A 72089-nucleotide genomic window follows, 5' to 3' on the forward strand; every position below is an offset into this window, starting at 1 on the left:
ATCTTGACCTGCTGACAATTAGGGCACTGGGCGACGAACTCTGCAATATCCCGCTTCATACCGTCCCACCAGTATAAGCATCGGAGATCATGATACATCGGAGATCAGGATGGACCGAATAGCGAGCATAATGTGCCTCGCTCATAACCTGCTGCCGAAGGCCTGCAATATCAGGTACACACAACCTGCCTCTGTATAACAAAGTACCGTCCGGTGAAAAATCGAACGGAGTCCTCTCCTTATCATAGGCTGTGTCCCAGTACCGAGCTAAGACGGGATCTTCGTATTGACGCATTTTAATATCGTTCCTGATGGATGACTCAGAAACCCCTCGAACAGAAATCTGGGTATCTCCAGAATCGGCCAGACAAACCCCGAGACTAGCCAACTGCTGAATATCACGGGCTATCTCTGTCCTGTGTGGCTGTAAGTCGGCTAAACTGCCCATAGACTTCCGACTGAGCGCATCTGCAACAACATTAGCCTTACCCGGATGATACAGAATATCCACGTCATAATCTTTCAAAAGCTCCAGCCATCTCCGCTGCCGCAAATTAAGCTCTCTCTGCCTGAAAATATACTGGAGACTCTTATGATCAGTATAGATATCCACATGAACGCCATATAAATAGTGTCTCCATATCTTCAGAGCATGAATCACCGCTGCGAGCTCCAGATCGTGGGTAGGATAATTCTTCTCATGCTTTTTAAGCTGCCGGGAAGCATACGCTATAACTCTGCCGTGCTGCATCAATACACAGCCTAACCCCATACCAGAAGCGTCACAATAAATAACATACCCGTCCGGCCCCTTTGGAAGAGTCAGAACTGGGGCTGAAGTCAGCTTCTCCTTCAGCAACTGGAAGCTCCGTTCACAAGCATCAGACCACTGAAACTTAGCTCCCTTCTGAGTCAGCCTTGTCAAAGGCGCTGAAATCGAAGCAAACTTCTGCACAAACCTCCTGTAATAACCTGCTAGCCCCAGGAAACTGCGTACCTCTGTGGGCGTCGTAGGTCTGGGCCAATTCTTCACGGCCTCAATCTTCTGTGTGTCCACCCGGACACCATCAACTGCAATAATATGCCCCAAGAAAGCCACTGAAGACAGCCAGAATTCACACTTAGAAAATTTTGCATATAATTTCTGATGCCGGAGTACCCCTAATACCAATCTCAGATGATCTGCGTGCTCTGCCTCAGATCGAGAATAAACCAGGATATCATCAATGAATACAATTACAAACATATCCAAGAATGGCCTGAATACCCGGTTCATCAAATCCATGAATACTGCCGGGGCATTAGTAAGCCCAAAAGACAAAACCCTGAATTCATAATGCCCATATCGGGTCCGGAAAGCTGTCTTAGGGATATCGGCCTCTCGTACTCGTACCTGGTGGTAGCCGGATCGAAGATCTATCTTCGAAAAACACTTAGCGCCCTGCAGCTGATCAAACAAATCATCAATCCTGGGGAGGGGGTATTTATTCTTTATAGTTACCTTATTCAGCTGCCGATAATCAATACACATACGCAGCGACCCGTCCTTCTTACGCACAAATAGTACCGGAGCTCCCCAAGGCGAAGTACTGGGTCTGATGAAGCCCTTATCCAACAAATCTTTCAGCTGCTCCTTCAACTCCTTTAACTCTGCAGGCGCCATTCTATACGGAGGAATAGAGATAGGCTGAGTGTCTGGGAGTAAGTCAATAGAGAAGTCTATCTCCCGCTCTGGAGGAAGACCTGGAAGCTCGTCGGGGAAAACATCTGGAAACTCATTAACCACGGGGACTGACTGAAGTGTCGGCATCTCTGCTCCCAAGTCTTGCACCCGTACCAGATGATAGATATAACCCTTTCTGATCATTTTCTTCGCCTTAAGGTACGAAATAAACTTACCCTTCGGCGATGCTGTATTACCAGCCCATTCTATAACTGGCTCCCCGGGAAACTGGAAGCGAACCACCTTATTCTGGCAGTCAACATTAGCGTAACAGGAAGCTAGCCAATCCATACCCATAAAAACATCAAATTCAGTCATATCTAACTCTACCAGATCTGCCTTAGTATCTCGGCTACATACAATCACAGAACAGTCTTTATAAACTTGTTTCGCTACGATAAAATCCCCTATCGGTGTGGCTACCTCAAATGGCTCTATAGGGTTAGACATAATACCAATTCTAGCAGCAACAAGGGGTGAAATATATGATAAAGTCGAACCTGGATCAATTAGTGCATACACAGACCGAGAGAATACCAATAAAGTACCTGCAACGACATTAGGAGATGCCTCCTGATCCTGGCGGCTGGCCAAAGCATAAATGCGGTTCGAAGGACCGCTAATACCAGAAGCTCCACCACGGTCTCTGCCGCGACCCGCCGGTGCTGTAAAACCCTGCCCCGTAGGGCGCATAGCCACTGACGCAGATGAAGACCCAACGGCTGATCCGGTAGGCTGCGCTGCACCACCCGAACTACCCTTATACGGGCAATCTCTCACAGAATGGCCCTGACGACCACAAGAAAATCATGCACCGGTGGCTCTGTAGCACTCCCCCGGATGATATCTGCCACAAAGAGAACACTGAACCCTGGGTGGCCTCATCTGACCAGAACCCCTATCTGTCCGCGAACCTGAAGCCCTGGAGCTCTGGCCTGCTCCTGAATACCCTGGGCTATCGAACCTGCGACCTGTAGGCTGGGGAGGTGCGCTCTGCGCCGGCTGAGATGAAAATCTGCTAGGCTGCTGCGGCTGTTGGGGCTGTCTGCCCCGAAAATCTCCAGATGACCTGGCCCTCTTGGGCTGTCTCCGATCCTGGCCCCTGTCAGGCTGGTGTCCCCCTCTGCCCCGATCCTCCATGCCCTGGGCGTGGGCCTGAATACGGGCAATGTCCATACCGGGATGAGCAGCCAAAACTAAACAGCTATCAACAAAATACCGATCCAGCCCCATAATATATCTGTGCATCCGGTCCGCCATAGTAGTCACCACTGCAGGTGCATATCGGGCCAAGGAATCAAACTCCAAACTATAGTCCCGGACACTGCGGCCCTTCTACCTCAATAATAAGAATCTATCAGATCTGGCTCGTTGCAACTCTGGGGGCAGAAAATGTCCAAGAAATGCCTGAGAAAAATCGCCCCAAACTGCTGGGGGAGCGCTGTCCCCCCTGGATAGCCCCCATGACTCGTACCAGTTTGCCGCCACATCATATAACCGGTACGAAGCTAACGCGACTGACTCTGTCTCGGAAGCATTAATCAAATCTAGAGTGCGCTGCATCTTCCTGATAAACTCCTCAGGATCCTCCTCGGGCTTTGTCCCGAAGAACTCTGGAGGACTACAAGTCAAAAACTCACGGGCTCTCGAACTATCACGCCTGACTACCCGGTCACCTCCCAGTCCATGCCCCTGAACCTGCCCTGCCACAAGTCTAGTCAGTAACTGGACTGCCTCCCTCATAGACTGATCCTCAGTGCCTGGCCGTGGAGCTGGAGGCTCAGTTACTGGAACTGCGGGAGCTGGCGGTGGAGCCGCCCCCCGATCTGCGGCTGCGGCCGCCCCAATCTCCTCCACGAGTGGCGGTGTAGAAGAACCCTCTGTCTGGGGCAAAGTCTCCGGAGCAATATGTGCCTGGGCCCTGGTAATCCTCTGGACCCGGCTAGTCTCTCCCAAGGCTGCTGACTTGGCCTTTTGGGCCGCTGTTGCCTTTTTTGGAGGCATATCTGCAAATATAGCCAATCGTTAGGGAGGGGTCATCCTAATAACACAGCTCTATCGCACGATCTAAGACAGAAAGAAGGGTAGTATCCTAAATGCCCTGTAGCCTCCTGTTTATAGGTGTGGTGCACAACACACCGATAAACAAGACTCTACTAGACACGGTCTGTGGACAATCCGAGGACGAACCGCTCTGATACCACTTTTGTCACGACCCAACCCCGTGGGCCGCGACCAGTGCCCTAGCTGGGCAACTATACGTACCCGATACCCAAATTAGCATATTAACAAAATAATATAATAATAATATTAGTGGACGCTACAGAATTTAGCATAAAAAGCAGACTTGGCACACATAGGCCGATAAGGCCATCATAGAACAAAGTATCCCAAACATATGTACAGAACCCACACAGATATATCCACAGACCTCTACAGAACATAACATAATCATAAGATGGGACAGGGCCCCGTCATACCCAGAACAATGTATATATCCAGATAGCAGTGACAGACTGTACCAAAAGATGGGCTCTGAAGAAGAGAGCGCCCCAAAATAGCAGAAATGGGATCCTAAACGTGTGGATCAGCGAACCTGTCGTCTGTACCTGCGCGGCATGAAAACGCAGCCCCCGAAGAAAGGGGGTCAGTACGAAATATGTACCGAATATGTAAAGCGGAATCACAGAAGTCAAATCATAACGGTTACAGAAAGTGAGTACAAAATCCAGAGTGACAGATGCATATTTCCAAAACAAACAGAATGTGTACAGAAACATATGTCATATCATATCCGGCCCCTGCCACGGGACTCGGCAGACAGAACGTGGCCACCCTCCCGACACTGGTGCCACAATACAGAGGAATCAGAAAAAGGGGCGTGGCCCCGTATCATAAAATGTCATATCAAAATGGCCATAACAGATCAGATCAGAATAGGCGGACATGGCACATCATACTCCACAGACCCATGTATGCGTATACCTGCCCCCTCACATCGGGACGCGGCAAACAATGCAGAGAATCACGCTTGACAACATATCCTGGCCCGGGCTCAGTGTGGGAATCATTGGGGCATCCACGAATAGAGTAGTGAGAGACTAATGCAATTTAAAAATACCATAATTGTTTTCAAAGACTCGAAGAGGCATATCAAAGATAAACAAATCCAATGAAGTCGGATGGAATCAAAATAGATGCATTTCGGGTATCATAATAAATTACAGAAATATAACCTCCCTGAAGTCATTCCGAGTGTCAAAATAATTTATAAGATTTAATAGAATATTTAAAACAATATTCGTTATGCGATTAGTAGGGTAATCAAAACATTTCTTTCAAAAATCGCTTAAAAAGGAAGCTTTAGCACATTAAGGGCAAAACCGGGAAGAGTGGGCCCGCCTCGGGACAAATAAGGCGACGGGCTCAAATTATGCCCTCTAAGCTTATGGTATCACCTAAGAAGGTTCTACAAGCGTTCTATGACTTTCCAAGTAATTTGGAGCAAAGTTGCATTATTTCAAGAAAAGTGTACCAAAGTAGTTCAATTCTACTGAAGGAAAAACTGAAATTTTCTCTTGCGGATTCCGAGGGCCAAGAGGTCCTTCGAGGCCCGGATCCGACCCTAACACATTAAGGGCATGCCAAGGGAAGAATTGGGGTTGCTTTACATACCTTTCACGCTCCTCACGCCTTTCCAAACTCACTCCCCTTTTCGTCGAAAAACTGCAATTGGTCAAGTTTACCAATTGTAAGCTATGAATACCAAAGTTTCAACTTAAGGCATAATTGTCTACCGAAATTTCGGCAGCACTTCCCCTATACATATAGCACCCCGAGAATTCAACTCGGCTATAAATCATCAACAACAACCCAAACGACAACATCAATATCAACAATGAATCATTAAAAACACAAATATCCTTCAACTAGTCATTTTTCTCACAAGTTGACATAACCTTCATTCTAACCCAAACTTTCACTAATATCAATAATTTCACATTCAACAAAAATCAAGATCATCACCATATAGTCCTAGAAACATTTCATATCGTTTTCCTCAAGTTATACACTCGATATACATGATATACAACTTTCCGTCAAAGTCATAACTTATGCAAAACACCAAATCTTTGGCATACAACTTCATAACACAATAAAAAGGTAGAAATTCTTACCTTTTCCTCAAGTCTTCTTCACTTGGAGATAAGATCACTTTGGTGATTCTAATGCTTCCCACTCCAAAACAACTATACCAAGTTACAAAGGAACCTTGACTTAGTAGGAAATCAACAAGAAATAAATTTTTAGAACAATATTTTTGGTAGCTAATTTTTCCTCCCAAACCCGAGAGCACCCCTTTCTCTTGCTCTTGTTCTTGATTTCTATCCTTGTCTATTTTTCTTGAACCTTCTTAAGGGATAAGGACCAATATATAATATAATACCTTATGTTAATTAATCACATGGAAATTTAATACAAATTGTGGGCTTGGGCCACACCATGGCCGGCCACTCCAATGCATTGTGCCTTAAATTCCATTCCATTATTTTTTGGCCTAATGACTTATAGTCCACGTTTTGTAATTCCCGAAACTAATTTCCAAAATTCCAAAATTGCCCTTAGCCTTGTCCCACACTTTCATGACTCTATTCTTTCATGCATAACTCCTATGTTCAACAAAATATCAAAATTGACCTTATATCTCAAAAATCCAATATATAACAAGTCTTTCCAAACGTGTGAAAACACGGGATATAACAGATATAGGCATTATATACGCACTATTACTATGATGATGATATTGATTATGGCCACAGAGGAGCCAATATGATATGGCGAGATGCCATAGAGGCTTACAGGCGTTACATACGCACATACATCAGGCGTTATATACGCACTCATATAAATGCACGGTCATCATTGATAGGTATGAGCCTTCATATTATGTGCCCATAGAGGCATTATCAGTTATGCAGATTTACGCAGATTTAGGCAGATACTAGTTCATACAAGTACATGCAGTCAGTCATTCCAGTTTATAAGTTCAGATTTTATCCACGATTCTCATGTATATTTATGTATATGTTGTTCTTATGCCTTACATACTCAGTACATTATCCGTACTGACTCTCCGTTGCTCGGGGGCTGCGTTCATGCCCGCAGGTACAGAGAGACAGACAGGTGGTCCAGCTCAGTAGGACCTCTAGATCTAGTAGTGGTCAGTACACTCCATTCGATCTGGAGCTACAGTCAGTTTTGGTCTGACCCTTTTGAGATGTGTATGCATATGGGTGTGACGGGGCCCTGTCCCGTCCTTTCTATAGCTTTCATTCCAGTAGAGGTCTGTAGACGGTTGTATGTAGTAGTCAGATGATGTAGCCTTGTCGGCTTCTATTTTTTTGTGTACAGTATATGTAGCAGCCTAGCTGGCTTGCGCTGTTCTTCCACATGTTGTGTATATATATGCAGATTGTACAGTGTTCTTATGTTTCCCTTTTATGAGATTAGTTTGTGCCATTTATGGACCTTTGACGTTCAGTATGACTCAGATAAGTATTTAGGGGTGTTTGGTAGCTAGAGGTCAGACTCCCGTCACGGCTCATCGGTTTGGGTCGTGACACCTTCATCCCCGATTTTCCTAATGTCCTAAAAATTAGGTGGCAACTCTTTTTCAAAACAAGTCCGAAAGAGCACCAACGAGTTTGTAGTAGCTTTTATGCCTTAACCCGCGTAAAAAGCGAATCGTTACAGATGGCTATTCCGCTGGCGACTTAAAGGTTCTAACCATAAGGATTCCAATATAATATGAGTATATTGGCCTTAACTATCTATGTGTTTACTTTCTCGCAATTATTAAAGTCATTGAATGCATATCATAACTCCACCACTCCTGGCATTTATTTTACACTTTGTTCCAAAGGCAACTTCGTGAAGCACGCGGTCGTTCCTTCATTATAAAATCCAAAATTTCTTTTGGAACTGTTATAAGGCGGGGTTGTTATGTGGTCGTCTAATAGCCCTAACGGTTCAGCCTCAGTCGTCCGCTCGGGTTCCCGGTCTTTTGTGAAAAACCACTCTAGTGAAAACTAGGATAGAGCTAAGCCAAATCCCTACTGGACCTGAGCATTATACTTAGACATGCCTTGGGTGTCTCAGACCTACCTAAGGCTCATTAAGAGCGACTACCTTGTGTTCGAATGGTCTATGACCCGAAGGACACCGCATATCATTTATATGCTATGTGAAAACATGTTCATGCCTATGGGATGAACCGTTGATCCTACGGGGACGGGGGAATCTTAACCGTGTTCTATTTTGTAGATGGAATGAAGAATCCATTTTGACATCATCACTGAGGCTCCTGAGTTGCTAAGGGCTTGGTATGAATGGTTGGGTGATACTCACCAAAGAACAACCAATTGCACTTTAGGACACTTTCCCTCTATTATGACAACGAAAGGTCACCGGAACTGATAGAGGTATTGGCGGTGTATTGGGATGACAAAGAAATGTTGTTCTGTTTCGGTGATATCGAGATGACTCTTACCCTAGAAGAGATCAGGGATGTCATAGACAGCAATGAATCCTCTCTAAGGAGGCGACACAAGCCCGATCACAATCTATTATTTCAATATAGGCCCACCGTCGATCAAATCATAAGGTTTCTTGCCTTGACTGAGGTGCCCTGGGCACAAGGGCCCACCGGAGCTTTCAGAGATCTATACAGGAGATTCAAGGGTGTCACCAGGTACACTCTATATCAAAGGGAATTCAAGAGCCGAGAAGCATGGGAGACCACTAGGCCTTTAGCCTTCGCCATAGCCTTGTTTTGGATGTGTCCTTGACCATAGACACCCGAGTGATTTATCTGGCCCATGCAATCTTCCACGGGATAACCAAAGATTAAGATACAAGGTATTTTGGACTAGCATCCATCATATTGGCTAACATCTTCCGGGCTCTGGACAAGTGTCGAAGTCATTTCCGATAATTCTAGGGATGCAATATCTTACTATAGTGGTAGATTATCAAACACCTTAGTATGGCCAAAGAGTTCAGGGTTGGAGTCGAAAAAATCGGATAGATCGCCTCGTGAATTATTATCAAAATCTCGGATTCATGTCCAAAAATACTTGGGTTGATTTCGTCACCGACTTGACTGAAGATCGGATCCATTGGATGTTTCCTGACTTTATATCAGAATTTGTGGTAGTCTAAGGCAAGAATTTCCCATTTGTGCTGTTAGCTAGGGTTCAAGGGGTCCGTCTTTATTCTCGGGTTTTGAGATAGTTTGATAGAAGGCAAGTGATACCTCAGGTAGGAAGCTCCGAACAGTTCATCATTGAGCACACAGAACAAAAAATAAAGCACGCGGGAGTAATCTCCAGAGAATGGAATGGCTGTATAGGGTGTGACCTAGGGTAACACGCATGGCTACAGGGACACTTAGCTAGCACACCTACGCCAGGGCCTACACCTCCCTAGGAGGCCCAAGAAGAGGAGCTTATGAACGAATGCCTGGAAGGTACAAACGAATATTTGGCTAGGATCTTGGAGGAAACAGACCCGGTGATTCTCAGAATGGAGCTATATCAGGCAGGCCTTCGTATCCAAACCACCCTTCGAAGGTTCATGACGGCCAGGGCGAGACAAGCTTCGATATCAGCTGCCGAAGGACTTCCTTGATTACTGCTTTTGTTATTATAAGCCCCATGTCGGCTTTATCATCATTTTTGTAATCCATTCGGGGAAAATATTACTATTATTTAGTAATTATGATGACTTTTTTGGGGAATTGGTTCACCTTCACAAATGGCACTTACATGTTTCAAACGACAAAGAGAGCCTTGACTCAAAAGGCCTAAGGGACGCGAGTAGTATAAATACCTGTAAACTAAGTGCTTATTTGCTATGTGCTTTGCATGCTAACCTGCTAGGTGTATAATCATATATTGAACATTGAGTATTATTGGTCCGATAATCTAAACTACGTACCCAAAAGAAAAACCATGAAGCTTAAAACTTACCCGAATTTATCTTTAATAAATATTCACTTACAATGGCGAATCGAGGAGGGCATGAAGCGCGAACATTAGGGGAGACAGCTGAGATGCTGCGAGACAAGGTGTTGCAGATGGAAAAACACCTCCAAGAGATAGGAAAGAAAATTGAGGAGGTACACGGATTACTGGGCATGGTGGAGAATCCACCGGAAGGGATACCCCAAGAACAATACTATGGAAATGTCCCTGAAGAGGTGAGGTAATTGGTGCTAAACTACATACCACTAGAGAAAAGTCCTGTAACACCCAGAGAAGGAACCCAGAGGATACCAACGAGGAACAAGGAGTCGATTTAGATCCATGGGTGTTCGCATGAGACCTACAAAAAGGAACATAGCCCCAAGAAAAATATCTCGAGCCTATTGAGGAAGAAGAGTCGGAGGAAGAAAAATATCCTGAAGAGGAAGAAGAAGAGCCAGAGGAGGAGGAAGAGCCTCAAGACATGGAAGAAACAGAGCCTGTCGACATAGGGGCCGAAGGAGGAGAGAACCCGTTTTAGATGTTCCCCGAATTTTAGGGGAATAACATGGACGACGCATATCGTTATTATGCCCCTATTGAGGAGGGAACGAATTAATATAAACATTCGCCCATGCTTATGTGTTACACCTCTCGTTTTCGTCATAAGAAATCCTATGGTTTCCTAGTTGAGTACGCCCTTGGGATGGAGAGCAGTACCCGATTTTTAATATATTAAGTGTCTTACCCCATGTACCGAAGTATAAGTATGTGTTCCTTGCAATTTATAAGATTAGAAGTTGAATGGATCGAATCGACGCGAGCCGGACTGACTCTGGAGAGTCTGCAGAAACCAGTCACCATCGACGGGCCGTCGACACATTGACGAGCCATCGTGGTGCACCAACCCTGCTCCACCGCCTCTGAAGTTTCAAGTGGTACGTTTATGGAGCACGTCGACGAGCTGTCGACCCACTGTCGACCCACATCGCTAGAACTTTCTAGTTCCATCTATATATATTTGGTCCTCATGTTTTATTCTTATTATTTGCACTCCCCAAATCAGAGAAAGTCCTAGAATATTCCTCTCAATATTTTCCATCATAATAGGGAAGATTTAGCAAGATCCGAGCCCGTAAACCCGTGCTTGTGAAGGGAAATTTGTTCCTAGGGTTCAATTGAAGTTGTTAAGCTTTGGAGTTGGAGTTGAAGTTTGATTCTTGGAATCCTAGACTCTTCAAGGTATGTATATGATTCCTAACTTTGTGTTTATGTTAATTATCAAGAGTTTTAGAGATTTTAAGTTAAGGAATTACAGTTATGAAATTTGTAAGTTGAATAAGAGTAAGTTGGACTTGAAGCTATTTTGAGGGATAATTTGGAGCAGAAATGATTATATTGTGATATGTAGGAATGGATATTATTATGGATGATCTTGTTGTTGATGTTTGAGTTGAATTAGATAGTAAGTAATGTAAATGGGCTAATGGTGGCCTATGCTATCTTATTTGTAGACTCGCAAATTCGAGAAGTGGACATTGGATGATTAGATACGCTCCACGGTATTATAAGGCTTCCCCTTTTATTCTTTTGGCATGATCCTTATTATCTGAACGAGCAAAGTAAGCGACCGAGTTCCAAAAATATACTCTTAGATGGTATCAGATTTATCGTATCCTTGATTTCCTATGTTTTATGTCTATGGCGTCCAGAGAACTTATGTTTCCCAGAGTAGTCCAGAGTATATATTTCATGAGTCCTTCATGCATTTATATATATGTATAGTTGTTTTCTTACACCGTGCCTGCATGGCCGGGCAGCACCACTACGGTGGGCGGCTTATGGATGATGATGTATGATTAAACCCAGTGTTTTAAAAGGCGAGGGCGTAAGGTGGGGCGTTTTACGTCTGCCTCAGTGAGGCGTAAGCCCCGAGGCACGGGGCGTAAGCCCATGGGGTTTTAATTTTTAGTATTTTATAAAATGATATAATTATCATAAATACTTTTAAATAGGTGAAATAGCGTAAAAAATTGAAGAAAACTATAAATAAGTGATATCTATATATATATATATATATACTCCACCCCCCAAAACAAAAACTAATTAGAACAATCTATTATACGCTACTTACATGTAGAAGTGACTGCTCGTTACTTTTTTTTGAGATTGTAGAAGACAAGATAAATAATTGGAAAAGAATATATATTAGGCATTCTAGCAATAAAGAAAGGTCTTGACTTTTAAATTTAATGTTTCAGTTCCTTTTTAAAACATTTGAGTAATTACATGTTGACTTTTGAGAATTTGGGCATTATATTAAGGACTTATTTAACAAATTTCATTTTAGTTTGAAGAAGTTTTCTGGGCTTACGCCCCAAACGCTCGAGCGTACACCCCGAATTGATGGGCATACACCTTTGGAGACTTTCACCCCAACCCATCGCCCCGTGGCATTTTTGGTACGCCCCGCCCCAGGGCTCACCTCGAAAACACCTTTTAAAACACTAATTACACCATGCCTACATGGCCGAGCAGCACCACTAGTGGGCGGCTTATGAAATCATCCCGGACGCGGGATACTCGAAAGCGGAATAGTGATGATGATGAATATAACACCGTGACTATATGGCCAGGCAGTATACACCGTACCTATTTGGTCGGGCAGTTCACTAGATATATATAGATGTATATGGTTTTTAAAGAGAGCATGCATATCATACACCGTAGAGGCACTTTCAGTTATACGGATCTCTTAAGACATTCAGCCATATAGATGCATTCAGACTGTCAGTTGGCTTATGAGTTTCAGATTCCTATCATGATTTTTATGTATATGTTACTCTTATGCCTTACATACATAGTACATTGTCCGTACTGACTCCCTTATCGCTTGGGGGGCTGCATTCATGCCTGCAAGTGCAGGTAGACAGACAGATGGTCCAGCTCAGTAGGACATCCATCCAGCGGTGGTCCGTGTGCTCCACTTGATTCGGAGCTGCAATTCATTTTGGTATGATATTTGTTTGGTGCATGTGTATGGGTATGGCGGGGCCCTGTCCCATCCTTTCTACAACTTTATATTCCAGTAGAGGTCTATAGACAGTTGTATGTCGATGACATGTGATGTAGCCTTGTCGGCTCCTATTCTTTTGTATACAACATATGTAGCAGCCTAGTCGGCTTGCACCGTTCTTTTCAGTATATATATATATATATAATGATGGTACAGAGTTCATGATGTTATGTTTTTCTTGAGTCAGCATAGTTCTGATCGAGTTATTCATGGGCCCTTGTTATTTAGTAATGTTCGGGTACGAATATAGGGGTGGTTGGTCATTAGAGGTTGGGAACTCATCATAACTCATCGGTTGGGTCGTGACAGAAGTGGTATCAGAGCAGTTCCATCCTAGGGTTGTCTACAGATCGGGTCTAGTGGAGTCTTATTTATGGGTGTGTCATGCACCACACTTATAAACAGGAGACTACAGGACATATATGAAATTGTCATTCTTTCTCTCTTAGATCGTTTGATAGAGCCATGTGTTAAGAGTTCACTTTCTAATGATTTGTTCTGATTTTAGCAATGCCCCGCAAGAAAGCTACGACTATCTAGAAGGGCAAGGGAGTGGCTGGTGAGGCCACTAGCCATGGTCAGCGAGCTACTAGGGCTTGGGGTGAGTCTCAGAGTGAGAGCCCATCTCAGACTTCATATACCGCGCCTCTAGCACCTGCCATAGTACCCCTAGTTCCTCAGCCAGATGCACCAGGCTAGGATATACGAGATGCTATACAACTATTGACTAGATTGGTAGCCGTTCAGGCTTGGCGGTAGGGAGTTGGTGTTGATCAGGTAGACCGAGCTGGTAGTGCGAAGGTTAAGACTTTTCTCGGGTTAGATCATCCAGAGTTCTCCGCGTTAAAGCAAAATATGGACTCTCAGGAATTTATTAATAGTATGCAGAGGACTTTGAGGGTTATGCACACCGACGAGTTAGAGTCAGTAAAGCTAGCTTCTTATAAGCTCCGTGATGTTGCAGTGCAGTGGTATCAGTCATGGGAGCTGTCTAGGGGAGAGAATGACCCTCTAGACGTTTTGCGAGAGTTTTCAAATGCCTTTATTAGCAATTATTTACCACCAGAAGTCCGACGGGCCTGAGTAGATAGGTTCTTACGTATTGAGCAGGGCAGCATGAGTGTTCAGGAGTACAGTGTATATTTTGACTCCTTCGCTAGATATGCCCCAGCTATGGTGGCTGAGATAGAAGATCGGGTTCATCGTTTCGTGGCTGGTCTAGGGTCATATTTGATAGATGAGTGTACGATTGATGCATTACAGCCGGGCATGGATATTTCCCGTATACAGGCATATGCACAGAATCTGGAAGATCGTAAGTGGCAGCGGAGGGCAGAGTGTAAGCGTGATCGGGGCTACAGTAAAAGAACTATATCTTTGGATATGGTTGGTGAGTTAAGGGGAGGACAGAGACAGTAGCATTCTCGATATCCATTTCATTCAGCAGGGAGTGCACCTCTGCTGTTTCCAGGCCCTAGATTTGATCGATCTTCTTATTTTGGAGCGGGCCAGAGTTCCAGAGCATTAGGTTCTCAGCGTAGATAGGAGTCAAGCCAGATGAGACCACAGGTACTGCGGTGTACCCAGTGTGGTAGATTATACTCTGGACAGTGTCGATTGGGATCAGATGTTTGTTATGCTTGTGGTCGGCCAGGTCATGTGATGAGGGAGTGTCCGTCGAGAGGGGTGCAGACATTGTTCAGCCTACATGGTCCGTAGCTAGTTTTTCTTCATCAGTACGCCCCTCAGGGAAAGGTTCTCAAACACCAGCAGGACGTGGTAGAGATAGGAGCGCAGTATCTAGTTCGAGCGGTCCTCAGCACCACGTTTATGCATTACCTGGTAGACAGGATCGTGAGACGTCTCCTGATGTTGTTACAAGTATATTGATAGTCTCTTCCTATGATGTATACACACTGATTTATCCAGGTTCCACCTTATTAAATGTTACTCCATTTGTTGTTGGCAAGTTTGTGATAGAGCCTGAATCGATCAAACCGTTTGAATTGTCTACACCAGTTGTTGATCCAGCTATGGCTAGGTGAGTATATCGAGGTTGTGTTGTGATAGATTTTAATCGCCATACCCCAGTGGATTTGAATGAATTAGATATGATTGATTTTGATGTTATTATGGGCATGAATTGGTTGGCTTCCTGTTATGCTAATGTCGATTGTAGAACAAAGATAGTTTGATTCCAGTTTTCCGACGAGCCAGTCCTAGAGTGGAAGGGTAATGCTACTTCACTGAGGGGTAGGTTTATTTCCTACCTCAAGGCAAGGAAGATGATCAGAAAAGGGTATATTTACCACCAAGTTCGAGTTCAGGATGTGCAAGCAGATTCACCGACCCTTTAGTCTGTCCTTGTGATCAATGAATTTCCAAAGGTGTTTCTAGATGAGCTTCCAGGCATTTCGCCAGTGTGGGAGATTTATTTTACTATTGATCTATTGCCAGATACTCAGCCAATATCTTTTCCTCCTTATAGAATAGCACCCGCGGAGTTGAAAGAATTGAAGGAGGAATTGCGGGATTTACTCGAGAACGGCTTTATTATGCCAGTACATCGCTGTGGGGAGTGCTGGTATTATTTGTAAGAAAGAAGATGGCTCTTTGTGAATGTTTATTGAATACAAGCAATTGAATAAAGTGATTGTGAAGAATAAGTATCCGCTTCCGAGGATTGACGATTTATTGGATCAGCTGTAGGGTGCTAAATATTTCTCGAAGATAGACTTAAGTGTAGGGTATCGTCAGGTTAGGGTGAAAGAGGAAGACATTCAGAAGACGGCATTCAGGACTAGATATGGGCACTATGAGTTTCGTGTTATGTCATTCAAGTTAACTAATGCTGCAGCCGTATTATGGACTTGATGAATCGTGTATTCAGACCCTTCCTAGATTTGTTCGTGATTGTGTTTATAGATGATATTCTTGTTTATTCTTCGTCAGGGGCTAAACATGCAGATCATCTACGCGCAGTGCTTAGAGTTCTTTGAGATAGAGAATTATATGCGAAGTTTTCCTAGTGTGAATTTTGGTTGAAATCTGTGGCTTTTCTTAGTCACATTATTTCCGATGAAGGCATTAGAGTGGATGCTCAAAAGATTGAAGATGTGAAGAATTGGCCAAGGCCCACAACACCAATGGAGATACATAGTCTCTTGGGCCTAGCAGGATTTTATAGAAGATTGTGAAAGAATTTTCTTCTCTTTTAGCCCCATTGACCAAGCTGACCCAAAAATTAGCTAAATTCTAGTGGACAGATACATGTGAGCGGAGTTTTCAGATGTTGAGGACAAGTTATCCTCATCACCCGTCTTGACTCTTCCAGAGGGAACAGATGGCTATGTGGTATATTGTGATGCTTCGGGTATTGGATTTGGATATGTGTTAATACAACATGGCAAGGTTATTGCTTATGCCTCCAGACAGTTGAAGAAGCGCAAGAAGAATTATCCAACCCATGAACTTGAGTTGGCTGCAGTGATTCATGCTTTGAAGATGTGGATACATTACTTATACGGTGTTCATGTTGATATTTATACTGATCACAAGAGCGTCCAGTATATCTTTTAGCAGTAGGGCTTGAATTTACATAAGAGTCGACGGCTAGACTAGCTGAAAGATAACGACGTTGATATTCTGTACCATCCTGGAAAGGCTAATGTAGTAGCTGATGCTCTTAGTCATAAATCTGTGGGTAGCCTGTCATATGTGCAGCCAGAGAAAATAGAGATAGTCCGCGAAGTTCATCAATTAGCTATCCTTGGAGTTCGGCTGTTAGATTCGGGTGATGCAGGAGTTAAGGTTCAAGACACAGCGTTGTTGTCACGACCCAGCTAGGGGCCGCGACGGGTACTCGGAGCTAGTTACCGAGCACCGCTCACTCTCTTACTTATCTCGCTCATTTAATACTCTTTTATCAATTTAACATACCAATTGTAGGAAAGTCATATTTAATCAAAATATAAATACTTTATATACATTTGACCCTTGGCCATCAAAATAATATATGTACACATGAAAACATCTTGTGAGACCATCTAACCCACACTGCGTATCTACGAGCCTCTACTAACATAATGAATACATAGACGGAACAAGACTCCGCCATGCCCAAAATATGCATATATGAATGTACATCAAAAGAATAGCCATAAGCACCTCCGAACAATGGAGTGCTATCTATCAGCTGACAGCTACTGAGGACCTGGGCCAAGCTCTCCTCCTTGTCTACCTGTGGGCATGAACACAGCGTCCGAAGAAAGGACGTCAGTACGAATATTGTACCGAGTATGAATGGCATACATAATGAAAGGAAACATCAATAATATGAGGACAACATCAACATGAGACATCTGGATCTGACTGATAATCATAAATGAAGTAATACATGCTATCTTACTCATACTCATCATCATGACATGTATGCATCATATGCAAGCTGCCCGTCCATATCGGAACGGTGTGATAATCAATAATATTAGCCCGCGTCCGGGTTACCATCTCATGCCGCCCACTAGTGGTGTCTGCCCACGCCCGTAGGTCGTGGTGTATCCGTATCGCCGCCCACCAAAGCGGTGTCTGCCCGGCCAACTAGGCCCGGTGTGAAATGCTCAAGACATGCTCAATGTAAATGCTCAGAGTAATATGCTTATCATAAAATACTTATCTTATCATAATGCGTATATAAGACTCATGATCAACTTTACTTTATCGGGGTGACGTAAGGTCGTGATCCCCCTATTACATTATGGAACCATCATAGACACTCCGCCTCACCTTGAAAGGACTAGTACATAAGGTGAGTGTAGGCAAGGAATAACATCATCATCATTCTAGTGTCGTCATATCGCATAACTTATCTCATATAGACATTCATAGACATAAGCTTTTAACTTCTTAGAATGCAAGAACTCATGAAAGGAATAGGGATTCAAGTTAAAATATTCATGCCATTTGGAAAGAAGGACTAGCCTCACATACCTTGATCGTTTAGCTAAGATGTCGCTCACTTGTTCTCCGTCGATATCACTTCGTTACCTTCATAAGCGAATTCGTATCACCATTAGTAAACTAACTATATGAACGCGTCGCAAATTCTAGGAGAAGTTGGAAAACGCTCCCTTCGCTCATGCCATTTTTCTCATGATTTATCTCAACTCCAACATTCATAATATTATTCGCAATATCGTCATCGAAAATCGTCATTTACGTACATTTAGCAAAATCCACCATTTTCCTCCAATTTCCCCCATATTTAGCCTTATGACTCGTCTTTGCGTTTTCATGCATTTAATTCTTGATTCATGATATAAACATTGTTTATAATGTATTTGTACTCTCAACACTTCAACATTCGTAATTCAATTCCACTATCATTCATTTATGTTACTATTCACTAAATAATGATCCATTTCTATGTTCTTCTACATTTCAAGTGTCTAGGCTTTCCAATACTTCAAACAACATGGAAAAATCATGAAACTTACCTTGGATGATGGTTGAACAACCCTTAAGTTGAAATACTTCACTTAGCCAAAACACTAGTTCCACCTTCTTTGAAATTTCTTCACTCAGATGCCCCTTTATTGTGTTCTTACACTTGAGTCCATGAAATTAGTGTTGTTTGTCTTGATATTCCCTTTAACACTCTTGAATTCTTGTGGAGGAATTATTTGGAGAGTTCTACAATGTCTCTTGAAGTGTATGGATGAAAATGAAGTGAAATGAGGCTTTAGTCTCTTTTTAAAAATCACAAAACTGATCTTTAATGAATTCTTGTCGGGATGAACAGTGGTCGTAAACCACCATATACGGACCGTATTTTGATTTACGGTCCGTCCACTGTGGTCGTTTTTAAGCATTCCAAAAACAGAACGTTTGGCTGGGGAGTATGGCAATTTACGACTGAGGTTTACGGTCCGTAAACCAGTTTACGGGCCGTCCTCCAAATCGTATTTAACCATTTCAAAGACAAAAAGTTTTGGCTGATGGACATGGCAGTTTACGACCTGGTTTATGGTCCGTAAACTAGTTTACGGGCCGCAAACTGGGTCGTATATAACCATATTCAACATTTACAGAAAGTTGGGATTTTTTGACAAGCTGGAGGACGATTGCACTATACGGTCCGTAAATCACTTTACGGGCCGTATAGTGCCATATACGACCACTGAACAGAAAATTTTCCGAGACTTTCTTATTTTCCAAAAATTCTTAATTAGCCATTCCCGACATAATAAAACATCATTCACTCAACTTTTCATCATTCCACTCATCATACAAGTACGGAGAAATTTCTGAGGTGTAATAGGTGTCATCTTTGGCAGCGGAGATAAAGGAACATCAGAACGAAGATCCTGTTCTAGTCCATTACCGAGATATGGCACCTCAGAAAGAAAAGACACCTTTTGTGATTACAGTGGATGGAGTACTCAGGTATCTAGGTAGATTATGCATTCCTAATGTTGCAGGGCTTTGTCAGCAGGTTGTGGGGGAAGCACATCATTCGCGCTATTCTATTCATTCGGTCACAACAAAGATGTATCATGACCTCAGTGAAGTTTATCTGTTGGATGGTATGAAAAGACACATAGCAGAATTTGTCACTCAGTGCCCGAATTGTCAGCAAGTTAAGATAGAGCACTAGAAGCCCGGAGGTTTATTGCAGCCTATAAAGATTTCGACATGGAAATTGGAGGTAATTATAATGGATTTCATTACAGGCTTGCCCCGTACTCAACAGAAGTATGATTCAATATGGGTCACAGTTGATAGGCTTACAAAGTCAGCCCACTTTTTGCCTGTCAAAACCACTTATTCAGCTGAAGATTATGTGAAACTCTATCTTAGAGATATTGTACGACTTCATAGTGTTCCTACAGCCATTATTTCAGATAGAGGGGCGCAGTCCATAACTGACTTTTTGATATCTTTTCAGAATGGATTGGGGACTCAGGTGACTCTTAGTACTACATTTCATCCGCAGACAGATTGACAGGCGGAGCGTACTATACAGACACTTGAGGACATGCTGAGAGCCTATGTAATTGACTTTCGAGGTAGCTGGGATGATCATTTGCCTCTTATCGAGTTTGCATTTAATAATAGCTACCATTCCAGTATTCAGATGGCTCCTTATGAGGCTTTTTATGGGCGGAGATGTAGACCGCCTATAGTATGGTTCAATGTGGAAGAAAATCAGTTAGTAGGTCCAGACTTGATACATCAAGTGGTTGACAAAGTGAAAGCGATTCAAGAAAGGCTACTAGCGGCGCAGAGTCGACAGAAATCCTATGCAGATAACCGGCGGCACAAGTTAGAGTTTGAGATAGGCGATTAGGTTTTCCTTAAAATTTCACCTATGAAGGGAGTTATGAGATTTGGCAAGAAGGGTAAGTTGATCCCTCGATACATTGGGCCATATAGAATTATTCGTACAGTAGGTAAGGTAGCATATGAGCTAGAGCTACCTTCTGATTTAGAGTTTGTACATCCTGTATTCCATGTGTCCATGCTTCGTAAGTGTATAGGATATCCCTCGATAATTGTACCGGTAGATGATATCTAGGTGACCGAGCAGTTATCATACGAAGAGGTTCCTGTGGCTATATTGGATAGACAAGCTCATCGATTGCGAACTAAGGATGTAGCTTCCATTAAAGTTCTTTGGAGAAATAATAATGTTAAAGAAATTACCTTGGAAGTGGAAGAGGAAATGAACGCTAAATACCCCTATTTATTTTCGTCATCTCAGAAGGCTCAGTTCGGGGCATCACCTTTCCCAGGTATTGATTTCATTTATAGTTATTGTGATTGGTCGTGTGAGGCCATAGTGTTGTATATATTAGCATGTGACCCTGTATGACATTATTTTGGATTGTTGTGTAGAGGATGGATCGGTACATTTACAGGGGAGACTCTGTTGAAATTTTTATAGCCCATGAACCGTATGAACAATCTAGGATGAATGTTTGTAAGGGGGGGGGGGGGAGGGAGAATGTTACACCTCTCGTTTTCGCCGTAAGAAATCCTATGGTTTCCTAGTTGAGTATGCCTTGGAGTGGAGATCAATACCCAAGCTTTGAGATATCAAATGTCTTATCCCGTGTACAGAAGTATAAGTATGTGTTTCTTGCAATTTACAAGATTAGAAGTTGAACAAATTGAATCGACGCGAGCCGGAGCGACTCAGGGGAATCTGCAGAAAGCAGTCACAATCGACAGGCCGTCGACACGTCAATGAGCCATCGTGGTGCACCATCCCTACTCCGCCGCCTCTGATGTTTCAGGTGGCAGGTCGACGGAGCACGTCGACGGGCTGTCGACCCATCGTCGACTCGCATCGCTGGAACTTTCCAGTTCCATCTACATATATATTTAGTCCTCATGTTTTATTCTCATTATTTTCACTCCCCAAATCAGAGAAAGTCCTAAAATATTCCTCTCAATATTTTCTATCATCATAGTGAAGATTTAGCAAGATCCGAGCCTGTAAACCCGAGCTTGTGAAGGGAATGTTGTTTCTAGGGTTCTATTGAAGTTTTTAAGCTTTGGAGTTCGATTTGAAGTTTGATTCTTGGAATCCTAGACACCTCAAGGTAGGTATATGATTTCTACCTTTGTGTTTAAGTTAATTATCGAGAGTTTTTGAGGTTTTAAGTAAAGGAATCACAGTTATGAAAATTGTAAGTTGAATAAGAGTAAGTTGGGCTTGAGGGCTATTTTGAGGAATGATTTGGAGTAGAACGGATTATATTGTGATATGTAGGAATGGATATTATTATGGATGATGTTGTTGTTGATGTTTGAGTTGAATTAGATAGTAAGTGATGTAAATGGGCTAATGGTGGCCTATGTTATCTTATTTGTAGTCTTACGAATTCGAGAAGTAGACGTTGGATGATTAGATACGCTCCAAGGTATGTTAAGGCTATCCCTTTTATTCTTTTTGCATGATCGTTATTATCTGAACAAGCAAAGTAAGCGAGAGAGCTCCAAAGACTCTACTCTTAGATTGTATAGGATTTATCGTATCCTTGATTTCCTATGTTTTATGTCTATGGCTTCCAAAGATCTTATGTTGCCCAAAGTAGTCCAGAGTATATTTTTCATGAGTCCTTCATGCATTTACATATATATATATATATATATATATATATATATATATATATATATATATATATATATATATATATATGTATAGCCATTTTCTTACACCGTGCCTACATTGCCGGGCAGCAACACTACGGTAGGCGGCTTATGGATGATGATGTATGATTACACAATGCCAACATGCCGGGCAATACCACTAGTGGGTGGCTTATGATATCGTCCCAGACGCGGGATAGTGGTGATGATGATGATAACCCCATGCTTATATGGCCTGGCAGTATACACCGTACCTATATGGTCGGGCAGTTCACTCGATATATATAGAGATGTATATGGTTTTTAAAGAGAGCATTCATACCATACACCGTAGAGGCACTTTCATTTATACAGAGTTATACGGGTCTCTTCAGACATTCATTCATATAGATGCATCCAGAAATTTTGTTGGCTTATGAGTTTCAGATTCCTATCATGATTTTTATGTATATGTTACTCTTATGCCTTATATACGCAGTACATTATCCGTACTGACTCCCCTATCGCTTGGGGGCCTGCGTTCCAGCCCGCAGGTACAGGTAGATAGACATACGGTCTAGCTCAGTAGGACTTCCATCCAGCGGTGGTCAGTGCGCTCCACTTGATCAGGAGCTGCAGTTCATTTTGGTATGCTATTTTTGAGGTGCATGCGTATGGGTATGGCGGGTCCCTGTCCTGTCCTTTCTACAGCGTGATATTTCAGTAAAGGTGTTACACCACGTAGTTTTGTACGTTGACATTCGTTACGTGTTAGTTGTTCAATTATAGACATTGGAGATATTTCCTAGGATATATGAGGTTATATGTGCCTATCTTATGGTTATGGGGGTTTAAGTTCATGTAATAGGTCATGGAAGGATTGGAGAACAAGTGAATCAAGGAAATTAAGTTTGTTGGAATTTTAGAGAAAGGATGGGCAAGATTTCATATAATAAATTTTGTCTAACTTGGGGAAACAATATATTTTAGTATTTGAATAGATTTGAAGTAAAGTAAAAGCCTAAAATGAAGTTCATGAAGTCTAGTTTCCAACGTAACAAACCGCTTGTTGATATGACCTCAAAGTAGAGTTATGGACGTTACAAGTTAGGTCGGCGGAGCAGAGGCGCGCGCAGCTACAGTGCGCGAACGCGCAGCTACAGTGCGCGAACGCTCCAGCTACAATGCGCGAAAATTCTAAGTCGATGCAAACTGACTCTAGAACAATATAAAAGGGGGTTTACCCCTTATTTTCATCCAAACCACCCCTCAAAAATATCCTAAAACCTCTAGAACTTTCTCCCAACTTCCGCCTATAAATTTTAGCCCAAATCAAGTGTAATCTCGGGATTTTGGTTTGGATAGCGTCTAGTTGTGATTGTAGTCTCGTGTTTTGGTAAATCTGGGCTTGGATACAAGGCGGATAGTGAAGATATTGCAGCTCTAGTGGGAATAAGGTAAGAATCTCTCCTTATTGATTGTGATTTAGAGGTATTTATGAAGATAGAGCTAATAAATGGTCGTATAATGAATAAGGTTGTTGAGAAATCGAATAAACATCATGTGGAATATTTTCTGGAGTATTTTGGTATTGATGATGACGTTGTTGATGTTAGTGTTATTGATTGTTGGTATTGTAATTTCGGGCTAGGGATATATACAGGGGAGATGCTGCTCGAATTTCTGCAGATTCTAAAAGGATGTAATTTGAAGGCTTAAGATAAGCATGCGACGATAAGCCTAACAATAGTATGAATTATCTTGAATGTAGATTTACAAGCTTGGCAGGATAAGCGTTAAGTAGTTAAGGAGACCCAAAAGGTATGTTAAGGCTGTCCCTTTCTTTTTAAAGGCATGATTCTTTCTTACAAACCAATACGTGTTTTCCATAACATTCTTATTCCTAAAAGCTAGAAGTTCATGATTCTTAGAGTTTCTTATGATGCTAAAGATAAGTATGTTCCATGATGATAATGATGATGATGACGATTCCATTTTTGGAGATTCCAAAGCTTATGGTTTTGATGCTATTATGAGATTATTGAGTTTATTTCATGATTTTCTTGATGAAGATATATAGCGATGATGATTGTTCCGTAATATAAATCGGAGGTCACCGACCTTACTTCACTCTGATAAAGTGATATCTTTTAATTGGGCTCTCATGCATGCTTTATATATATGCAAGTATTTTCTCACACCGTGCCTATATGGCCGGGAAGCACCACTATGGTGGGCGGCTATGGATAATGATAATAACGCCATGCCTATATGGCCGGGAAGCACCACTACGGTGGGAGGCTATGGATAACGATGATAACACCGTGCCTATATGGCCGGACAGCACCACTAGTGGGCGGCGTGCGATAGCTACCCGGGAAGCAGGAGGCCCAGAAGCGAGAGGCCCGGACGTGGGCTAATGACGATAGTATGTTTTATATGCATGAAAAGTGTTCTCTTTAAAAAGCTAAGCATGCACGATATCCGCCTTAAGGGGCAATCAGATGTACAGGTTATATCTCTATATCATGTTATGTTCAATATCTCTTGTTATGTTGTTCATCATGTTTTACATACTCAGTACATTATTCGTACTGACGTCCTTTCTTGTGGACGCTGTGTTCATGCCCGCAAGTAGACAAAGAGACAGACCAGACCCCTAGGAACTTCATCAGCAGAGTCTCAAAGCGCTCTATTTGCTTAGGAGCTACAGTTTATTGGTATTACTCTTTTATGTATATACTTTGGCATGGCAGAGTCCTGCCCCATCCTTGTGAATTCAAGTATTCTATATAGAGGCTCATAGACAGATGTATGTAGTTAGATGTTCCATAACCTTATCAGTTCATATTGTTGTATAATATTTTGGCCGCCTTGTTGGCATGTGGTGATAGGCATAGTTGTTAGTGATTATGTAGAGATGTGTCGTTCTCTTGTGACATATGCCTTACAGATTATGATGCCCATAAGCTATCTTTGTGGTCCGTCTAGAAATGTTTATGAGAAGCATTTTCAGAGGTGCTCGGTAGGTGTTACACCTCGGACTTTTTGTACATCGAGTTGTGAATAGACTAACGCAAGCTCGAGGTGAACATGGAGTCCATGTGGCCTTAAGGAGAGTACTTTATAGCTTGAAAGAGTATACAACAAGATGTTGAAATCATACGACTTGAAGAAACTAAGTTCGTCAAAGGAAGTGAACCATAAGGTATGTTCGGGAAGATTTCGTAGCAACCGAGCTAATGTTGATTTAGTAACACCATGAGGAGTAGCTATAAGTCTCCATAGATGGTTAATGAAGTATTATACAAGTGTCAAGAAGGTTCCACAAGGATTATAAGTCAAACGAAACAACGGGATCAATTTCGAAAAATGTGAGTTACACGGCCACTTATATGGTCCATATAAGGGACCGTATAACCTGTCCAGAGAGGGGTCTTCCACTGGAGGTATTATACGGTCACTGTACAGACCGTATAAGTTATACGGACTATATAAGGGTCCGTATAATCCTCGTCGGGCAGCTTTTTAATTTTATAAAAGAGACCTTCCAAATTCATTTCCCCCATTTCTCATCTTCTCCAACTCTCTCAAAACCTCTAGAACCCTCTCCAAACTATATCAACACATATCCAAGGAAAAATCAAATACCAAGCACCAAGGATCAAGAAAACCAAGTGTGTGGCTGCTCACTAGGGTTGATACAAGTCAAGAACTTCTTTAGTATTGAAGTTGGGGTTCTTCTCAAGTGGAGTATTTTCATCCGAAGACCATTCCTACACAATCAAAGGTGAGTTTCAAATTTATTTCATGTTATTAGGAATATTGAGTGGTTGAAAGACTTGGATTATGGAAGAAAGTGGAGTATGAAGTTTAAATATGGAAATAGTGGTATTCTTGAATAGTAACTTGGCTTGAATCATAGTTCTTGATATATCATGAATGTAATCTTGTTCTGAATGATGTTAAAGATGTTGTGGAAGCCTTATATGTGAGTGAACAAAATGTTCTGTCACAATCATGGTTATGGATGACTTTGAAAGGGGATTTTGAGAATTGAATAATGTCTAGCTTGGTGAAATTTATGGACTATGATATTGTGGGTGTTGTTATTAAAGTATAGGAGTTGTTTATTATATGGAGGAAGTGGTTGAAACAAAGGAGATGCTGCCCAATTTTCGTTAGCTCTTAGTTGTGCTAGTTGAGACCTAAAGCACGATTCCGGTTATCTAACCTTATTACGAATTCTCTTGAATGTAGAATAGTGAACTTTGAGGGCAGCGTTTAGTCAACAATGCTAGAGAGGCGTAAAGGTATGTAAGGCTATTCCCTCTTCTTTCTAAGGCATGACTCTTACAACATGATTTCCCCTACTTTTCCAAGACTTTCTTACATCTCGAAAGCTACAAGTCTATGATTATTAAGAGCTCCTCCTGAGATAAAAATAGAGATGCATTATGATAACGAAAATGGAAATGATGATTCCATGTCTAGAGATTCTAAAGCTTATGAAAGGATGCTATTATGGGATTAATAATCTTGATTTATCATTTTCTTGATTCTTATTCATTTATTCATTATTGATAGTCTCACCTTATAATGCTAGTTCCTTCAAGGTGAGACCTGACGATTAGGATTATTCCATAATATAATCGGAGGTTACCGACCTTACGTCACTCCGATAGAGTTACAACTTTTAATTGAGCTCTTATGCATGCTTCAGGTTTAGTATATGATGATGATTACACTGTGTCTAGATGGCCGGGCAGCACCGCTAAGGCGGCGGCTTATAGAAAATTATGATTAAATCGTGCCTAGATGGCCGGGCAGCACCGCTAAGGCGAGCGACTTATGAATGATGATGACAACACCACTAGTGGGGGCGTGAGATGACTACCCCGGACGTAGGCTAATGATGTTATTGATTCGGATAGCTTATGTATGTATGTGTGATTTGTTGTAAAGATAAGAAAATGAGCAAGCATGATTCCGCCTTAAGAGGCAAGCAGTTGCAGTTATACTTTATTCTTATGTTTTCTATATTTCCTTATCATGTTATCATATATGCCTTACATACTCAGTACATTGTTCGTACTGACGTCCTTTCTTTTATGGACGTTGTGTTCATGCCCACAGGTAGACAGGGAGGCGGTACAGATTCATAGGAGCCTATCAGCAGCTACACAGGAGCATTCCACTACTTCGGTCGTGCTATTTATTGATATATTCTTTTGTGCACATATTTGGGGCATGGCAGGGTCCTGTCCCGTCCTTACGACTTCAGTATTTCAGTTAGAGGCTCATAGATACTTATGTGTGGGTTGTAGATGTTATGAGACTTATCCAGTGTATATTTTGTACATCATTTGGTAGCCTCGTAGGCTCATGCATATATACATGTTTTGTGGGATTTATAAATTGGTTTATGACAAGTTTTATGTTGAAAATGATATATGTCCAGGTTAAGTATGATAGATATCATGATGAGTGGTGCTCGGTAGACAGCTCCGGGTACCCGTCATGGCCTACTAGTTGGGTCATGATAAAAGTGGTGTCACACCCCAACCTTACTAGGGTGTGATGGGCACCCGACCCCATGTTCGGAGCCGAGCGACCCCGCTGACTCTTATTACATGCTTAATCTCTTTAGATTCTTACATCAATAAGAAATGAAAAATATAGTTAAGCCTCCAGAATCTTTCTTTCGTTGTTCTCAAGTCAAACAAAAGTTGTGGTCATGTGGAGTCTGTAACATAAAACATAAAGACACATCGGCTAGTGAAGCCGCTTTCAAGACTGACATACTACACCCACGACTCTGTCTGCAAACTCTCTATCTTCGATCAAGACATCATAGCGTAGTACTCTGACCCGGCAACACTCCAGAGCAAATGGAGCTTGCCAACTCTGCTGGAACCTCTTCTGTAATAGCTTCTACTCATCTGGGTGTACCTGCGCGGCATGAAACGCAGTGTCCACAAGAAGGGACGTCAGTACGAGAATGTACTGAGTCTGTAATGCATGAATAGTAACATAATAAGGGATGTAAAGTATGAATAATAGCCGAAGGGAAATATAGAGCATATCGTAAGGTAAAAGAATAACATGTACATGTGAGTGCCTTTTAGGGCGGATGCCAAGCATGCTAGCTTTCTTTCGAAAAACAACATATAAATATTTACAAGTAAACTGCCCGACCATACAGGTACGGTGTAATGCTGCCCGGCCATTTAGGCACGGTGTGATCATCATTAGCCCGCGTCCAGGCCTCCTGGTCCGGGGTAATCATAAACTGCCCACTGCAGTGGTGTGTCTCCCCGGCCGCCTATTGGACGGCGCGGTGTTATACTGCCCGGCCATTTAGGCACGGTGTTGTTAAAATACATACATAATTATAAAGCATGCATGAGAGCCCAAGTGAAAGCTACAACTCTATCGGAGTGACATAAGGTCGGTAACCTCCGATTTATATTATGGAATACTCGATGGACGTGTATACTTACCGACACCTGAAAGCTCAGAAACAAGTTTCGGGTCAATCCGATTTAGTATAAGAAAGTTATGAGCGTTTGAAGTACAAAACCTTTTACGAACATTTCAAAAGCTATTTTTGGAAAATCATTCTTATCATAGTCATCATAGAAATATTCTCATCCTTGACATCATCATCGTCATCGTGAAACATATCCATCGTTATTGTCATAAGAGCTTACGAAATCATAAACCTCTGTTTTGGTAGAATACGGACACTTTGGAAAAACATTTACGAGTTATCGGGAAGAGAATCATGCCTTGGAATCATAAACATCTAACTTTTGAAAACAAGGAAAATATGGAAGCAATTATGAAATCATAACATCGGAATCATGCCTTGAAAGAATGGGACGAGCCTTAACATACCTGCTCCACGTCCTATTAGCTACGCTTAATTGTCCAAGCTCGCTATCGCTAGTCTACATTCAAGAAGATTGACACAATAATTAGACTCATCATCATATACTTGTCTTAATCCTTCAAATAAATTCACTTATGATCTGCCGAAATTTCGGCAGCATCTCCCCTGTAAATATACCATCCCCGAGAATCTAACTCGGCCCAAATCATCAATCAACAATCCGAGAATTCAACTCGGCCAAACTATCAACAATAATACCAACAATCGTGCCAACAACATCAACAATCAATTCAAGACGCATTCTAACATTAACAACCTTTGTCATACAATTCAACGACATTTCATTTTTATTCAATTCAATTCACATAACATTCAAAACGACTCAATCAACACACTACTTCACCCGACACCCTCCAAATTCAACAAGAACAATAACAAATTATTTCCTTCTTTCAAATTCAATCACCACAACCCAACTTACAATCTTCCAAACACATGTCTCACTTCCAAATTCATGAATTATGTCAACAACCCATACATTAACAAATTTATTCTTACAAATATAAGAAACCACACTAATGTCACACTAACTTCTTCAATAATGCACAAACAATTTCAAACTCATTTCAAGCCACCAAACCTTCATTTTACATCATAGAATCCACAACACAACAATCAAACTACTAAATAAAATTAATTCATCACTTCTACACCACCACCTCCATTCGGCCACACCCCTATACTTACATATTTCAAGAATTTCATCATTCCTCACTCTACAACATATACAAAGCATCCATAACATATGAAAAGAAGATTGAATACATACCTTTTTCCACTTGTCTTCTTACTTGGCTAGGGTCATGAACTTGCAAGAATGATTGGTTTTCTTGCTCCAACAATTTTCTCATGTTAAAGAGGACCTTCAAATTAGTAGGAAAGCTAGAAGAAATTTTGGATCAATTTCCATGGCTTCAAATTTTTCCACCATGGCTGAATGCTTCCCTCCTTCCTTCTTCTCTTTCTTTCTTCAAGCTTCTTGAATTTTCATGAAAACAAATATACTTTAATTGCCACTACTTCTCCATATTTATACTTAGGTCCTACAAATAAAAATATGGACACATGGCCATGGGGTGGGGCTCACAACTTAAGTCACATGGCCAAAGTGGCCTTTTCAAGAATCTTCTTTTACATTTTGTGAAATTCCCAGTTTTCCCCTAGCCTTTCCACAATATTACCATGAACCATTTTGCGAATTTCCCTTTTTACCCTTATCCTTTCTCAATATTTCCATATTAATAAACAACTTGTATATTAAAATAATTTTGGAACATAGTCTTGCCCTTAACCTACCACGACCACCTTGAAATATCCGAATGTATAGTCACCATTAAAGACCCTTTAACTAATCATGGAATCGAACACTATGATGGAATGAACAAAGCGAAGGGTTAAGACTTATCTTCAAGAGAGTTAGAATTTCGCAAAAAATTGTTCTTGAAAATTGTTTTGCAATTGTGTGGGGAATGGATTCAGAATAAAGAATATAAAACACGGGTTCTGCCTCCTGTCGACCGCTGTAGCGGTCTCGCTATAGCGGGTAAACTCCAGCTATAGCGGACCTTATTAAATTCCGGGATCCCTATGATGGCGAGCCTGTACCACCTATGACGAACCAGCTACAGCGGTCCCTCACCCGCTACAGCGGTCCGTTTTTACTAGTAGTTATGGCTTTTGCACCCATTTGCACCTAAAACACCCAACACCAATTCAAGGCCCTACAGACACAACCAAAACATGCTTACATACATAAAAACATGCTATGCACTCACACGCAGTCTCAAAATTCCCAACAGAGGTCTAAGTTTCTAAGTCACCCCCAAAATGACCTAGTAGGTCGTTACATTGGAAGTTGTTCCATGTTGAAGCACGCTATAATCTGAGTTATTTTTGTTGTATTAAAGGTAATAAATCCTTTTCCCCCTATGTATGTGAGCAGGTGCTAATTATAGTTGTGTTATTGGCATGGAAATATGTGGAATAGCAACTAAAAGTTATAAACTAATGTTGAATGTTGTTATAATGGGTTGTTGGGGACTGTTTTTTTGTTGTTGAAGGGATGAACGTAAGATTGTTGGTTGTCGATGATGTTTGTGTTGTTGTGATGTTATGAACTTATATGTAAAATAAATAGGGGAGTTGTTGTCCGATTATATATAGACCAAACTTGTTACTCGATATATGAGTGTTGTATTATTCGTGCTTGATGCTAGTGTTATTATTATTCATTGTAGATCGCAGCATCAGGAAGTTTGCTCCCGATAGTAGCTAAAGCTTAACGTAAAGGTATGTTAAGGCTATTCCCTTCTTTCATTTTAGCATGAATCATTTGAATACATTATCATCAAAAAGTCTAAGAAAGTAATTGTCCCAAGTACTCTATTCTTGTATTGGTGTCTGCTCCATGTCATGTTGAGTTGTATATAGAAGTATAGAGATACCCCCAGTTCATGTGCTGCCTTAGATACCATTGATTCCTACTTGATTGTTGTACGAACTTGTATTATAGTTGGGATAGACGAACCTCCTCGTAAGAGAAAACTTTCCAATTGTACTTGTATGATTCTGGTTGTATGACTAAAGAATGAATAGTGAAGAGTTATTTGTGACCTCTCTTATGGGACATAGTTTCTAGAGCATTAAGTCTGTTATTTGATCATGTAACACTTCTCATAGCCGTATAAGATAGTTGTGCTTCAGTATGTGACGAACCACATGCAATAGTTATTGTCTTCTTTAAGAGTTAAGAATTCCAAAAGTCCCGGTTCTATAAGAATCTTACTTGTGTACTTGACAGTTGTCTAATTGGTTTACCGATCTCATTCATGACTAGTGGACTTGTAATTGATTTGTGCAACACTTGATCTAAGTTCTGAATGTAATAGACTCCTTAGTTGTATCAATTGTACATATGTGATGGATGTGAACGATCAATTTACGAAAGATTGTTTGGATGACTTAATAAGAAGATGTTGACTATTTGATTGTGTAGACATGAGTAAGGTTAACCGTCATTTGTGATAAGGGATCTAGTTGAATAAATATAAGAGTATTAATTGCTAGCCGTACGTGGCTTACCTGGTTAGCTTTCAAGGCTTATTTACGAGCCACAAAAGCCTACTTGTGACTACCGAGGTCTATCTACTGGCTACAAAAGCCTACTTGTGATCACCGAGCACTATTTGCTGGCTACATAAACCTACTTGTGATCTCCGAGGTATATTTGTTGGTTGCAAAAACCTACTTGTGACCACCGAGGTCTGTTTGGTGGCTACAGAAGCCTTTGTTGTCCCCTGCGGCCTATTTGTTAGCCTTTGAGGCTTATGTAACACCCCAACCTTGGTAAGGCGTGACTGGCACCCAACATCTTATGAAAACTGAGTGAACCAACTTATAACTCGCATCCTCTATGTCTCAAATGGAAAAATAAGACTGAGGGGATAAATACCAACATAATATCATGCATAAGTATATATAAACAATGGGCCCACGAATCTGATATAACAACTGGCAAGACATAACTAAGCGGTATACAAGGCACTATCTGCAAAGCCCTTACGAGCATGACTGAAGTATAGGGACAGGGCCCCCGACATACCTTAACACAAAGTACATATATGATCCTGAATCGGCAAAGCTCCAGGAAGAAGTGGAGCCCACCAATCAAAACTGGTACCTAAAAATAGCCTACTGGGGAAGATCCTCGTCTCGTCTGTCTACACCTGCGGGCATGAACGTAGCTTCTACAAGAAGGGACGTCAGTAAGAATAATGTACTGGGTATGTAAGGCGGAAATGTAACATAATAAATATATGCTGCAAAGAAGAAGGATAAGAATCAACTTGGCAATTCTAACTTACTAGTGAGAATCCAGTACACATGTCTCTTTATTCTCTGATATCCTTAACTCCATCTATGCATAATACTGTGATCCTGACCTATATATTATCCTGGTGCTATATGCCCAACTGATCAGTGGTAACTGCCCGACCGGCCGTAGCGCGGTTGTAACTGCCCGTCCAATTATCGCCCGATGGTAGAGCGCAACTGCCCGACTGATCAGTGGTAACTGCCCAACCGGTCGTAGCTTAGTGGTAATAAGGATTGTGGACTATTTTAAGGATTGTCTTTAAGATATTTTGGGCTTAAAATGATATGGTGGGCCTAGGTATAATGTTACAAGTAATGTAAACAGATTCATAGAATAAGTATTGGAATCAAATTATGTTTCATTATTCGTAAATCGAGCTTGTCGCTCGATACGATTGTTAAAGTAATTGGAAAGCTTATATTGGGTTGTGTAGATTGTTATGAGTTGAAGAGGCTTATAAGAGAATATTTTTGTTATTGTTAGTTGCTGGATATGTTGTGGTGATAAGGAAATGAGAGAAATGCTGCCCGTTTCATTTTAGAATCGATTTATTGTTTGATATATGCGATTTACTAGCGTCGTCTAAGTTCATATATGTATCCCCTTGTCATAAGATTGGTGTAAGAACTATGACGAGTTCATTGTGGGTTCATATCGGCGACTTAAGGTATGCTAAGGCTACCCCATTCTTTCTTTTTAGCATGATCCTTATGATATGAACGGAATTAGCGAATGAAGAAACTCCAATATTACTCTATTCTTAGAAGTACTAGGAGTACCTGTGTTCTTGAATACCTACACCCTCTATTGTCATTTATTCTGTTTATGGGTCCCGAGGATATGTATGTTGGTGATGTTAGCTCAATAATGTTAATCGGAGGTTGCACGACCTTATGTCACTTCGAGAGTTCTCATTATCTATCTTAACTTATGCGTTGCATTCATTTATACATGCACATTGACCCACGACTAGAAGAGCGTTATATAAGAATATATTATATGTATATAGGGTATAGGGAAAGCGAAGGCGTTATATACGCACCACTGGATCAGCTGGTACACAATGATGATGATGATGCCCACAGAGGATGATATGATATGATGGGATGCCCTCAGAGGCTTGATGATTATATATGTGCACATATATACGTATAACCTGACATTTCATATGCATACACATGATATTTATGTATTTCATAAAGCACAGAGATATTCAAATGTACAGGGTGACTCTTATTGCCTCATGGTTCTGCTATGCCTCTTATATACTGTTTTTCATGCCTTACATACTTAGTATATTATTCGTATTGATTCCTTTATTTCCTGGGGGACTGTGTTTCATGCTCACAAGTCTTGAGGTACAGGTTGGTGACCCGTCCAGTAGGATATCAGTTCAGCGGCCAGTGTTGTTGCACTCCACTTGTTCCACAGTTGTCGTTAGTCTACTTGATTAAATATATACATATGCATAGGTATGACGGGGCACTGTCCCGACCACGTTATGTCATGTATTCCAGTAGAGAACTCCTAGATAGTTATGTACAGTCAGACGATGTCCAGTCTTGATGTTTCACATGTTGTTATGCAGTTGAGTATTTACAGCCTATTATATTGCAGACATGATATCCCTATGAGTCTGTAGAGTATCACATGGCGGCCCTATTAGCCCGCTTATGTTTTTATGTTATAGATGTACGTCAGGCGGTACTTGGCTAGTACGGTCAGGTGTTCGTCATGGCCCTCTAGTTTGGGTCGTGACGCATACCTCGTACCATACTACACGACATCACATCCTGCCGCTCATGCCTGAACCCGAATATGTTTCCTCACCATTAGTGAGAGATTCGAATAATGAAGATTAGACCTTACCAAAATCTAACACGCGTGAAGATAAGTACAGACATCTCCGTACTGATCCTCAAGACTCTACTAGACATTGCTTTTGTATTTGTGAGACTGATTAACCTAAAGCTCTGATACCAACTTGTTACGACCCAATTTCATAAGTCGTGAAGGAAATAACTCCCACCAAGTTAGTAAGCCATCCACAACCTGCTAGAACAATTTAATAAAGGAATTAAAGCAAAAAAAGAAATCATTCAAGTTATTTCAAATACTAGTTATCCTTATTTTTATAAAACACGATAATATAGGTACAACCATCCCGGATCTGGTGTCGCTAGTACAAGAATGACTAAATGAAGTATAAGTCTAGGCATATATATGGAAAGTACATAAGTTGTCCAAAACAAAAGACAACAATAAATATAACTAAAGAATATCCGGTGCCATGGATCAACTGATTGCTCACCCCGAATCGTCCAGATGACCCTCACCACGGTCGGCAGCATCTGGAACTCCACACCAGGAATTGAATCTGCACATGAAAAGAGTGTAGAAAGTTTAGCGTGAGCACGGGGAACAACGTGTACTCAAATGTCACACCCCAACCTTACTAGGGTGTGATGGGCACCCGACCCTTACTTAGGGCCGAGCGAACCTTCTAACCCTTAGTGCACACATAATCTTTTTGGACTTTTAAATCAAATAAGGATGAAATACATAGTACAATTTTCAAAAATATTCCTTTTCGTTGTTCTCAAATCAAACACAATCTGTCATCATATGGGGTTCATATCATAGCACAAAATGACTCATTGGCTGATGGAGCCACTTACAGAACTGACATTCTATACCCACGACTCTGTCTGCAAAGCCTCTAACTTCAACCAAGACATCATAGCATAGTACTCTGACTCGGCAACACTCCAGGGCCAAATGGAGCTTGCCAACTTCGGTGGAACATCTTCTATAATGGCTTCTACTCATCTGGGTGTACCTGCGCGGCATGAAACGCAGCGTCCACAAGAAGGGACGTCAGTACGAGCAATGTACTGAGTATGTAAGGCATGAATAGTAACATAGTAAGGAATGTACTTATGAATAATAACAGAATGGAAACATAGAGCATATCATGGGGTAAATGAGTAACCTGTACATCTGAGTGCCTTTTAGGCGGATACCATGCATGCTTAGTGCTGCGGAACGTACAGCCCGATCCATATATACATATACTATATTATATTGTTGCGGAACGTGCAGCCCGATCCATATACATATATTGCTGCGGAACGTGCAGCCCGATCCATATATATATTTCCGTGGAACGTGCAGCCCGATCCATATATATATTGCTGCGGAACGTGCAACCCGATCCATTTACCCATATATCCCACGTCCGGGACGATATCATATCATACCAACTGATCAGGTGGCTATGCGTATATAACGCTCTCATCTTTCCCCTTACCCCATATACATATACATATACATATATCATATAACAGCATGCAGGAGAGCCCAAAGAAAGTCATGTATCTATCAGAGTGACGTAAGGTCGGTAACCTCTGAATATATTATGGAATGATCATCCTGACTCTGTCTCACCTTGAAGGAACAATTATTATAAGATGAGACTAGCAACGAATAACAGCGTTAAGAGAACATGGAGTAAGATCATAAATCTCATAAGGCGTCGCTTCGTATACATATGCACATAGAACAAATTTTCAAGACTCGATGGGTACGTACATAAATCGACACATGAAGGATCAGAAACAAGTTTCGGGTCAATCCGACTTAGTATAAGATAGTTACGAGCGTTTGAAGTACAGAACCTTCTACGAATGTTTAGGAAGCCATTTTTGGAAAATCAAAACAATAATCATATCAAGTACCTTTAAACATGAAATCATTCTTATCATAGTCATCATAGAAATATGCTCATCCTTGATATCATCATTGTCATTGTGAAACATATCCATCGTTATTGTCCTAAGAGCTTACAAAACCATAAACCTCTATTTTTGGTAGAATACGGACACTTTGGAAAAACATTTACGAGTTATCGGGAAGAGAATCATGCCTTGGAATCATAAACATCTAACTTTGAAAACAAGGAGAATATGGAAGCAATTATGAAATCCTAGCATCGGAATCATGCCTTGAAAAGAAAGGACGAGCCTTAACATACCTGCTCCACGTCCTATTAGCTACGCTTAATTATCCAAGCTCGTTATCGCTAGTCTACATTCGAGAAGATTTACATAATCATTAGATTCATCGTCACACACATTTGTCTTAGTTTTTCAAATAAATTCACTTATGATCTGCCGAAATTTCGGCAGCATCTTCCCTGTAAATACACCATCCCCGAGAATCTAACTCGGCCCAAATCATCAATCAACAATCCGAGAATTCAACTCGACCAAACTATCAACAACAATACCATCAATCATACCAACAACATCAACAATCAATTCAAGACGCATTCTAACATTAACAACCTTTGTCATACAATTCAACGACATTTCATTTATATTCAATTCAATTCATATAATATTCAAAGCACCCAATCAACATACTACTTCATCCGAGACCTTCCAAATTTAACAAAAACAATAACAACCTATTTCCTTCTTTCAAATTCAATCACAACGACCCAACTTACAATCTTCCAAACACATGTCTCTGTTCCAAATTCATGAATTATATTTACAACCTACACATTAGCAAATTTATTCTTACAACTATAAGAAACCACACTAACGTCACATTAACTTCGTTAATAATGCACAAACGATTTCAAGTTCATTTCAAGCTACAAAACCTTCACTTTTCATTATGGAATCCACAACACAACAATCAAACTACTAAATAAAATTAATTCATCACATCTTACCAACACCCCTCTTATTCGGCCAACACCATACATATACATATTTCATGAATTTCATCCATTTCCACATACTTCAACACTCACAAATCATCTATAACACATGAAAAGAAGATTGAGCACATACCTTCTTCATTTAACCACTTAGCTTAGCTAGGGTTTATAAATCACTCCAATAAATGATTGGCTTGCTCCAACAACTCCTTCATGTTGTTAGGGGCGTTCCACTTGGTTGAATTACTAGGAGAAAATAATTTTTCTTGATAAATTTCCATGGCACCCAAGTTGGCCATGGTGGCCGAATACTCTCTCTTCCTTCCTCTCTTTTTTTTTTCTTCAAGCTTTCTTGATTTAAAAGATGACTAAGTCTTATTTTGTCATCCATTGTCTCTCTCTCTCTATATATATATAACTTCTACCAATACAAAGTGGACACATGTCCCTTCTCCAAGCTTCTTAATTTTTCTTAAATTAAAAGGATGAATAATATTGGTTAGTCATCACTCTTTTCTCTTCCTTTTTTTTTGTATATATATATATATATAGCACATGCCACACGGCCACATAGGACTTTCAAGACCACTTGCGAAATTCCCATTTTGCCCCTAGCCTTCCACAATATTACCATGAACCCTCTTGTGAATTTTCCTTTTTACGCTTAACCTTTCTCAATATTTCTATACTAATAAACAACTTGTATATTAAAATAATGTTGGAACATAGTCTTTCCCTTAACCTACCACGACCACCTTGAAATATCCGACTGTGCGAAATACGGGATATAACATCAAGAATATCATCGACTAACCCTAACGAAAACGGACACAAGGGCTGGCCTACGATTACTACTTCCACACTTAGCTGCCATTAGTTCACAACAATAATATATATCAAGCGGTGATAATCTCAGTTCAGCTTCTAATCCATAAGCACATCAGGTAACCGAATAAGCAACTATGTCCTTGGTTGATCAAGAAATACAATAAGCACCCAAGTCCTTAATCTGTCACCCATCCAAAGCCAAAAAAGACAATCCAAACCAAAATCAAGGCATAATATACTATCCACTGGTTCAAACCATTATACAACAAGGAGATAGGTTGAATGATATGATATAAAGTGCAAATGCATGTAATGCCATGCAATGTAATGAAATGAAAGGCCTTTCCATCACCTAGTATACACACGTTCGAATGTCAACAAATCGTGACCCATGGGGGACTCGCGAGGTCTATATACCACCGCTCTGGAAAATCCTCGGATCACGATCTCTACATATCATATCCCAGCCCTATAAGCTCGTATGAAGCATGTTTCAGCCCCTTAGGCTCTTATACATGTCAGCTACCCTATTGGTTCATAATCATCATCACTTTGTCTCGAATCATTTCCTATCAGACTTTTCACTAGTGCCATCAATGCATATAAGATACCATGATAAATATGAATGTGACATGCTCAACAATAAGAAATCAATGCATACAGTAAAGGACCCTACCTTTAGTCATGATAAGTAAGTAGAAGATATATGATAAGCATGGATATGTCAGGCATCATGATAAAAAGCAGGAATACACATAAGATTCCCTTTTCAGGTTCTCATAATAAAAAAGGTTCCATCTTTAGCTTCTTATACACACTAAAGTTCTGTCTCAAGATATCATCATCACTCCATCCGAAAACATTTCTCCTTGGACCCACATATGTATACTCAAATATATACAAAGCATGAGATACAAAATGAAGCATGATTATGACATAAAATAACAAGAAGCCAATAAATACAGTAAAAGACCTTCTTTATTCATTATAAGCTGTAAAGGCCTATCTTTATCCAATTACATAATAAAGTAATTATCTTAGCTTCTTTTCCACTTTTCGACAAGCATTTAGGAGTGATGAGTACCACACAGAACAAAAAAGATATACACACAATCAAAGAGATACAAAATACAGGCTTTATACCCCACTCACAGATCCATAGGATCATACTATGTACCACCTAGTGCCCAAAACATGGGATTCAGACCAACTATAAAATTTCAATTGCACAAGGTCCCGTAACATGTCAATGGTACCCGATACAAGTGCTCGTCACCTCACGAGTATCAGGACCCCTTTATTATCCCTGCTACACCCTCTTATTTAGTTCAATTTATCAACCATGATGCTTAAGTTAGAGTTTACACTCTCAACATACCTGGTAAGAAGTCCAGCCAAATCACAAGAAAGGACATCAGTATGAACAGTTTACTGAGTAGGTAAGGCATGAATAATAATAACAGGAAATATGGAACATAACATGAGATAATGTTAACCTGTACATTTGATTGCCTCATAAGACGGATGCCATGCATGCTAACTTTTACTTTTTCAACCAACATTATAACTATAGATATATACAAGTAAATTACCCGACCATATAGGCACGGTGTTATCATCATTAGCTTGCGTTCGGGGTAATCATAAGTTGCCCACTGCAGTGGTGTGTCCGCCCGGCCATATAGGCTCGGTGTTTTCCGTACCCGACCATGTAGGCTCGGTGTTACCATCATTCTTACATATATATATATTAAGCATGTATGAGAGCCCGAATAAAAGCTACAACTCTTTCGGAGTGACTTAAGGTCGGTAACTTCCAATCATATTATGGATTAATCACCCTCGCTATACCTCAACTTGAAGGTACAAGTAACATGAGGTGAGATCAACAACAATGAATAAAATCAAGGAGTTCATGAAATAACCCCAACAATCTCATAATAGCATCAACCATAAACTTTGGAATATCTAGAATGGAACCATCATCATCATCATTGTCATCACAGAAAACATCTGGTATTTAACATCATAAAAAAAACTTTAAGAATCATGAACTTTTAACTTTTGGAAATAAGAATGTTATGGAAACATGTATGGAATTATAACATAGGAACCATGCCTTTTGAAAGAAAGGGGCTAGCCTTAACATACCTTTAGTCTCCTTAATTACATAATGTTTATCCTTCCGTGCTCGTAAATGTACATTTAAGAGAATTCATACTACCCTTAGACTTATCGTCATATACCTATCTTAAGTCTTCAAATTAAACCCCTTTATAATCTGCCAAAATTCGGGCAGCATCTCCCCTGTTTATATCCCTAGCCCGGAATCACAATTCCAACAACCAACACCAACAACAACAATACTACCATCAACGACATCATCATCAATACCAGAATATTCCATTAAGCATCCCACACGATGTTTATCCAATTTCTCAACCAACAAATTCATTATACGATCATTTAATAGCTCTACCCCCGTAAATAAACCTAAATCAATATCAATAAGGGAAGATTCGTACCTTACTCCCACTAGAACTGCAATATCTTAACTTTTCACCTTGAATCCAAGCTAAGATTCACCGTAATACGATACTATACTGACAACTATACGCTGTCTGAACCTGAATCCGGAGATTATACTTGATTTGGGCTAAAATTTGATGAATGGAAGTTGGAGGAAAATTCCAAAATGTTTGGGAGAGGTTTGGGGTGTTTTGGATGAAAAAGAAGGTGGTAAGCCTCCTTTTATTAAGTTCTAGAGTCTGCCAGCACTGACCTAGCAATTACTCAGTGAGTTCGCGCCACCTTAGGGCGTGTTCGCGCTGAGTTAACCCTTGGTCCTCTGCGCGTTCGTGCCACCTCCAGGCTCGTTCACGCAGAGTTAATCCTTGCTCTGGCAGTCTGTCTTAAAATGTTCATATCATTTGATTCCGATGTCGGATCGATGCGCGGTTTGTTGCGTTGGAAACTAGACTTCCTGAACTTCAATTTAGGCATTGTTTAACTTCAAAACTCCTAATATGATAAGATATATTCTTTCCCAAAGTCAAACCAAAATTGTCGTATGAAATCTTGGCCAAATTTTTTCCAAAGTTCCAAAAGCTTAACCTCCTTAATTCACTTGTTCTCCAATCCTTCCATAACCTATTGCATGAGCTTAACCCTTATAACCATAAGATAAGTACATGTAATGTTATACCCCGTATATTTGTACGTTGGATTATTCGTAAGCTGAGGTGGGGTCCACATGTCGAGTTTTTTTAGAAAACAATATACATATGACAAGTTATATGGATAATATATGTGAAGTTAAACACAACTCAAGAAGGACCCTTGAGGAAAATCCAAGTGTAAGCCCTCCAAAAAGATGTTTTTAAGTTACGTTTTGGGTAATCTGACTTCGGGAGGTCATAACCCCATCAGTATTTGGGAATTTGGGAAAACTCCTAAATTGAAAGTTGTAGATAATTGAAATATCTTTCCAACCATAGGTCGTGGGCCTGTATGTGACATCGGGATAAGGAGATATGGACGTTTTAAGAAAGAAAGGTCAAGCTGGGCAGTGAAATGGGCCCAACACGATTCCAATCCGGGTCAGGCCATTTCCCTTGCTATTTAAAGGACATTTCAGCCTTCTCCTCCTCATTTTCAGACCAAAAATCCCCAGAAAATTCTAGAGAGAGAGAGAGAGGGGGGGGGGATTAAGCCTTAGAGACAAAAACAAGGTTATATGGATCAAAATCTGAGCCCCGAATCCCCAAGCTCATGAAGAGAAAAGTGTTGTACGTTGCGTTGCCTTCAATTTGTGCTAAACATTAGCCAATAAGAAGAGTGTTGACGTGGTTGCTGCATACTTAAGGTAAGAGTAAGGTCCCTTTTTCATTGTTAACAAGTTTATTTAGAGATTTAACGAATTAGAATGGAGAAAATAGCGTTATAAATTCGTTTGTTGTTTTGTTGAGATTTATGGATCGGGGGCTGTTTTAGTTGGATTAAATGGATGGAATTGGCTGAGTTATGATGTATAATAATTGTTGATGTTGTTGACAAGTTGCTGTTCTTGAATTTGGGAGAATAAAGTGTATGAAGATATCATATACAAAGCATATACCGAGCAGTTTTTATATGATTTTCGTGGCTGTTTTGTGACAATATTTTGGGGCTGTTTGGTGGTTGTTATGAATTATTTTGTGGGTTGGAATATCGTGGGATTGGCTATATACTATAGATATACGAAAATAAAGAAGTGTATACAAGCATTGGTATACGAATGTATATTGGGTTGTTTTGGAAGTGATTTAAGAATGGATTTAATTCTAGTTTGATATGAAATTGTTGGTGTTGTTGTTTTTGGTATTTTGATTGAGATTTGGCTAAATTGGAATCTCAAGGATGAAATTTAACGAAATTCGGGCAACATTTCCCCAACTTCATACATGAAGATTCACATGGTGTCTCTGAAGTGGTTGTGGGACCGCTGAAGTGGTTGTGGGACCGCTGTAGCGAGTCCGCCGTAGCGGGTAGAGGGTCTTCACTGGGGGGTGGCGGAAGTTAATGAGGTCCACCATAGCAGGCCGCTACAGTGAGAAGTCGATCGCTGCAACGACCGAGGGGAGGCAGAATCAGCATTTTAAATTCTTTATTTCGAACTAATTCCACACATAACTTCAAAACAAATCCCAAGAACACCTGTGGCGATTTCTTAAGGCTTGGGCTAAAATACTCTTGAAAGGTAAGTTTCAACCCTTTTATTTGTGCATTCCATCATCATCTTAGGTTCACTGACTAGTATGTGGTTCTCTAATGGTGAATGAAAGGACTAAAGCACTAGAACTTTAGAAACCCTTGAATAATTATTGGGTTGTTGATTTTATTGTTGTTTAATCATCTAGGAGTACAGATTATCATTTCCTAGGATGGAAAATTGATTATTAATGGTTGAAATTATTGATTGAAACTTAAGGTTCCAATGAAAATGGACACTTTAGCTAAAAACAATTTGAAAGGGGATGAATTGAATAGAAACCCCATGAATTGAAATAGTATGATGGTTGGGGTAGATTTATGATGAATTCACACTTAGTGATAGTTCACCCATTTGAAAAGCATAGAAGTAGTTGGGTTCTCTTCCCCAATTGTGTTTTGTTTGAGTAGATGATCCATTACTCACTTAGCGTTATGTTGCTAGACTTTGAGCGTTCTAAAGCTTTGTGAAAGGGGAAGGCTATTGTGGAGTAATTACATTGTTCCAGTTTGGCTTTGAGGTAGGTTACGGTCTACTTGAGTTAGACTTTGATTAGTTGATTGTATATGTTATGAAATTAATAGTAGAAGCATGATTAGGGCTTCAGACATAAAGTGTGGTTGGAAATTCTTAAATTTGATAATTGATTGATTTATTATGTGATGAATTATTATGATATGATAAAGAAGGAGTTAATGAATACTCTTCTTGTTGACTTTGAGTAATCTCTTATTCATGCTATTGATGAATTGATTCTTGAGTCTTGATATGACTTGTAGCATGGTGACTTATGTTCCTTGATATTGATTCATTGATTGTTCACATTCCTTATTGATGGCCGGAATGGAAATACATTGAAATGAGAAAGAACATATAAATATGAAAAGGCACATTTCATAGGGGGTGAGGATGTGGCCTAGTTATGGGCTCATGATTCGAGGTCAGTTTCTGAGCAAGAGGTACATGGACTCCATGGGTCCTCTGCAGGTCATGGCTATTTGGGCAAACATTACCATTTAGCATGTGTGTACGAACATGTCATAGAGTTGAGATAATTCGTGAGTTACGATTGTGCTGGCAATGACATGGGTTGAGTTACTCTTATTGAATGCTATTTGTACGGGCTTATCTTATTTCGATGTTGGATGATTCTCTTTGATAGTTTCATATGGTTACGTGTTGTTGTGCCTATATGTCTATTCTATTGATTTTATGATTTTATGCATGATACTAATCTTAGTCGGCCTATGATATCTATCGGTACATAGTGTTTGTACTGATACTACCTTGTTGCATTGTTTCGAGTGTAGATCGTGATCCAGCGACATCTACCAGACCTCATATTTGGCGTGAGGCCATTTTCCGACAGATTTGAGGGTGAGCTCTTATCCATGCTAGGCTGCCTGAAGAACTTCTCTTATTGATTTCCAGACATTACTTATGTTATTTCAGAAAGTTGTTATTTCCTTAGACAGTTTATGTTTTAGAGTCCTTGTAGATGCCTTTTGGATTCTGGGGTTGTAATAGTTAGACTTCTGCATTCGTTATTTATTTATGGCATGACTAGGACTTCTGCATTCGCTATTTATTATGGCATGACTAGACGTTTTGGGTGATCATTAATTTTGTTATATCCTTGATTTATCTAAATGTCACGACCTATTTCGGTTAAGCCGTGCGGGCACATACCGTTTCCACCTCGTTAAGCGAACCCTCGAACCAACGATAAATAAAGACACGAATAATTAAATCAAGCAAGCGGAAAGAATGAATACATAAGTCTCATAATAATATATATAGTAGTATAGTACGGAATAAGGAAAATACCCCTAGGGTCTAGTCTAAGTCATACAAAAGCATCTAATGAATAATATACAAGTCTGGAATAATATTACATAAATCTGCCTATGTCTCAGAATAGCAAAAGTAAGGCATTTAATAGGAAGAGTCTTCAAGGCAACCAACGTCCGTGCTCACCCTGGAAACTCGCAACAATGCTGAAGAACACGATCAGCCACGAGAGATGGAAGCAAACCCAACCTGATATGCTGCATTCATAAGAGAATGCAGCAAGTGTAGATCAGTACAAAACAACGGTACTGGTAGGCATCATCGGCCGACTAAGCATAGCTAACATAGTTCAGAATACAAAGCAAGATAAGTAGATAAACCAACGAGTATAAATCAAACATAATCACAGCCAAGTATACGTCATCACCTAGGTGAAACATCTAATCCCAATTGCACCAAGTCTCAATATAGCAAATCTGAACCCGACATCACAAGTACAACACCAAAACATCTCAATGTAAGCCGTGATACAATGCAATGCAATAGTGTACGGATACAATGCAAATGTTGTGTACACATGTACTCTGGACAAAAATATCAAAATCTCGGTAACACAAACCAAGGTGACTCGGGAAGTCTAAGTGCCACCTGTCTCGGATCTTTGCCCAACAGACAGACGGGACCCCGTATCTTTTCCCACGGGGGCTTCTCACAGGCACCACCCTGGAGGACCCGCAAAGTCCATGCATTCACTCAATCTATGATTCCAGAACGATCATCGGATATTACTCAAGTAAAAAACCGAGCTCAGCTCATCACAGTGTCTTATCAAGTATCATCAGTATCTTAACAATATATCATGATGAATTAGAGTGCGTGCAATGCATGTATCAACATCAATAATCATGCTCAATATCACAAGTACCAACAATGGGTACACCAATAATACATCCAAATCACAAGTACCAACAGCGGGTACACCAACAATATATCAGAGTCACAAGTACTAATAGTGGGTACGCCAAAAATATAATAATCAAGATGGAACAATAGATTCCAATATCTACTAACAACATATGGCATCAAGCCAACACAATAGAACAATCAATAACAACATAACGGGGCGACTAGCCCCAAACACACAACAAGCCCAACCTAAGACAATATCTATCCCAATTTCATACCTGAAGATTCACATGGTGTCTCTGACAATATCATCTAAATATATGCTTCGCTACACGAAGTCTCACCAAGGGTAAGCCATAATCTACTTGGATGGCCGAATAGCAAACACCAACAACTCACTCCTTTGCATTGCCTTTCCGCTGAGCCTCAGAACCAAAGTAGTCTACGCATAATTGAAATCTAGAACGATACAAATATTGCTACCATTCAATTTAGGTCAAGGCTAACCATACAAAATTGGGGAAGCGGGACCCGCAAGGTCAAAACGAGAAATTCGGAAGCAAAATATCAAATTAAGCACTAGGTGATCATAACCAAACAACTAATTGTTAATTTAACTCATGAAATCCCCTAATTTCGAAATTGAAGCAAAACCCCAAAATTGGGTTATAAACCCTAACTCTTTGATTCAAGAATTTAACTCTAATAATGGAAGATAAATGATTAACTAACTTAGATTCATCAAAATCTAACATAAACCCCTTCAATTTCATCATTAATAAGCCTAGATAGAACATTCACCAAACCCACTTTCATCATCCATTACTAAGGAATTTCGAAGGAAGAAGGAATATATGATGATTAGGAACAAGGAATTAGTAAAGGGATTAGCAAAACATACCACCAAGAGCTTTCTCCAATAATCTCCTAAAACAGTCCCCAAGAGCTCACTTTTCAAAAAGATATTAAATGATAGACTAAGGGCTTCTTTAATGCACACTTAATGAAATAACAGCCCCATTACTGCCACGGTGGTAACTGGCAGCAACAGCGCCCCACAGAATGTCCCAGCAGTCTGGGCCAAATCACTCTTGGCCACCCCAGCTGCCATCACACCGCAATAGCGGTGCCGCTGGGACGGCACTAGTACTGCCAATGCGGGCACTAGGTACAAGAATCCCACCAAATTTTCTTAGTGTCAAACAAAATCCCGAACCACTCCCAAGGCCATCTGCTCATAAACAACATACATAGACCCACACAAAATTATGCTATGAACGCGCTTGTGGCCTTGGAGTTACGGAGGTCTCGTTGTTCGAGTCAACCGCCGATACCTCATTTCCAATTTCCCAACCCAAGTCCCAAAATGCATCTACATGCATTGGGAACCGAACCAGATATACACACAATTTCTAAATTACCATCCGGACATCTCAGAATCGATAAATTTCATAAAAAGGTCTGTTTCCCAAATGTCGACCTCGGGTCAACTCTTTCTGCTTAAAGCTCATATTTCACAAAAAGTCACCCGAATCAAGTCTAGACACCTCAGGAAGTGTGACAACGGTCCTCTCGGGTCAAAATTAAGCTAATAAATACTTGGGAAGAGGCAAAATTTCCGAAAAGACTATAACGACAAAACGGATCGTTACATCAGATACCAATTGAACTGTCACTCATCCTCGAGCGAAAAAGAGAAAAGAAGCGAGGAAATACCTGAATCAGTAAACATCCGGGGATATCGACTATGCATGTAGGACTCGATCTCCCAAGTAGCCTCCTCAACAGGGGGGTGCTTCCATTACACATTCACAGAAGAAATCTCGTCAAATTATACGTCGCAAGCAAATCGACCCAGATTAAAAGCAGAATCATTTCCGGACACGAAATAGGAATCTTTAATTTTCAATTTTTATTAGAACATAAATTGTTTATAAATTTTATTTAGTGTAAAAATATTATTGGGGATTAAGAACTAATTAATTATTATTAATTTATTAAGTAGGAATTAGTGATTAATTAAGTTAATTATTGAAAGTGGGCCCCACCCGAATAAAAAATATATAATTAAAGGGCTGCCACGTGGCACCAAGTTGGCGGCCACGTGGCACCAATTGAACATGAATTAGTGGCAGCAACGTGTCCACAAGGGAGGCAATTCATAAGAATGAAATGGATGACCAAAATGTAAATCATTTCATCTTCACTATCAATATTAATAGAAAGGAAAGAAAATATGAAGCTTATGGCCATGGCTGCTACGGCCATGGCAGATCATATAAAAAAAATGTGCTTTATTACTTTGAATCAATTCCAAGGTGATTTACAAGTTCAAGGAGGTGATAGCAACATTGGATATTGAATCGAGGAAGAAGAAATTGCGAAATTGGAGCAATTAAGAGTAGAAATTCCCCCGAGAAAATTAAGGTAAGATTTTATTGTTTATGGTGTAATTATGTTAATAGTATTGTAATGGAGTTATTAAAATTGGATTGGACGAAATTGGAATTAAGAAAATGCATGAAATCGTTGTTATGCGAAATTGTGGGTTGAAATGTATTAAGAAAAGTTGTTGGGTTGTTAGAATTGTTATGGGCTGAATTGGGAGAATTTATTATATATATTGTTGTTATTGGTATTTCTGTGTTGACAGGAGGACAATTAGAAATTCGGGATAGGCGAATATATAGGGGAAGTGCTGCCCGATTTTCGTTAAGTCTTTAGATAATAGAAAACCCTAAACGAGAATATATATATAAGTTGAAATATAGGTTCTATAACAAACGAGCTATAATTTGTGAACTAGAAACTATAGTTACTAACGATAACGCTACTTTTATATAAATAGGCTAAAAGAACAACGAGGCGAAAAGGATTCACGAATAGTCGCTAACAGGTATGTAAGGCTAACACTTCTTTCTTTTGGCATGTCTTAGATGTAAGTGATGAATGATATGAACTTTGAGGTAACTCTATTCATAAGTTCCGAATGTGATTCATGATTCTCGTGCTATTCATTCTATATGTACTCCATATGATTCCATTCTTAGACGAGTAAGGTCTAAATGTTCGTTGTGATGGTTTATTGATATTGTACTCCTATTCTGTTCCGAAGGGAACACCCATAAGGTGCCAGTTGAGTTGTGTATATGGTTTTACTAATGATTTCGAGGAAATTAGTTTTATACTAAAGGAAACATAAAGTTAGACTTTCAAAACCACTCCGAAGGGGGTGCGAGGTTTTACTATTTCATTTCATTTACGACTTATGTTTACATTCCATAGCATCATCTCTTTGTATTAATATTTGTGGATTAAGTTTGTGTTGACATGATTGTGATATTAAGCCGGAAGCGGCTGCCTGAAGGGGCCATCATTATTAAGCCGGAAGCGGCTGCCCGAAGGGGCCACCATTATTAAGCCGGAAGCGGCTGCCCGAAGGGGCCATCATTATTAAGCCGGAAGCGGCTGCCCGAAGGGTCCACCATTATTAAGCCGGAAGCGGCTGCCCGAAGGGGCCATCATTATTATACTGGAAGCGACCGTCCGAAGGGACTATTGTGATACTAGCCGGAAGCGGCTGTCCGAAGGGACAATTTTGTTAACATGTCGGAAGCGTCATGTGTGTTAGATTGCATTATTTACTTAAATAATGTTTGTTGGATTGCATTATTTACTTAAAGATTGTTTTGAGACTTCGTGTATACATTTATGATTCTTCCAGCGAAGGCTGCAGGTATCGAGTTAGATTGTGATTTCTTCTCTTCTAAATCAAGTTATGGTTATGATTTTTTACCACCTTACATACTCAGTACATTGTCCGTACTGACGTCCTTTTGCCTGGGGACGCTGCGTTCATGCCCGCAGCCCCAGATTGTTTCGCAGGTTAAGTATACAACTAGGATGCTCTGACGTCTGCTGGGATTGGCAAGTTCCACCTCATTCTGGAGCTGTGCTGAGTCATTTATAGATATGTATGATTATGGGTATGTCAGGGCCCTGTCCTGACTCATAGTGTCCAGTTCACTTCTTAGAGACTTCTGCAGACAGTATCCTGTGGTATGTTTGTCGCGATGTCGACAAAGTGATATCAGTTGAGTCACTTATGGATTTTAAAGAGTATGTATTTCAGATGATTTAGATTGGTCTAAAGTACTTATTGATTGAAAGTTTTCATAATCGTTATAGAGATAATGATTTCTATTTGGAAAAAAAATTATGTTCTTAAAAGTTTTTGGAATGACAGGCTTTAATAGAGCGAATGTCTAAGGGTTCGCTCGACTCTGATGAGAGTCGGGTGCCCGTCATGCCCTACCATTGCTAGGGTATGACAATCTCTTTCGACCTCAACTTCAAACCTGCCAATCCAAGATCACAATAGGCTCCTCGTCATAAGTCAAATTCTCATCAAGTAATATAGAATCCCATCAAACAATGTAGGTGCCGTTGGCATGGTACTTCTTCAGCATCGAAACATGAAAGACCGGATGAACTCCCGCCAAGCCTTGCGGCAATGCCAACTCATAAACTACATCACCCATACGGTTAACAATCTCAATTGGACCAATATAACTGGGGCTCAACTTGCCCTTCTAACCAAACCTCATAACACCCTTCATGGGTAAAACCTTCAGTAGAACCTGGTCACCAATAGCAAACTCCAAATCTCGGACCTTCCGGTCCGCATACATCTTTTGTCTACTCTGAGCTGCCAAAAGCTTGGCCTGAATAACTCTCACTCTATCAAGATACTCTCTCAATAGATCCGTACTCCTAGGTCGAGCCTCGATTCCATCAAACTAACTAACTGGAGATCTACATCTCCTACCATATAAAGCCTTAAAGGCGCCATGCCAATACTCGAATGATAACTGTTATTGTACGCGAATTCTACCAACGGTATGTGCTGATCCCAATGACCACCAAAATCAATAACACACACTCTCAACATATCCTCAAGAACTTGAATAGTCCGCTCGGACTGGCCATCGGTTTGGGATGAAAAGTTGTACTAATATCCAATCGGGTACCCAACTACTCATGAAAAGCCCTCTAGAAACGGGAAGTGAAAATAGTACCTCGATCAGATACAACAGAAATAGGAACCCTACGCAATCTTATAATATCCCGAATGTACAACTTGGCTAACTTCTCCGTGGTATAGGAAACTTGAACTGGAACAAATTGAACGGACTTAGTCAACCGATCAACTATCACCCAAATAGAGTCAAACTTGCCCGGGGTCTTCGAAAGACCTATAACGAAATCCATGGTAATCCTCTCCCTGTAGCACTTGGGAATGGGCATCCTCTAAAGTACCCTACTGGGTCACTGGTGCTTATACTTCACCTGCTGACAATTTTCACACTTAGCCACAAAATCAACTATATCTCTCTTCATCGGACACCACCAATAGTGCTGTCTCAAATCACAGTACATCTTAGTCGCCCCCGGATGAATGGAATAGCGAGAGCTACGCACCTCAGACAAGATCAACTAAATCAAATCACCAACATGAGAAATGCACACACATCCTCTAATCCTTAAAATACCCTCAGAATCAAGCATGACCTCCTTGGCCTCTCCCCTCAAAACACTATCTCGAATCGTTCTCAACTGAGCATCCTAAAACTGGTGAGTCCTGATCCGATCCAATAAAGACGACTTCGCCTCTACACAAGCTAAAATCCTGCCTGGGGCTGAAATATAGAGGCAAACGAAACTGTTGGCCAAAGGCTAAACCTACATGGCCAACGAACTCTCAGAAACAATCCTTCAGCAGCTCCATCTATCGGCGCTACCTGGAATTAAGTTCTCTCTGGGTAAACACAAGCTGAAGACTACGGTGATTGGTGAAAACCTCATAATGAACATCATACAAATAATGCGTCTAAATTTTCAAAGCGAAGACCATGGCCAACAACTCAAAATCATGGATAGGGCAATTCTTCTCATGAATCTTCAACTGACGAGAAGCACAAGCTATCACTCTGCTCTCCTGCATCAGCACTGCACCCCAGCCGATACAAGAGGCATCACAATAGACCGAGAAGTCCTTACCCTTCACGGGTAATGCTAAGATCGGGGCTGTAGACAAAAAAAGCTTGAGCTTTTGAAAGCTCTCCTCACAATCATCGAACCACTGAAAGGGAACATCCGTCTGAGTCAATCTGGTCAGAGATGAAGCAATAGTAGCAAAACCTTCAACAAAGAAATGGTAATAGCTAGCCAAACCCGCAAAACTACAAATCATAGTAACAATAGTAGGCCTCGCCCAACCCCTTACAGCCTCAATCTTTTGTGAGACAACCAAAATCCCATCTTTAGACACAACATGGCCCAAGAATGCCAAAGACTCCAACCAGAACTCACACATACAAAACTTAGCAAACATGCTATGCTTATTCAACAACCCAAGAATAGAATGAAGATGGCTCTTATGCTTCTCTCTACTCTTGGAATATACCAAGATATCATCAATGAACTGTTACACCTCGGAAAATTTTTCGTTCATGCACAGTGAATAGACTGAGGAAGGGTATGACGTATGCGATGTTTTGATGAGTAAGAAATAACATTTGATGATTCTAAATGAGATTTCAAAGACATTCCAAGTAGGAGAAGAAAGTTGCCAAGAGGAAGCAAGACATACGAGATGTATCAGAAAGGATTTACGAATAACAAATTAACGATGACTTAATGATGATTTGGAGAAGAGTTATAACGACCCCTAGATTGTTAATGAAGTGATAAACAAGTGTCAAGAAGGATCCATAAGGATCGGAGATCAAGCGAGTTGACGAAAATGATTTTGGGAAAAACTGTTGATTGTACGGTCCATTTTCCGGACCGTACAAAAGATACGGACTGTAGATCTGGCCGTATAACTTGTCCAGAGAAGAGACTCCACTGGAAATATTATACGGTCACACATACGGACCGTATAAATTGTAAGGACCGTATGTGTGTCCGTATAAATGGGTCGGGACTGAATTTGTGTATTAAAAAGGGGATCCAAGTTCATTTCATTTCATTTTCCCTTCACACCCCTTCTCTCTAAAACATCTCTCTACACTTCTCCAACAAGAATTCAAGGGGTATTTGTGATCAATTACATCAAACAAGGTGAATCAAATGTAAGAAAATCATTAAAGTTCATCCAAGACAAGGAATCCAAGTGAAGGTGAAACTAGGGTTTTGCTCAAGTGAAGTGTTTGCCCTCAAGGTTCGTTCCTACACCATCTAAGGTAAGTTTTATGGTATTTACATGTTTTTTAAGGTATTTGAAAGTTGAAACACTTGGATTATAGAGGGACATAGGAAATGGGTCATAAACATGAGAATAATGAGATTTTGAGTAGTAGTTTGGAATGAATTATGAATTTTGATACGTTGTTATTATAAGTATGTTATAAATGATATTGAGGACATGGGATAGGTATTATATGCAATAAAACGCACTAGTATACTATGACCAAGATTATGGATGAATTGAAGTGAAATTGTGAAATGAGGGTAATGTAGATGAATGACGATTGATGGTTAAGATATTATGAATGTTATTATGAATGTTTGGGAGTTGATATACAATATGGGAAAGGTTGTATAAGAAAAGGAAATGCTGCTCAATTTTCTCTAGCTCTAGTAGGCACATTCATATAATCGATTAGCTAATGTGAATGCGAATTTTCTTGAAAGTAGAAATGTGAGCATTGAAGGAGAACAACCAAGCGATGGAAATTGTTGAACGAAAGAGGTATGTAAGGCTAGTCCTTTCTTTCTAAGGCATGAATCATATGACATGAATCCTCCTATCTTTCCATGATTTTCCTGCATAACGGGAATGACGAGCCTACGAGTATAAAGAGCTTCATATGAGATAAAGGAAAGAGATACGTTATGAACATGAAAATACCGATGAGAGCTCCATGACTTTCTTACCTTCCGGAAAACTAAGAGCCTACGTTCATGAATAGCCATATGGGATAGGATAAGTGATATGTCACAAATGTGAAAATGACGATAATGAATCTAAGTCTAAAGATTCTAAGGCCTATAATATTATGTCTCTACAAGGCTAATGATCCATACTATGATCCATTGATGTGGTTTATTGAATACAGTCACCTTATATGCTAATTCCCTCAAGGTGAGGCAAAAAGCTTATGAATGCTTCATAAAGGAATTGGGGGTTCTCGACCTTATGTCACCCCGACATTGTAATAGATTGTCTATAAGCTCTAATCCATGTCCTATGACTAATGTTTCGAAAAGTTACGAGCCTATGTTCATAAGGGGTTCCATATGAGATTGAGATAGGAGATATGCCATAGATACGATGATAGTAATGATGAGCGTACGTTAGAGATGATAAAGTCTATTATGCGATATTATTAAGAAGTTCATGCTACGAATACGATGTAATTTTCATAGATTGTCTTTAAATCCAAATGTTTGCTCTATGAAAAGTTATGATAAGTTTACGAGATATATGTGATGATGATAATGACGATGTTGATAGTGCTGATGATAATGATGACGCAAAAGATATTTACGGGCTTTTATGTACATATGTGCCTATGTATGGCTATTATGAAACCTCGAGCTTATAAGGCCGGGGAGAATACGTATATATTTATGTAACGCGCGCGCACCACTGTAGTTGGGTAGATGTAACCCTGAAGCCTTGGTAGGGCCAGATATGTATAACCCTGGAGCCTTGGTTGGCCAGGTATGTGTAACCCTGAAGCCTTGGTTGGACAGGAATGTGTAACCTTGAAGCCTTGGTTGGCCAGGTATGTGTAACCCTGAAGCCTTGGTTGGCCAGGTATGTATATGATGTGAATATGTATATGATGTGAATATGTATATGACGTGAATATGTATATGATACGAATACGTATATGATATGAATATGTACAGGATATAGGCATGAATATGTTACATGTAGGAAAAGCTCGGAGGATATGTATGTCATATTGTCAAGCCACTACGTGGCCGTATACAGATAACGTTAAATATGTATAAGAAACGATGATACATGTACCGTGATAATATATGATATAGGCACGAAAGGTATCCTCCCTTAAAAGTTGTGCAGGTTATGTCTTATGATTCTCTATTATGTTTATTTCATTCATGCCTTACATACTCAGTACAATATTCGTACTGACGTCCGTTTTCTTTGGACACCGTGTTCATGCCCACAGGTAAGCAGGGAGGAGACCCAGGTTTGTAGAAGCCGATAAGCAGAGTGTTGAAAGCACTTCATTATTCCGGAGGTTCCATTGAGTTACTATTGTATGTACATGTATGTTTTGGGCACGACGGGGTCCTGTCCCGTCCATATGTCTAGTACTCTAATTGCAGCAGAAGAATGGTAATGATAGAAGAAAGCGATAGATGACATTGAAAGCTACGGAGGTAAGCCCCTTCGTTGAGGCTATGTTATCAAAATATGTAATTATATGATGATAAATCGATTGTTGTGAAAGTAAGTCAGTGCTCATATGATAGAGAAATTGATTAAATGTGTCTCTTGATGATAAGTTCAGCTATAAGTTGAGAACTAAGAAAATTGAATGAATCAGAACAAAGGTAAGCAACGGTACGAAAGATGGGTGTCGAATAAAGTAAGAATATTAAGATATGATCGAAATGTAAAGCTGAAGAATGAAAGAGAAAGTAAATAGGAAGAGGTAACAGGGAAAATCGCTAAAGGATCAGGCACATCTTGAAGCGTGCTCTATGAGGTAAGTTTCGACATCTTTGTGCTTTTACTTGAAAGTGGGAGCCCGGTGTGGTTGAGATATGTCGTGTATATATATATATATATATATATTGGCCCTGTGAGGCATTGTTGGTATTTGCTGCGTACAGGTTTTGAGATAGTAAGAAATATAGAGGAAACTTTGCCAAAATTTTCCTAGAATCTAAAGGAGATAAGATATAGCTTGCAATATGTCCTAACGGGAAAATATGTTGTGCAAAAAGTAAGGGCAGGACGAGATTAAGTTAGGAGTATCATTGGCGATTATAAGAGATGAGCTAAATGTTGTTGAATTGATATTAATGGCAGTTATAAGAGCGACCTTGATACGGTAAAGAGAAATGCTAGAGTAAATTTAGGAGATTTGTATCACTAAAGCATGACATAGAAGATAAAGGGTAACTCCAATAGAGTGTGATACTGAAGTATTGATTGGAGGGATAAGCACGAGAAGGATACGATAAGTTTATTAGCAAAATAAAGCAGCAGCGTCACGGAGACGGAGGTACGAATATGAAGGGTTATAATGAATGTGAATACATTAGTGAGATGACTTATGTGGTAAGTGAAATAGGAATAATCAGAAAGAGTAACAGGTTAAGTATGCTTACTTCATAAGGTTTATTCTATGTCATAAGCGGAATTGTGAATGAGATCAAGAAGTGTCACCCTATAGAATTGGTTATGATCAAGGTATAATGAGAACGTAACAAGAATTGCAATACAAAGTGTAGCGAGGAAACGCCCAAAGATGTGACATGTTCTATATGAATAGAGAGTGTATGAAAGTGTGAAACCAACAAGCGAACCATGGGGTAGTAGATGAGAAAGCTTATCCTTTCGCCATATCTTCCAATTTCATGAACTACACCAATAATCCACACGTTACAATATTATTTATATAAATGTAGAAACTATATTAACATCATATTAATTTCTACAACAGCCCACAAATAATTACAACTCCAACTTAAACCATTAAACTTCATCCTTACCATAACATTCATAACAACAACCATAACGTTACTTAAAAATCAACTCTCCACCTTTAATCAAAATAGCCTCATTGCACGGCTAAATTCATGCTCCAACCTCTACATACATAATCTTTTATATCCAACACATATCTATTAAGTTTTACAAGTCTAAAATATCTTCAAACAATGTAGAAAAAGATCAAATTTTACCTTAAAGGCAAGCCTTATTTATCAACATGCATCCCTTCCAAGAACAGCCATGGCCGTGAGTTGCCATGGCTGCCATGACCTCCATCTTCCTCCTTCATTTGATCTTGAAACCCTTCTAATTCATGGTGTAGAAAAGGGCGGAGAAGGGCTGGCCGAGAGCCTCTCTTGGTGGCTGCCATGGCCGAAACTTTCATGGTTTTCTCAAGCTTGGAAAAGAAAATTCTCAAACTTTGTTTCACAATGTTATCTTCTAATACCTCTTACGGATGAAATATGATATGCCTAGTCATTGTATCTTATTTGTGTGACGTCCACAAAGTGGACACATGTCCACTTTCATGACATGTGTCCATTTTGTTCCAAGCCAATCAAGTCTTGCCACGTGTGGTGGGGCCCACAATAATAATCAAGTTAATTAATTTAATTAATCACTAATCCCTACTTAATAATCTAATCACAATTTTATTAATTCCTAATCTCCAATATTAATATTTTAATACTAAATAAAATTTATATACAATTTATGTGATAATTAAACTTGAAAAATAAATATTCCTATTTTGCGTCCGAAAATAATTTCGCCTTTAACTTGATTCGATTTTTCTTGCGGATAATTCTACGTGCGAAAATACGTGGTATAACATCCTTCCCCCCTTTAGAACATTCGTCCTCGAATATTGAATTGATCCCGCACTCCCAATACTTTCTTAAGTGGGCTCTTAGTTAATTGTGCTCTTCATATACCTTTTCCGTTTGCCGACTCGCTTTAGTTCGTTATAACGCATTCCAGTTCTTTACACAGTCATTCCTATAACATCTCCTCCTTCTGTTGCTTCTCGAGGTAATTATTCCACACCGTTGTTTTTGCCCTTCTCTTTGTTTCACAATTGGTTATCAGCTGCATTTCGAGCTGCTCTGCTGAAGTATTACTGTCTCTCTTGTCTGTATACTGTTAGTGGTACAGTCATCGATTGATTCAGATTTGTATTCATGGTACACGTAGTCATGACTCGACTCTTTCTTCTCTTTATAGTTACTCCCTTAGGGTTTCGTTTTTTTTTATCTTACCTCTCCATCTTTGAATATGATTTTTATCATGCGTAGACGTCTCTCATCGGTCCATTAGACTTCAGTATGACTAGAGTATCCCATGCCTCTGGTAACCCGTGGGCTCTTCGCAAGTTCTACGAGTAAAACGAACTTTCCCAGAGGGTAACATTCTTGTACCCCAATACCCTTGTTTTACCCTGCTGTGACAGTCTGGATTCTGAACTCCTTAGCGTCACATGTCACTTTCTAACTTTCTTTTAAAGGTCTTTAACTATCATTTTCTTTTGCTTCTTGATCTCGATCTTTATGGTTGGCTATCACTTAGCGCTAGGGTCTCCTCATACCATAACCCTATGTCATCTTGTAATTAGTAACCTGCTTGTTCCGATCATCTCGAATCACTTCATAATTTCCTTTACCCTAACTGGCCATACCGTAGGCACATTACCTCGTGTCGTTTCTCTATTTTTGGCCCAAATTCCTCTATTACCTCCTTGCTCCAATTTGCTCATAACCCTTCTATCACATATCTTATTGCAATCTTTACATAAATATGTGTGGGTGCTTAATCCCAGAAAATACTTTAGCATTGCTGCGCTAGTATTTATACAGACCCTATATTCTCCTCTTATCTCTTTCAGTTTATTATGGCTTTTATCCTCAGTACTAGTTTCATCTCTGTAGTTTTTCTTCAAACCCTATTACACCTTTCTTTGATGTACCCCAAACTACTGCAATCGCATTGTTGTCACTGAGTTCTTACCCTTCTTATCAAGTTCTTACTTGGTTGCATCTGTAGCATACAATAGTCGTAGGTTGCATAACTATTCTTGTACGATTCGTACAAAGTACATCTAATCTCAGTCAAAGTCTTTCCTTTCCTTGGCTTATTCTGCCCTGCATATCTTATTGTATTATTACTCACTTGTCGTCTATTTTGCCATACTCTCTCCCCTGCTTCTATTTTCCATTGGTACTTACTTTACCTTCTTTTGCCCCCCCCCCCCCCCTTGGGGTTGGAATTATGTCATTATCTATTTATATTCCGCTCTATGCCTCCATTGCCAACTTTGAAATTCCTATGATTCCTTGTCCAATATATTTAGTATACTACACCATATCCATGTCTTCCTTTATGTCATTTATAACTTAGATTGCCTGTGTATGAAACCCAACACAATCACGGGACGATGAGAACGTTCGGTGTATGGTACAAAATTTCATTTGATGTGTGGTACTTGAGTAATGTAATTAAGATAGCAATTTGTCTGAAGCCACATTCCATTCATTCTAATCAGTAATTGGGTAGTGCTTATCGTCGCTTCAAATTCTCCATTCAGTAGCGCTTATATTCTAATGATAAGTATCTCAAGCTTTATCATAACATTATCTTTATCCCAACGGATACCGTCTGTTTCTTCTAATAAATTTATGATACATCTGTTGTTTTGCAAATCCACAATCCTTGTCCTTTAAGGATTTCACTGTTTCCGAGGTGAGGTCACCTACACGTAGTACTTCTTTATGCCTCATGCTTTTTCATCCTTGTCGTGTACTCAGCGCTAACTTCTAACTTGCTTGAAATCATATTAAATTCATCTTAGTAACGGTCTTGTCTTATCACCTTTTCGTCTTACTATATCTTACGTTCATAGCTATATATTTCCCCTTTTTTTTCTATATTCGTACTCAATTAATTACGTCTGTCTTGAGTGCTTCCTTTAGTATCCCTTTCATTCCTCCAATCGGTGCCCATCTTATATTATGTGCATGAAGAATCTCATGCTACCTCTGTATCCTTCCGAAAACACTACTTTTACATAATCCCTCTTTTTCGTTTTCAAACATGTTCCGTTTATTTCTATTTGTCCTTACCATACCAGTCATTTCCGGCATTCATTCTTGTCTCGTTGCTCATCTTTCTTTAGATTGGTCTTTCACAGTTCTACCACTTGTATTACTCGTTTTCCAAACTATATATGTCATAACATATCGCTATACTATAATGCTACTCGCTTTCTTCTTATCTCCCTCTTTTCTTTTAGGTCTTCTTCTTCATGTACTCGGTTTCGCTTCCGTTACTATATGACTTTGACTCTGAACTTTCCCTACAGGACTTTATAAGTATTTCTTATTCGTTCTACATTTACTTTTCTGTTTCACAGTAATCATGTCGTATCCATTCCCTTGCTAGGCTTTACTCATTTTTATAGCAATCCCTATGGTATTCACATTACATCCTGTTCGTAATCCATCTTATAACGTAACACTTCTTAATCTTATTCGCGATTCTTACTATGTTTTAATCACACTATGTGGACTAGGCGTACTTAACCTTTCACCCTTTCTAGCTTGTCATAATTCTTCTTTCTTTGTACTTCTATCTCAATCATGCCATTACTTCCCTTAACTGTAAACTCATCGTAAGTCATCCCTTAGGATCGCAAGCTCTTCCGAGTCATCCTAGCATTTCATCAACAACACGTGGAACACATGATTCATGGCAGCTCATAAGTTGAGTTTTCCTTCCACGAATTTCATCTCCGATTAGTCGACTAAGAACTAATAAAATGTCACTATGAAGCATTTTCCAACCACCATCCGAAGAAAACTAGAATCTAACAAGCACCACAGGACTTCTAGTGCTTGATTCACATAATCTAATTCCAGGTTAAATCTTGAGTCGTAAGCGAATCGTTTAATTTACAAACTGCTTGTTGTATGCTTTGTACTCTTCCAATAGCGGATATTAATTGCTAGAAGGTTTTTCCCTTCATCCTAAATGAAAAATGTGGCTGAAAGGTATTCTGGTCCGTCTAAATGAATTCCGAATTCGGCTGCTCGTATATGCTTCTTCTAAACAACGTCACCCAAATAAGAATGATGCCTCTTCTGCATGAGGTGGGGGTAATTTTTTTTTTAATTCCTTAGTCCAACATGATAGATTTACCGTATTGGTATCACCATTCCATAACTTATTATGAACTTATGTCTCGTTTCCTTCTTCTTCCTACTTCTGGGAAAATTTGGGCAGAGTCTCCTTTGTAATTCTTACTATCCCAGAACCTGCACACAGGAAATACCAACAATGCCTCACAGGGCCAACATATATACGCACATATCATATGACATCATAGCCACACAGGGATCCCAATTCCAAATAAAAGTTACAAAGGTGTCGAGACTTACCTGTCATATCGCACCTAAGGACGTACCTGATCCTTTAACGACCTATCCTGTTATATCTTCGTATCTACCTTCTCTTTCATCCTTCAACTTTATATTTTGATCGTATTCCATTATTCTTACCTTATCCGACATACCTCCTTCGCACCATTGCTTACCTGCGTGCTGTATAGCTTCCAATATCATCGGTCGCTTTCATCTGTTAAGGTCGTTCTTCAGCTGAAATCAAATGTTAGTATAAGGAATTTCATTTTCTATGTCTGGGCTCTATCGCACGATCTTAGATATGAAAGAAAGGTAACATCCTAAATTTCCTGTAGCTTCTTGTTTATAGATGTGGTGCACAACACACCGATAAATAAGACTCTACTAGACACGGTCTGTAGACACTCCAAGGATGAACCGCTCTTATACCACTTTTGTCATGACCCAACCCCGTAGGCCGTGACTAGAGCCCGAGCTGGACACTCGCATGTACCTGTTAACTATAATCATCCACCACTAGCATTGTACAGACTTATCAATACCTAGGCAAGACGTCGTCTCAAAACTGTCGCATTATTTAGACGTATCACAATAACCTGTCTCCTGGGGAGTCACAACTTTTAACAGACATTATAGTACATAAGCTGACAAGGCTTTCATAATATATAAGGGAACATCCCCGCCATACACGAGCCGACAAGGCTATCATAACACATTACTTCTCAATATATATATATATATATATATATATCTACGCAACCTGACAAGGCTGCCACCACGAATGGGAACGTCCCAAAACATAAGCCATATAGACACAACGGAACAACATCGATACACAACCCACAAATATGTCTACAGACCTCTAAGAAAAAACAATAGTATCACGTGACGGGACAGGGCCCCGCCTTACCCCTGAACAGACACTTATATTCAACAGGAGAATATGTACCAAAAAGCTAGGCTCCAGGACAAGGGAGCACTCCAAGATAGCTGAATAGGACTCCTAAGCTGGCGGGTTACCAACGTGAGCATATGTACCTGCGGGCATGAACGCAGCCCCCCGAAGAAAGGGCTTCAGTACGGAATATGTACTGAGCATGTAAAGCATAAATACAATAAATAGGGTCATACTGAAGTGAGGAGTACAGAAAACCAGTACAATAACCAGAAAACCACAAGGCTTACCTTTGAACCATAAATCAGAGTCAATATCAGACTTAACTCGTTATGAAACTTAATGTCAACATTAAAGAATCATCATGTTCATATGCATATGTATAACGTGTCCCGACCCTCTAATGAGGGAATCGGTAAATAAAATCATATCATCATCATGTATATATATAACATGTCCCGGCCCTCTAGTGAGGGACTCGGTGAATAAGATCATCATGTGCCATCCTGGCCGCCATCCCCATATCATCATATCATCATGTCATCATATCATCATATACATATATATAACGTGCCCCGCCCCTGTAGTGAGGGACTCGGTGAATAATGCAGTGGATCTGTGCACGAAAACATGTCCTAGCCCGGGACTCAGTGAAGGATGTAACGGTAAGCACGAGAAGAGTGAGAAGCAACCATATACGTACAAATCATCTTTTGAGACTCAATAGATAAGTAAACTATCCAGCTCTCAAGTATCAGGATAACAATCATATTAAGTTCTTTTTAATTGTCATTACGAACTATAACAAAGAACGTTTCAGGGATCATATACATGTATCCAATTAACATTAGACAGCTTATGAAAGTGAAGGACACCTCTAATTATGGAATTGTTTAAGAATAGAAACTCCTATGCATCATATATTAGTCAATCATATAATAGACTCGAGACAATAGCTCAACTATCCTGAAAGTTCTAACATCAAGAACAAATAAACGTCATGAGTCATGCTTGGAACTAGTGAGTAGAATTACCCCAAGGCTCATATTATATCTTACTTACATCTAGGACATGCCAAAAGAAAGAAGGGATAGGCTTTACATACCTGTCGGCAACTATTCGTGAATCCTTTTTGCCTCGTCGCTCTTTTCGCCTATTTATATAGAAGTGACGTTAAAATCGTTAGTAACCACATTTTCTGGTTCGTAAATCTATAGTTCATTCTTTTATAGGACCTACATTGCAGTCTATATATATTCTCGCTTAAGTTTTCTATTATCTAAAATTTTAGCGAAAATTTGGCAGCACTTCCCCTATATGTTCACCTATCCCAAATTTCCAATTGCTCTCCTGTTGACACAGAAATACCAATAACAATATATGGGCACAATCATATCTCCAATTCTTTCAATTCAACAAGAACAACAATATATTCGTATCAACACAATTTCAACTTTAACTTTCTAATCCTTTTGCCATATAATTCGGGATAACAACAACTATAACGCGACTTAAAATTAATTATCATGCCTAGTCAAAAACAGCCCCTACTCACGGCCAAAACAGCAACATAACATCACTATCTACAATTCCTTGTGTTCAACACACATCTATCAAGTTTCACAAGAATAGCAACAACACATTCTTTTCTTCCAATTTCATGAACTACACCAATAATCCACACGTTACAATATTATTCATATAAATGTAGAAACTATATTAACATCATATTAATTTCTACAACAGCCCACAAATAATTACAACTCCAACTTAAACCATTAACTTCATCCTTACCATAACGTTCATAACAACAACAACCATAACGTTACTTAAAAATCAACTCTCCACCTTTAATCAAAATAGCCTTATTGCACGGCTAAATTCATGCTTCGACATCTACATACATAATATTTTATATCCAACACATATCTATTAAGTTTTACAAGTCTAAAATATCTTCAAACCATGTAGAAAAAAATCAAATTTTACCTTAGAGGCAAGCCTTATTTATCAACATGCATCCCTTCCAAGAACAGCCATGGCCGTGAGTTGCCATGGCTGCCATGACCTCCATCTTCCTCCTTCATTTGATCTTGAAACCCTTCTAATTCATGGTGTAGAAAAGGGCGGAGAAGGGCTGGCCGAGAGCCTCTCTTGGTGGCTGCCATGGCCGAAACTTTCATGGTTTTCTCAAGCTTGGAAAAGAAAATTCTAAAACTTTGTTTCACAATGTTATCTTCTAATACCTCTTACGGATGAAATATGATATGCCTAGTCATTGTATCTTATTTGTGTGGCATCCACAAAGTGGACACATGTCCACTTTCATGACATGTGTCCATTTTGTTCCAAGCCAATCAAGTCTTGCCACGTGTGGTGGGGCCCACAATAATAATCAAGTTAATTAATTTAATTAATCACTAATCCCTACTTAATAATCTAATCACAATTTTATTAATTCCTAATCTCCAATATTAATATTTTAATACTAAATAAAATTTATATACAATTTATGTGATAATTAAACTTGAAAAATAAATATTCCTATTTTGCGTCCGAAAATAATTCCGCCTTTAACTTGATTCGATATTTCTTGCGGATAATTATACGTGCGAAAATACGGGGTATAACAGGTGGTAAGTTGAGAATAAGGTTCCTCGTGCGAAGAATCAAGGATTGATTATAAAACAGAAGGAAATAAGATAAATTGAGAAGGAAGGAATGTAAAAGAACAAGAATGGGATTAGAAAGAGAAGGAAATGCGCCGCCAAGAACACGCGCTTAAGGAGTAATCGTGTTATTATTAAAGGAAGATGCATCTCCTACGAATATCCTATACCAAGTTAGAATGAGTAGAGTATATGAAGTAATAAGTTGAAAAGGAAAGATGATCATGAGTTATGAAGTTTACCGTAAGACTATAAAACGTTAGAATAAAGCTATCACCAACGACAAACGCAATATGATCATGATTGGTTTTGAAACTAATGTTGAGTGCAAAACAAGAGTAAAAGTGTATGAGGCATAAAGAGTATTAGTTGCGCATGAGACTTAGGTCATGGAAAACAAAGATGACGTTACAAGTGAATTTTGAGCACCGAGGAAGAGGGCAAGTGACATTATATGGAGAGTGTGCATAACTATACCTACTACTCTTGTGGGCATCCCTATGGGGCAAAAAGTTGTGAATTGGAGCGGATTTACACATTGACTTATAACTACCAAATGAGCTAAGTAAAATACATTCTTGTTCGGATTGCTATGTCGGTTGTATTACTTGATTACAAAACTGCAAGATGAGTATGTTAAGACCTCCCACATGAATTATCGTAGTTATAAATGATGGGAAACAGCATAAATGAGATGTAGTATAGTAAGGGATATATGAATTCAAGATTTGAAGGTGAGGCAACAGATTTGAGAATGGTACAAGTGAATCCCTTAAAGAGAGGGGGGGGGGGGGGGAGCGAGTAAAGAGAATACGAGTGTAGAGATTAAAATAATGGACTCTAAGATGCGATAGATATAGACTATAAAACAAAGAGTGAGAAATGAGTCTAATGACTAGTAAATGAATGAACACGAATTGAGCAAGCATCTGAGACTGTACGGGAAATCATTCATGTAGACCTTGAACCACGTGACATTGAGAGCAAATAACTCAAGGGGTATTGTAAAGGATGGCAATGTTATACCTGAATAAGAGGAAAAGGCACTAAAGGTAAAGTCGTAAGTAATGATATTGCGATTTATAAGCGACAATGAAGAAAGAGACTTAAAGTTTCCATAGTAGAACATAAGATATGATAATCAAGGGAAAAAAATAAAGAAAGAGAGTATGACGAGATAAGTTACTACGGATAGACAAAAGAGTTTTAGTATATGTAATCACCGAGCCTAGCCATGGTCGGGCACGCGAAACACCGAACCTTCGTGGTCGGGCATGCTATGTAAATGATATGCATATGAATATGACTATTGATACGATAAGTAAATGAGAATGATTATGAATACGGATACGGATGTGGCTACTTTTATATGTATAGATGTGCATGTACTCGAATCCCACAAGAACGATTATGTGACTTGCAAGTATTTATGCGTCGCCAATGAAACCAAGTGGATACTTAAAAAGAAGAGTAAGAGGTAAGCAAGAATAGTGCGATCATGATACACCGGTTCAGTTGAAGGAAAATATATGGCGATATTTTCGTAGAATCCCGGATAGTTTAACATTCGAGGACGAATGTTCCCAAGGGGGGAAGAATGTTACACCTCGGAAAATTTTTCGTTCATGCACAGTGAATAGACTGACGAAGGGTACGACGTATGCGATGTTTTGATGAGTAAGAAATAACATTTGATGATTCTAAATGAGATTTCAAAGACATTCGAAGTAAGAGAAGAAAGTTGCCAAGAGGAGGCAAGACATACGAGATGTATCAGAAAGGATTTATAAATAACGAATTAACGATGACTTAATGATGCTTTGGAGAAGAGGTATAACGACCCCTAGATTGTTAATGAAGTGATAAACAAGTGTCAAGAAGTTTCCATAAGGATCGGAGATCAAACGAGTCGACGAAAATGATTTTCGAAAAAACTATGGATTGTACGGTCCATTATACGGACCGTACAAAAGATACGGACCGTGGATCTGGCCGTATAACTTGTCCAGAGAAGAGACTCCAATGCAACCATTATACGGTCACACATACGAACCGTATAAATTGTACCGACCGTATGTGTGTCCGTATAAATGGGTCGGGACTGATTTTGTGTATTAAAAAGGGGATCAAAGTTCATTTCATTTTATTTTCCCTTCACACCCCTTCTCTCTAAAACATCTCTCTACACTTCTCCAACAAGAATTCAAGGGGTATTTGTGATCAATTACATCAAACAAGGTGAATCAAATGTAAGAAAATCATTAAAGTTCATCCAAGACAAGGAATCCAAGTGAAGGTGAAACTAGGGTTTTGCTCAAGTGAAGTGTTTGCACTCAAGGTTCGTTCCTACACCATCTAAGGTAAGTTTTATGGTATTTACATGTTGTTTAAGGTATTTGAAAGTTGAAACACTTGGATTGTAGAAGGACATAGGAAATGGGTCATAAACATGAGAATAATGAGATTTTGAGTAGTAGTTTGGAATGAATTATGAATTTTGATATGTTGTGATTTTAAGTATGTTATAAATGATATCCAGGACATGGGATAGGTATTATATGCAAGAAAACGCACTAGTATACTATGACCATGATTATGGATGAATTGAAGTGAAATTGTGAAATGAGGGTAATGTAGATGAATAACGATTGATGGTTATGATATTATGAACGTTATTATGAATGTTTGGGAGTTGATATACAATATGGGAAAGGTTGTATAAGCAAAGGAAATGCTGCCCAATTTTCTCTAGCTCTAGTAGGCACATTCATATAATCGAATAGCTAATGTGAATGCGAATTCTCTTGAAGGTAGAAACGTGAGTATTGAAGGAGAACAACCAGGCGATGGAAATTGTTAAATGAAAGAGGTATGTAAGGCTAGTCCTTTCTTTCTAAGGCATGAATCATATGACATGAATCCTCCTATCTTTCCATGATTTTCCTACATAACGGGAATGACGAGCCTACGAGTATAAAGAGCTTCATATGAGATAAAGAAAAGAGATACGTTATGAACATGACAATACCGATGATGAATCGAAGTCTAGATGTCATAAAGCTCATGATATGATATTCCTACGAAGCTAATGATCCCTATATGATTCCTATAATATTATTTCCTTACCTCTCCATGACTTTCTTACCTTCCGGAAAACTAAGAGCCTACGTTCATGAATAGCCATATGGGATAGGATAAGAGATATGTTACACCCCGTAAGAGTCTGTGCTATTTTAATTAAGACAAGAAAGAATGAGTTAAGAAAGTTCAAGGAAAGTTAATCGAGTTAGTAAGAATATCGTTATATATATGGTTGCCTTAAGTATCCCGAGGTGACATCGTAACCTAAAGGATTTGAAATCGCGTTATGAGCGTATATGAGGTAATGTGAGTGCCCTTTTAAAGTATTTGAGATTATTAGTAATGATATAGAAGATGGATAAAAGATATGAATATATTTTTGCGATTGGAGTTTCATCGAAGCTTCGTAAGTTCTCCAGTTACGTTTAAGGTTATGGTGATTCTCCGGACCCTTCGAGACGTGTATGGATTGTTATGTATGTATATAGGTATGTATATGTATGTATAAGAGGTTACATGAGAGTTGGAAGAGGATTAGAAGATAAACGAATCTAAACAAAATGAATCGGAACAACTTCAGTAAAATCTCGGACCAGATTTTTAGCCCATATTGTTGGGGGCATATCTCCTAGTATATGAGGAGTTGTAAGGTGTTTCAAAAGCCTAAAATGAAGTTCATCGGGTCTAGTTTCCAACGCAACAAACCGCTCGTCAAAATGATATTTGGATAAGGAAATATGTACAATGCAATTTGGGCTGGCAGGGCAGCAAGTTTTGACCCGACCCAAACACTAATGTTTCGGCCCATGAGGCCCATTAATGTTAATATATATGGAAAATTCACTTGAGGGCTGATCAGTTTCAGCTAATATCCTCCAAAAACATTAGAGAGAGAGAGAGGGAGAGAGAGATCCTAGGCTAAGGAAGCCATTTTGATCAAAATCCGAGCTCCGAATCCCGAAGCTCATGAAGAGAAAAACGTTGTACGTTGCGTTGCCTTCAATTTGAGATAAATATTGGTCTTGGGGGATGAAATTTTCGTGGTGGAGCTTCTGATAAGGTATTTATAAAATTCCTTTTATGTTATTAAAGTGTTTATTTAGAGTTTTAACGAATTAGAACGGAGAAAACAACATTATAAATTCGTTTGTTGTTTTGTTGAAATTTATGGGTGAGGGGCTGTTTTAATTGAAATTGATGGACTGATTTGAATTAATATTTTGGTTGTTGTAATCATGGATATGTGAGGAGAGTGAAGGAATTTAATGGTTAGAGTTGGAGTTAAATTGTTGTGGGTTGTTGTAAGGATTATATAGATAATAATGTGGTTTTATTGCACATGAGTAGATGATGTGGTGTCGAGTGGCTGCTGTTGTATTTCCCTGAAATTTTCTGAAAATATTGCATGAAATAAGGTATAAGAAGTGCATATGGGCGGTTTGGTGTATTGCAAGTGTTCGTTAGAATTTCGGGCATCGTTATGCTACAGTTGGGGGCTGTTTTGATATGTTGTTGTTCTTGTTGAAATAAAAGAATTGAAGATATGGTTGTGTCCATATGTTATTGTTGGTATTTCTGTGTCAACAGGAGACCAATTGGAAATTCGGATAGACGAGTTTATAGGGGAAATGCTGCCCAAATTTTTGTAGATAAGTGATGAGTTAAAGATTGAATACCAAAAGCCTTATAGTTAACAATTGGTAAAAATGACCATTTGTAGGTTTTGGGCGAAACGGGGATTGAGTTTGGACAAGAGTGAGTAGCGCGAAAGGTAGGTAAAGCTTATCCTTTCCTTCTTTGGCATGCCCTAGGTCTACTAGGTTGAGATTTCGGCCTCGGGGACCATCCTGCTCATCGTAACCCGAGATTAGTTTTCGTTACTATTCATTCAATAGAATTGAATTATAAAAGGTGCATTTTACTAGAAAAGTGGTTGGACTTCCAAAACGTTTACAAATGTAACCCGATCGTTCTAAAACTTTCTTGGATGACTCCGTAGAGACTAATGGGCGTGATTCTCGTCCGCCGCCTCGACTTGGCCCGAGGTGGGCCCGCTATCCCCGATGCCTCTCTTATTGTTCTGTTTGTCTTATTCCCGTACGGTAAGTCAAGGGAACTCATGGTTATTGTTCCGACTACTAAACGGGAGATATTTTATCTATCCCGAGACGGATTTTAATGATTATTGACCCAATTGTGGGGACCGAAACCCTGACATGTGATGTACGGCTTTAGCCAATGTACTCTTGTCCGGAGTTCGCAGGTAACTCCTGGTTATTATGCTGTTCACTATATGATAGGTGTTATGACCACCTTCATGAGCATTATAAAATGTTTTTGACATCTAAAGCGTTTTTAAAAATCTTACCCTGAGATTCTGGACAAACTACTTATTTTCTTTATTTTCCGATATACGATTTTGGTATACCTGAGTCATGTGTGATGCATGATCCTGGCATGTGTGATTATGTTTGGAAAGTGATAATTTGGCATTTTGTCTGGTTATCTTCTGTGTTACCGAGTCCCGGGCCGGTTATGTGAATATGCGCATATGTGATATTGGCCGCTGGACCCTCGACCGCGGCGTGCCCGACATTGACTGCTGGACCCTTGACCGCGTCATGTGTCACGACCCGACTAGGTCATTGACTGCTGGACCCTTGTACCGAGAACCCCTTGGTTATCCTGCATAAACAGTGCCATATTTGTTTTTTCCACATTAACATTAGCAGTAATCTTTCTAATATCGCGTCACACCGGAGCGCGAACCATTCAGAATACAATACATTAAACTGTACATAACTGACTGTGTATATCTATCTACGAGCCTCTAGACATAGTACATTTATACATAGAAAGGGCCGAGTACTGTCGCGCCCGAAAATACATACACAAAATAGTACCAATGATATGAGGCTCCGGAACGACTGGAACGCTGTACAATGCTGCAGATACAGCCCTAGAAACCCGGTCCGTATACCTGCTGACCTGCGCGGCATGAACGAAGCGTCCACAAGAAGGGACGTCAGTACGAATAATGTACCGAGTATGTAAGGCATGGAAAACAATGCAAACAGTAACATAAAGTACGATCAATAATAATATCACGGAGCCATAGGGCGTATAACGAGGCAAGAACGTAACCTGTACATAGGAAGGCCCCTCTTTAGGCCGGCTGTCATGTAGGCTTGTCTTTTCATCTTTGAAATGTTTCTTTTCATAGGCATAGGAATCAACATTTTTATATTACTTATTCTCGTGTACAGAAAACAGTACATTTCAGTAACGGTATCTTTTGCTCACATTTACAGACGCCGAATACAATTGGCTCTCCCAACCCCCTCGGTGTCCCTTATTCATGTATACAGAAAACAGTACGATTCAGTAGACAGTATCTTTCATTTACATTTACAGACACCGAATACAATCGGCTCTCCCAACCCCCTCCCCAACGATGACCCAACATATTACATCACATATGTATCACACATTATATATATATATATGTATATATATATACAGACGCCGCGTACGGCTCATCCCATATCCCGCGTCCAGGATGGAATCCAGCTGAATCAGGTGGTGATATAACAGTGGCCCTTCCCTTTTCCCCATATGCACATACATACACATTTACTCATCTTTTATGCATATACCTGTCTCATATACAATTACTTTATCTTATATATATACATATCCATACACGTATACCCGTTTTATATACATATATCATATAGGCACACAAGAGAGCCAAGGAAAATCATATATCCATCGGAGTGACATAAAGTCGATGATCTCCGATTACTTTACGGAATGCTAGTGATAGCTTTGTCTCACCTTGAAGGAACAAGTATTTTAAGGTGAGACTATCAACGGAGAATAATGTTACAGTAACCAAAAATGAAATCGTAGGCATTTTAGATGACAGTCATAGGTTTTGGGAGTCTTAGAAAATAAAGTTATAACTAGGAAATATAAATACGATTTAGAAATTAGTTTATCAATTTCATATAACATTAGATCCTTAACTTAGAGATTTCGATCGTAGGATCATTCCGGCCGTACTTATCATAGCTACCTTCTCTTATCTGACATTGCCGTTATCATTATCGTCATAGAAACACTCTCGTTGGAGTAGCCACAGTACTTATCACTTGGTGATGGAATCGGGATCAGAGGCCCCCTTTGGATTCACTTCAAGTACGTCAACCAAGGCTATAGAAAGATTCGAGAGTAACGGGCCCACCTCGGGCCGGATGAGGTAGCGTATACAATTTACCCATATTACGTGTCATAACGTTACTTGTATGAGTCTTAGGGTAATCGGGTCCCACTTAGGCAAGTTATAGGGGTCTAGAAGGTCTTTTCATCATTTTGCACACTTTTTACTTCAATTCAATTGAACGAAAAGTTGAAAACTTTTGGTGCGGATTCCGGGGATTAGGGTTGTCCCAGAGACTCGTACCCGACTTCGTT

Source organism: Lycium barbarum, chromosome 4 (assembly GCF_019175385.1).
Source record: "Lycium barbarum isolate Lr01 chromosome 4, ASM1917538v2, whole genome shotgun sequence".
Lineage (NCBI taxonomy): Eukaryota > Viridiplantae > Streptophyta > Magnoliopsida > Solanales > Solanaceae > Lycium > Lycium barbarum.